This window comes from Salvelinus namaycush, chromosome 2 (genome assembly GCF_016432855.1).
Source record: "Salvelinus namaycush isolate Seneca chromosome 2, SaNama_1.0, whole genome shotgun sequence".
NCBI classification, from domain to species: Eukaryota; Metazoa; Chordata; class Actinopteri; order Salmoniformes; family Salmonidae; genus Salvelinus; species Salvelinus namaycush.
Window position 1 is genome coordinate 40,018,612 of NC_052308.1, and position 72,089 is coordinate 40,090,700.

Consider the following 72,089-nt stretch of genomic DNA (forward strand, 5'->3'; position numbering starts at 1 on the left):
TTTCATTAACTCTTCAAACTATTGACTTATTTCACAACTGCCACCAGTTTGATTCCAAAACATTTACAACATAGATATTGAAATAGTAAAATAAATGTGTATATAAAGGATATTTCATGCTGAAACCATCATATTACCTAACATCAAGGCGGTGACCCGTTCCTGTAGGTTCATGCTCTACAACATTCGCAGAGTACGACCCTGCCTCACACAGGAAGCGGCGCAGGTCCTAATCCAGGCACTTGTCATCTCCCGTCTGGACTACTGCAACTCGCTGTTGGCTGGGCTCCCTGCCTGTGCCATTAAACCCCTACAACTCATCCAGAACGCCGCAGCCCGTCTGGTGTTCAACCTTCCCAAGTTCTCTCACGTCACCCCGCTCCTCCGCTCTCTCCACTGGCTTCCAGTTGAAGCTCGCATCCGCTACAAGACCATGGTGCTTGCCTACGGAGCTGTGAGGGGAACGGCACCTCCGTACCTTCAGGCTCTGATCAGGCCCTACACCCAAACAAGGGCACTGCGTTCATCCACCTCTGGCCTGCTCGCCTCCCTACCTCTGAGGAAGTACAGCTCCCGCTCAGCCCAGTCAAAACTGTTCGCTGCTCTGGCACCCCAATGGTGGAACAAACTCCCCCACGACGCCAGGTCAGCGGAGTCAATCACCACCTTCCGGAAACACCTGAAACACCACCTCTTTAAGGAATACCTAGGATAGGATAAAGTAATCCTTCTAACCCCCCCCCCCCCCCCCTTAAAAGAGTTAGATGCACTATTGTAAAGTGGTTGTTCCACTGGATATCATAAGGTGAATGCACCAACTTGTAAGTCGCTCTGGATAAGAGCGTCTGCTAAATGACTTAAATGTAAATGTAAAAATATTGAACACCATTGGTGTTCACTTAGTTGATGGTTTATATTTAGGATAATGTTTTACTGCTTGTCTTTGTATTTTTTATTTTAAAATCAACTTATTGAATTATTTCATAATTACAGACACGTGATAATCTGAAGTACTAAAAAGGCCACTCGATGTCATTTATAAAATTCCAAAAGAAACCTGAAAATTACCAAAATTCTGGTAGTTTACTGGTAAACTTAGAAAGTTTTCAGTAATATACCCTCCCTTTGCAACCCTTCATACAGCAGTCTATCCTGAAACCAAGTAAAATCAATGCAATGTTGTTAAATCTATACAAAAAGGATTTACACTCATACATTACGTAATACTGGTATGTATAGTCACATAATTTAGCTTTCACAGTCCTCTGTCTGAATAGAGAAAGCCTCTACTTGTCTCTACTGTAAATGGGACTTGAGATATGACATGAGCGTTATGTCATCAGCAGCCTTGTTGCATGAGAGGGGATGATTTCAGATGGCACTGTAGCTTGTGTTGTTTGGAGAACGGAGGAATGATACGAGCAGCTCAACCTTCTTCACAAAGAGGACGTAGTGGAGTCCACCACCTCACGACCGTTACACACCGTTGTTACCGCTGTTGGCACACAGGCAGAGAGAGGCTGATGCAACAATAATAATCAAAAATAGAGAGTAAAAATGTAAAATACAATTTTTTTAAAGCAAATAAAAATAACTTGCTTGTTTTTCACATTGATTAAAGCTAAAATATTTAACCAAGGGATCTGGTTTTAGCACATTTTAGTAGTGTTCTGCATACGCCTATATAGTTGCCAAACACAACAGACACCTCCACCACTGTAATCATAAATATCAGTAGACCTATGTATGTTTCAGATGATGGCTCACTATTTTTGGAACCCATAACCAAATCTTGTGTGCTTTGGCCAGCAACATCTATGTCATGAGATGCATGTCATGTTCACCAACAATGACTGAAACGTTCATATTTGCCAGTGATAGCTACCTTTTGAGGAGCTGGGGACGGAGGCTGATGTTGTGGTGACCGTGGCCCCGAAGCGGTTGGCAGGCACCCTTAATGTAGTCACGTTCTTCTGGGGCTGGAATAGGATGACGTGGACCTTAGGAGCGAAGAGACAGCCTAGCACCACAGAGCCACTCAGACTGACAGAGATACACATGGTGGTGGTCTGAACCTGTATAGGGAGATAGACCGGGAGAGGAGACAGGTTGAATCATCAGGATTCACTGAATAGACTGATAGGGCTGGGGTCTTAGTTGTTTCCTGACAGACATTGAGCTCTATTACAAGACAAGTGACCAGTGGTCTTTTGCTATCTGCCATTTCTGCCAACCAGTTGAGCTGTTCTCAGCATCTCTGGAGGACCAAACTGATGGAAATCTCATTCAACTGTGCCCACTAATGACTGGCACTGCTGTCTGTCTTGGCAGAGCCTAGGCCCAGATTCACAAAACACTTCTTACGCAAAAACTTAAGAAGCTTCTTAAAAAAAAGAAGTTCATATGATAGTTTGTAAGTGAAATTCCTCAACAATAACTTAAGATTTAATGAATTTCTTACGAACTTCTCCAATATCGTCTTACAAATCTTCTTAAAATATTTGTTGCTAGGCAACTGTTTTTGCTGGCTTTCCAGCTAGCAATGGCAATAATGTTAGTATATTTCTTACTGAGATTACTGTTCTAAAACATGTTCTTGGGTTTAAAATAATCAATACTGAAATTTTCAGATTAAGTTTGTGAGTGAATTAAACGTTCAATTGCTTTCATGAGCTTGTTCTCTCACTGCCCTGAGTTTAAGACAAGGGGTTAGCTATCTTGGAATTAAGATTACTTTATTTTCAAGAATCTAATTTCTTCTTCACTTTTTGCTTAAGGAGAAACATATGAAATAGCGCAAGCACATTTCCAATAACCTTTTTAAGGAATAGCAACTTTGCTTAACTTTCTTCTTAAGTCTATGGTTAAGGAAAACATGGCAGTTAAGAAGAAATGTCTTCTTAAAAAGGTTCTGTGAATCTGGGCCCTGGTTTGTCATCATGAGCCAATCGTTAATCTGCTCTGACTCCTGACCTGTGGTTACTCAGTCTTCACATCCAATAGGCTGCCTCGTACCACTGCTGTTTCCGCATGCAAAGATCACCAGTTCACACAACAGTATGGTCTGACTCTGAGCATCAAAGCACATCTATGTAGTACATTAACAGCATGCACAATCCGTAATAGTATGATGGAAGGCTTTCAGATTTGTTTCTGTTGAATTTGAACTCCATTTCACCCTGATGAAATAACACTATGACAGTGTGACACTGCTTTTGTCCAGGTCACAGTTGAGTGTGAATATCCAAGAGCTGTCTATGGCCCTTCGCTGACCTCAACAAGCATCAGGTTTGATAATATATATATGCATGTATGTAAAGATACAGTAGGCATTTAGCTACCTCGGAGCTATTCAATGCATATTTTAACACAAGATAATTTAACGAACCATGCACTAGACTAGATCAACAGCCTTGAGCTTTAAGAGAGAGAGAGAAGGTGACTTAGAAATCAGGAGAGAAAGAGAGAGAAAAAAGTCTGCCATTTCACGGTTGCTGGAAGCACCGTCTGGAATATTGAATGTCCATGTCCATATGAGACCCCAGGTTCATTGAAATTTAATGAACAACACAGCTTGTCTTTCATGTGAGAACATCTCCAATGTTGAAATGCAGGAAGCTGAGCCCAACTGCTGTCATTATTAATGGCACACAAACAGAGAGCAAAGCGTTCTGTTGCATAGCCAAAACCTTTTCCTAGCTTAATTATTCTGTCTACCACAGCTCCAATATGAACACTCATCATCTATATTCAATATGTACACTCATCGTAATACTGTTCATCCAGTCTCTCACTACTTTCTCGCCTGCTTTCTCGCCTCTTCTCTCAAACTTTTCTCTTCCAACTCAGAGGTGTTTTTTGCTAGTACATAGAACACCATAGAGATGATGAGGAGATAGCCTGGGGAAACTCATGATTCTGATGCAAGGCCAATATGAGACTCCCTCCTCCTCCCCCTCTCTTTTCTCCTCCCAGAGCCCAGTGGCACACCAACACCAACCGGACTGTCATTAGACTAGACTAGATTCAGCCTTGGGTCACCGTTATCATACATCCTGGACTGAACTTTTGTGTCAGTTGTATACATATTGTCTCTCTTTATCTTGCTTACATGCCAACAAAGACTGCATAGGTCTGAAACACGCTGATGAAAGCACCTTTAAGCTATATTTTGATATAGATATAATATATACAGTAAGTCATCTATCCTGTTAGGCTATATTGTGGTGTCATATTGGCCTCGTCATTTGGGTGTTGAGAAGGGGCACACTGGGTCACTGGGTCTGGGTGTTCATTAGTTGATTAGTCGATCAGTTAAGCAAATGGCTGTCTGTAGATGACTAAGACAATCTTAGCATCAGGCCCTCAGAAGCCCAGCTATTCCCTTGTTTGAACTGATCTCAGTTGAGAACTGGAAACGAAGCTGTGGAAATATTGTAGAGAAATGCTGGGAACAACCCACTGGGCACAGACATCAGTTTAACATCTACTTTTGATTTACATTTGGTTGAGTTGTCAACTAACATGAATTAAATGTGAAATCAACAAAAAATTCCGCCATGTCATTGGATTGGATTTAGGTTAAAAATACGAAATTCCCTTACGTTGATGACTTTTTTCAAATCCAATCGGTTTTCCACCTTGATTCAACATTATCATATTGAATTTTTTGGTTGAAATGACGTGGAAACATCATTGATTCAACCAGTTTTTGCCCAGTGGGAAGAGTCTTCCTATCTAAATTCCCTGGGGGAAATCTCCTGCACATTTCACTGTCGATGTTAGAAGGGAGAAAAAAAACATACTTTTCAAATCATAATGTAACGTATATAAATGGCGATACTGGAGTTTTAGATTAGATAAGGAACGTCATTTGGAGAATGGCTATACGAAGAAGGTGATGATCAAAAGGAATTTATGTATGTCACGTAGATCCATTGGTACACTAAAGACACATTCAAGGACTTATAGATTTCTTTAATAATGAAAATATACCCACCTTGTCATTAATATCGTAATGACCCTAGTGTTGATAAGTACAATTACCTCGTTCTACTCCGTCATTTCATTACAATAGATTGGAGTTGGGGTTGCAAAATTCCAGTAACTTTCTCCAAATTCCCAGATTGTCCAGAAGTCCTGGTTAGAATATTCCCAGAATCAGAAGGGGAATAAGCAGGAAATTTGGAAACCTCCAACCAGGATTTCTGGAAAATCTGGACATTTTGGTAAAGTTACCAGCATTATACAACCCTAATTGGAGTATATTTTTACCACTCACCCTGTAGTCGCTGGCTGTGACGTAGAAGATGGGTTGGAAGGCCAGCCAGATGATACAGGTGGTGTACATGGTGAACCCAATGAACTTGGCCTCGTTAAAGTTCTCTGGACACTTCCTGGTCTTGAAGGCGTAGACTGTGCAGAGGACGATTAGGACGCAGTTGTAGGCCAGAGCAGCCAGCATGCTGGAGTCCTTGCTGTTGCACTTCAGGGTGACTATATCCCTCCTTTCGGGGCTCACCTCCATATAATTAAATAGAACAGAACCATATTAGGAAATAGAGTAGTGTATACAGTATATTAATATAGAATATTATTATATATTTCTATGCTCATGTGATGGGCAATAATATCACTGTGCTTGCTTAACAGTATAGCTTTCTTCCCTGACCCTCACTGGGCTGGAACCAGGGATCATCTGCTCTGCAAACATACACGACCCTCCACTTGACAAAAGCTAATGAGTTGATAGCTTGTGTGGAAACATTTCAGGCCATGGAGTGATGTTAGGAATCCAACTCTATTACGCCCACCTCCTTCCTCACGCCAGGCATCTCCACCAGGAGCCAGACCACAGCCACCAGGAGCTGACAGGAGATAAGTCCACCGCAGATGGCCACCTGGGAGGCTGGGCTGATGAACCGTGGCCGTGTGGCCCCGTCCTTCACCCCGCTGAAGATCCTCGCGATGCGGTTGGTCTTAGTGAGCAGTGCCGAGTAGCACACGGCGAAGGAGGTTCCCAGGCCTAGTCGACGTAGGGTACACACGGCCATCGAGGGCTTGGCGATGTAGATGAAGGTCATGCTGTAGCACATTAGGACTCCGAGTAGGAGGATATAGGACAGCTCCCGGCCGCTGGCTTTGACCACAGGGGTGTCATTGTTCTTGAAGAACAGGCCCACCACGGAAAGGGTACACAACATGCCCAGGCAGGAGATGGTGACAGGCCCAATGGCCCAGGCATCCTAAATCAAATGAAGGTTTATTTAAAGTGTTATTTCACACGTAAATGTCTCAAAACACAGACAAATATTTTAAAAAGAGGAGAAAAATAAGGTAAAACAGTGACAGTACCTCCCAGCGGATGTACTCCTCTGGGAGGTCGAAGCAGCCTGTCAGGTTGGCCTGGGGCCACTGTCCGAAGCTGCAGTCTGCACAGGTGAACTCATCCAGCAGGTACTGGTAGGGCTGGCAGGGGAAATAGATAGTTAAACATCTACAGAACATCTACAAACTATCAACAATATTTCAACTTACTATCCACTTACCCTAGCCCTAAACTTAACCATCCTAACCCCCCCCCAAATAAAGGTAGTGCATATTCAACCGGCAGAAATGAATGGCGCCGGGCGGAACACACCCTCAAAGTGAGCTGCTGATTATCGGAAGATAAACTATACAATGAAAAAATAAATTAATCTCTCACACTCATCTCTCCGTGCTTGTGGATGTATTACCTGGCAGGGGATGCAGATCCAGCAGCACACATCTCCAGGCTGCATGCTCTTCACCTCGTTCTTCCTGCAAGGATCACTGCACTGGGAGGTGGGGGGCGCTCCGGCTGGGCCCCTCCATGGCACCTGGCTGGTGTTCAGGATCAGGCCCTGGGCCCAGTAACCCACCTGAAGAGGAAAGGAGAGATACTTTATTCTTCTTACTTTTTCCCATCCCCAGACACACAGGGTCAGCCGTGGTTCAGCACTCCTGGATGAAGAGCTACATACCTTCCTATACACGTATTTATCATCCTGTTTGTGGTAGTGGAAGATGTTGTAGCGGCCCAGACTGTCCCCGTAGGTGTCAAAACGCACAATGTTCTCCGTGTCGGCAGGTCTGAAGGGAGCTGAGGGGAAACAGAAATACTGTATATCAATGATGACATTTCAGAAGAAAGAACAACTCTGCAAACAAATCACAAATGAGATGTTATGTCAATGTTTCCTTTATCTTATCCATTTGCTTTTTAATTCATTTATTTAATGCAACATCTATTCATGAGGCATCTTCTCAAAATAGTGCACACTGTTCGCCTACTCTAAGCATCTTACTGAGTCCCTATTTGTTACTGATCCCACTGCAAATCAAATCATCCCCAAACCCTTTTCAACAGGGACACAACATAAACTGCGAAACCAATCTCACGGTAAATTCAGATCGGCATTTGTTTCAAATTGCCCCAATGTACCAATATTGATGAAACATTTAATACTCAATTATAATTAGACATCATTCTAGGACTAGCTCAGGTAATAACAGGATTGCTATGTGATTCTGAGCTGCTTCCGCTCTGTTCTTACATTCTGTGTTATCACATTGAAAATAAGAAATGTAAGAATAGATTAAATGTATTATTTCTGATGACATGAATGGTACACTATATATACAAATGTATGTGGACACTCCTTCAAATTACTGGATTTGGCTATTTCAGCCACACCTGTTGCTGACAGGTGTATAAAATCAAGCACACACCCATGCAATCTCCATACATAAACATTGGTAGTAGAATGGCCTTACTGAAGAGCTCAGTGACTATCAACGTGGCACCGTCATAGGATGCCACCTTTCCAACAAGTCAGTTCATCAAATTCCAGCCCTGCTAGAGCTGCCCCGGTCAACTGTAAGCTCTGTTATTGTGAAGTGGAAATGTCTAGGAGCAACAATGGCTCAGCCTCAAAGTAGTAAGCCGCACAAGCTCACAGAACGGGACTGCCGAGTGCAGAAGCGCGTAGCAACACTCACTACCGAGTTCCACACTGCCTCTGGAAGCAACGTCAGCACAAGAACTGTTCGTCGGGAGCTTCATGAAATGGGTTTCCATGGCCGACTAGCAGCACAGAAGCCTAAGATCACCATGTGCAATGCCAAGCATCGGCTGGAGTGGGGTAAAGCTAGCCGCCATTGGACTCTGGAGCAGAGGAAATTATTTCTCTGGAGTGATGAATCACACTTCAACATCTGGCAGTCCGATGGACGAATCTGTGTTTGACGGATGCCAGGAGAACGCTACCTGCCCGAATGCATAGTGCCAACTGTAAAGTTTGGTGTAGGAGAAATAATGGTCTGGGACTGTTTTTCATGGTTCAGGCTAGGCCCCTTAGTTTCAGTTAAGGGAAATCTTAACACTACAGCATACAATGATATTCTAGACGATTCTGTGCTTCCAACTTTGTGGCAAGGCCCTTTCCGGTTTCAGCATGACAATGCCCCTGTGTACAAAGCAAGTTTCCTACGAAATGGTTTGTCGAGATCGGTGTGGAAGAACTTGACTGCCCTGCACAGAGCCTTGACCTCAATCCCTTCTAACACCTTTGGGATGAATTGAATCGCCAACTGCGAGGCAGGCCTAATCGCCCAACATCAGTATCCAACCTCATTAATGCTCTTGTGGCTGAACGGAAGCAAGTCCCCGCAGCAATGTTTCAACATCTAGTGGAACGCCTTCCCAGAAGAGGGGAGGCTGTTATAGCAGCAAAGGGGGGACCAACTCCATATTAATGGCCATGATTTTGGAATGCGATATTTGATGAGCAAGTGTCCACATACTTTTGGTCAAGTGGTGTACATATACAGTTTAACTATAAATTACAGTACAACGTTTGGACACACCTACTCATTCAAGGGTTTTTCTTTATTTTTAATATTTTCTACATTGTAGAATAATTGTGAATACATCAAAACTATGAAATAACACATGGAATCATGTAGTAACCAAAAAAAGTGTTAAACAAATCAAAATATATTTTAGATTCTTTTAAGTAGCCACCCTTTGCCTTGATGACAGCTTTGCACAGTCTTGGCATTCTCTCAACCAGATTAGCCTGGAATGCTTTTCCAACTGTCTTGAAAGAGTTTCCACGTATGCTGAGCTGCTTTTCCTCCACTCTGTGGTCCAACTCATTCCAAACCATCTCAATTGGGTTGAGGTCAGGGGATTGTGGAAGCCAGGTCATCTGATGCAGCACTCCATCACTCTCCTTCTTGGTCAAATAGCTCTTATACGGCCTGGAGGTGTGTTGGGTCATTGTCCTGTTGAAAAACAAATGATAGTCCTACTAAGTGCAAACCAGATGGGATGGCGTATCGCTGCAGAATGCTGTGGTAGCCATGCTGGTTAAGTGTGCCTTGAATTCTAAATAAATCACTGGCATTGTCACCAGCAAAGCAACCCCACACCATCACACCTCCACCTCCTCTATGCTTCACGGTGGGAACCACACTTGCAGAGATCATGCGTTCACCAACACGCCGGTTGGAACAAAAAATCTCACATTTGGACTCATCAGACCAAAGGACAGATTTACACCTGTCTAATGTCCATTGCTCGTGTTTCTTGGCCCAAGCAAGTCTCTTATTGGTGTCCTTTAGTAGTGGTTTCTTTGCAGCAAATCGACCATGAAAGTCTGATTCGCAAGGTCTCCTCTGAACAGATGATGTTGAGATGTGTCTATTACTTGAACTCTGTGAAGCATTTATTTGGGTCGTAATCGGAGGTGAACTTGTCCTCTGCAGCAGAGGTAACTCTGGGTCTTCCTTTCTTGTGGCGCTCCTCATGAGAGCCAATTTCATTATAGAACTTGATGATTTTTGCAACTGCACTTGAAGAAACTTGAAAAGATCTTGACATTTTTCGTATTGACTGACCATGTCTTAAAGTAATGATGGACTGTCATTTCTCTTTGCTTATTTGAGCTGTTCTTGCCATAATATGGACTTGATCTTTTATCAAATCTTCTGTATACCAATCCTACCATGTCACAACACAACTGATTGGCTCAAATGCATTAAGAAGGAAATAAATTCCACAAATTAACTTTTAACAAGGCACACCTGTTCATTGAATTGCATTCCAGGTGACTACCTCATGAAGCTGGTTGAGAGAATGCCAAGAGTGTGCAAAGTTGTCATCAAAGCAAAGGGTGGCTACTTTGAAGAATCTCAAATATAAAATATATTTTGATTTGTTTAACACTTTGTTAGTTACTACATGTGTCCATATGTGTTATTTATTCATTTTGATGTCTTCACTATTATTCTACAATGTAGAAAATAGTAAAAATAAAGAAAACCTCTGAGTAGGTCTGTCCAAACTTTTGACTGGTACTGTATATCTAAACCTGTGCAGTGAATGAAGGGTGCATATAGGCTAACATTGTGATATAGCCCGTAATCAAGTCACCTGACCTTATATGGCTGTTAAGGCCATACACATTTTATTACATTACCCGCAGAATTGGATGCACTGCATATGGCCTCCGGTCCACCCATCATGGAACATTTACTTAAATGGGGATTTCCCCTTCTGGGAGTTCTATTTCTATTGTTAAGACTGCTTCACTCACCATCGAACTTGGCCTTGAGGATGAAATCCCTATAGAACCTCTTCCCGGTGCCTGGCTTCATGGCATCACAGATCTTGGTTGCATTGAGTGGGCAAACTGCCTGCCTCATATTATGTAGGGCATGAGCCATAGCATACACTGCGTTCACTACAAACATGATCTTGGACTCCTGCTCAAACTTGCCGTCCCGCAGACTGTGTTCGCTACAACCAAGCTCTGTGAGACTACAGTCGAAGCGGTGCTCCCAGAATTCTCTAAACCAGGGGTTCCGTGTGTTAGTGTAGGGGTTCAGCTTGGTGAAGTAGTCGGCAAACTCCCGGATGGGGTAGGAGGCCAGCTCGATGGTGAAGGCCCCCTCGGCTGCTGTCTCACTTCCCCTCACAACACTCTCCTGCAAATCATTCACATTTTCTCAGTAATTGGAATGAAAATACGCCCTTTATCAAAATCGCAAAACATTACATTTCATGGTAAACAAAGGTAAAATTATGGAAATCTATTCTTATAAAGGAATGTATTCCTTAATTGTGAAGGAGTCGATTTTGATTGTTAGGAAATCAGGAATCAACTTTTTGAACGGAAGCCAAGGCCCTACCTGAGCCCCCCAGCCGTCGCTGGCCACCCAGATGAAGGTGACGTTCATGCGGGCGGCAGCCACTAGCAGCTCCCTGGCATCCTCACTGCGTGTGAACAGAATGACCACCTTGGCATTGGACTTCTGCTGCAGCGAGCGGATCACCTGGTCGAAGCTGTACCGGTTCATCGAGCGGCTCACCTGTTAATTATGCACCAGCTTTGAACCATCATGTGCTAGAATAAGACATAGTCTATAACAACAAGGCAGCAAAAGATACAGTACAATTCTAAATGGAATCAACCAATGTCAGGATTTAATCTGATCGTGGGTTGTCGACAAATCAGCTTTTAAAGCCAATTTCCAATTGAGCTGCAGTGTTTACAGTGAATGCGATCTCTGCTAACGTGGTAAAAATTGCCTTTAGAAACCCCATTGTCGTCAACCCGCGATCAAATTAAATTTAATACCATGCAATAGTATTGTAGCGAAATCAGTAGGTAGCCCATATTTGGATTCTAACCCAGGTCCAGAGACTCTTAAACCAACACCTTAACCATTACGCCAAGATTTCTGAACCCCTTGACAAGGTCCGTAGGTGTTGGGTAAATGTCGCTACAGTATGAAACCTTTGTAATGATGAATTATTTTCACTGTGAAAGTGGAAACAACAACAAACAAACAACAACAACTGGCTGACCTTGGCCGAGGTGGCGATGCAGATCTGGCGGGCGCGGGCCTCCTGCTGGAAGGCATCGATGCCTGTCTCACCGTAATCGCCCTCGGATGCCACGGTGGACACGTAGGTCCAGTTGAAGTAACGCAGGATCTCGGCGATGGCCTTGGCCTGGTAGAAGTCTGGCGGCACGGTGCGGGCGAAGTAGTCATAGCGAGACTTGTCACTGAGCTTGGCGCTGGTGGAGGCGTAGCTGATCTGAGGGATCTGGAAGAGGCGCAGGAGGTTGGCCACCTGGGGTGGGAAGAAGCGAGGGAGAGTGATAAACCATGCCAGCTAGTCTCAGACATTTAACATAATGCAATCATCTCCCATCTAATCTAAAATTCTAATCTCATAATAATTGAATGATCTCGCCATTTCCACTACTGGAAGAGGCAGAGGGGGGAGTTTGGCCACCTATACAGAGAGAGAGAGGGGGAGGGACGGAGAAACTATGTCAGCTAGTTCCAGACATTTACCACCTACACTTACTGTTGAAAAAGGCCTAAGAGAGCTTTATCCTCATCTAAAATTCAAATGGGTTATAATCACCATATTTATCATGTAAATTATTCTCACAGTGACAATGGCTGCAACATGTGTATGCTTGGACGTGACCATACACAGTTCCCGCCTTGGGTTAGGTGATCTCAACCGGCACATCATTTATATATACAGTTGAATTCGGAAGTTTACATACACTTAGGTTGGAGTCATTAAAACTCGTTTTTCAACCACTCCACAAATTTCTTGTTAACAAACTATAGTTTTGGCAAGTCGGTTAGGACATTTACTTTGTGCATGACACAACAAAATTTTCCAACAATTGTTTACAAACAGATTATTTCACTTATAATTCACTGTTTCACAATTCCAGTGGGTCAAACGTTTACATACACTAAGCTGACTGTCCATTAAACAGCTTGGAAAATTCCAGAAAATGTCATGGCTTTAGAATCTTCTGATCGGCTAATTGACATAATTTGATTCAGTCAGGAAGTCATTCGAGTCATTTGAGTCAGTCAGTCAGGAAGTTAAAGCTTGGTCGCGAATGGGTCTTCCAAATGGACAATGACCCCAAGCATACTTCCAAAGTTGTGGCAAATGGCTTAAGGACAACAAAGTCAAGGTATTGGAGTGGCCATCACAAAGCCCTGACCTCAATCCTATAGAAAATGTGTGGGTAGAACTACAAAAGCGTGTGTGAGAAAGGAGGCCTACAAACCTGACTCAGTTACACCAGCTCTGTCAGGAGTAATGGGCCAAAATTCCCCCAACTTATTGTGGGAAGCTTGTGGAAGGCTACCCAAAACGTTTGACCCAAGTTTAACAATTTAAAGGCAATGATACTAAATACTAATTGAGTGTATGTAAACTTCTGACCCACTGGGAATGTTATGAAATAAAATCTGAAATAAATCATTCTCTCTACTATTATTCTGACATTTCACATTCTTAAAATAAAGTGGTGATCCTATCTGACCTAAGACAGGGAGTTTTTACTCGGATTACTCGGATTATTGTGAAAAAACTGAGTTTAAAAGGATTTAGCTAAGGTGTATGTAAACTTCCAACTTCAACTGTATATATACAAGTGTATACTACCGTTCAAAAGTTTGGGGTCACTTAGAAATGTCCTTGTTTTCCATGAAAACATACATGAAATAGGTTGCAAAATGAATAGGAAATATAGTCAAGACGTTGACAAGGTTATAAATAATGATTTTTAATTGAAAAAATGATTGTGTCTTTCAAACTTTGCTTTCGTCAAAAAATTCTCCATTTGCAGCAATTACAGCCTTGCAGACATTTGGCATTCTAGTTGTCAATTTGTTGAGGTAATCTGAAGAGATTTCACCCCATGCTTCCTGAAGCACCTCCCACAAGTTGGATTGGCTTGATGGGCACTTCTTACGTACCATATGGTCAAGCTGCTCCCACAACAGCTCAATAGGGTTGAGATCTGGTGACTATAATAGAGTGGCCAGCACAGACAGAATACCAGCTGACTGCTTCTTCCCTAAATAGTTCTTGCATAGTTTGGAGCTTTGCTTTGGGTCATTGTCCTGACGTAGGAGGAAATTGGCTCCAAATTAAGTGCCGTCCACAGGGTATGGCATGGCGTTGCAAAATGGAGTGATAGCCTTCCTTCTTCAAGATCCCTTTTACTCTGTACAAATCTCCCACTTTACCACCACCAAAGCATCCCTAGACCATCACATTGCCTCCACCATGCTTGACAGATGGCGTCAAGCACTCCTCCAGCATCGTTAAAATAATTTCTGTCTCACGAATGTTCTTCTTTGTGATCCGAACACCTCAAACTTAAAAATGTGCCTCTGTCCAATGTCTGTGTTCTTTTTCCCATCTTAATATTTTATTTTTATTGGCCAGTCTGAGATATGGCTTTTTCTTTGCAACTCTGCCTAGAAGGCCAGCATCCCGGAGTCGCCTCTTCATTGTTGACGTTGGGACTGGTGTTGGGTGGGTACTATTTAATGAAGCTGCCAGTTGAAGACTTGTGAGGTGTCTCTTTCTCAAACTAGACACTCTAATGTACTTGTCCTCTTGCTCAGTTATGCACCGGGGCCTCCCACTCCTCTTTCTATTCTGGTTAGAGCCAGTTTGCTCTGTTCTGTGAATGGAGTAGTACACATCGTTGTACGAGATCTTCAGTTTCATGGCAATTTCTCGCATGGAATAGCCTTCATTTCTCAGAACAAGAATAGACTGACGAGTTTCAGAAGAAAGGCCTTTGTTTCTGGCCATTTTTAGCATGTAATCAAACCCACAAATGCTGATGCTCCAGAAATTCAACTTGTCTAAAGAAGGCCACTTTTCTTGCTTCTTTAATCAGCACAACAGTTTTGAGCTGTGCTAACATAATTGCAAAAAGGTTTTCTAATGATCAATTAGCCTTTTAAAATGATAAACTTGGATTAGCTAACACAACGTGCCATTGGAACACAGGAGTGATGGTTGCTGATAATGGGCCTCTGTACGCCTATGTAGATATTCCATAAACAATCTGCCGTTTCCAGCTACAATAGTCATTTACAACATTAACAATGTTACACTTTATTTCTGATACATTTGATCTTATTTTAATGGACAAAAAATAAGCTTTTCTTTCAAAAACAAGGGCATTTCTAAGTGACTTCAAACTTTTGAACGGTAGTGTATATATATATATATATTAAAGGTGCACTATGCACAAATCGCTCCTCCATTTCCTGGTTGCTAATATTCTAAGAGTTCGCCTAATCTTCAGTTTATGTGAAAAAGTAATTGTGTAGAGAATCATTGTAGCATCTAAATCGCTGTGAAATATTTTCCGTAACCAGAAATATTGTATTGTCAGCTGTTTAAAGCTGGTGTACAAAACTGAAAGTAAAAGACACATAAACCAAACTTAAGAATGGGAAGCATAGAAACAGAGCACATAGAACAGCTATTTCGCTTCTTAGACTTGTTTTCAAAGCAAATGACAGATCTATAACTCTCATTTCTATGTAAATGTGATCGAGTCGCCCAAAAAGTTACATATTGTAGCTTTAAAGGAAATTAACAAAACCACTGCAGCACAACATGTGCTCTGTTTTCAGAGCTAATTTATCAGGGAGTGATATCAACTGCGCAGCCCCAGTCCAAAGGTGTCTATAGTTGTGTCTTAAATGACACCCTATTCCCTATATGGTGGCTCTGGTCAGAAGTAGTGCACTATATAGGGAAAAGGGTGCAATTTGGGAAGCATGAATACATATATATATCTCTAATAAATCTTCTGCTGTCCAAAAATGTCGATCTCTTTATTTCTGCAGCCCCAGTCCAAAAATGCCTATTTCTACTGTATCAGTCTTCCTCAGAGGAGCTTCTTTAAAACAGCTTCTGCTGTCTATCAGGAGCCTACCTTAGGATTTGACTTGCATTGGTGAGATGAGGAGGCCTCCAGCCAATGCCCCTTTCACATATCTCCAACCCTGTCTACCATGTCAGCTATCCACAGTTCCTGGCGCAAGAGCCATAAGTGGATAACAACCATATCTGTTTAATTATATGATAACAACAACAAAACCATCATTGAGATAAGAACATTAGACGCTTGTTTTGCCATTTGCCCAGCAGCTTAAAGCTGTCTAGTCCAAGGCCAGATACAGTCAAGCCCCCAGAAAGACAGACTGAGGTGTGTGTGTGCGTGTGTGCGTGTGTGTTGGAATCTACAGTCAATATTCTGACAACATAAGCTCATTATGCTCCAAATAACTTGAACAAGATTTATTGATCTACAGTGTGGGCGCTAGTGAAAGTGTATTCTGCTGAGAGCAACGAGGGACATTACTATGTGTGATGCACCACTCTGAAAGCAGATCATGTTGAATGAGCATTAGAAATTGTAATCATTGTCACAAGAAGCATGTGTTTGTTTAGTGGTTAATGTACGTCTATGGTGCCCTTTTTTTTATTGAGTGCCACATTGTCCACAAGAGAATGGTAGCAAAAATCATCTTCCTTTCAGCAAGAAAGATGGTGTCGATAGAGAGGGCTGCCATGCTTCTAGCTCTTAGGAAACTTTGCAGTATTTAGTTTTTTTATGTGTTATTTCTTACATTATTAGCCCATGTAAGAAATATTACATACAGCCGGGAAGAACTATTGGATATCAGAGAAGCAGTAACTCACCAGCATTACCAGCATTACGACCAGAAATACGACTTTCCTTTTTTGTTCGTACCCCCCAGGGCAATTGAACTGATTCCAGACGCTAATCCAAAACACCGCCGGCGGAGGAGAGGTACTCGGAGTGGTCTTCTAGTCCGACTCAGGAGGCGCACACACCACCCACAGCTTCCGAGTATATTACTCGCTAATTTTCAGTCTCTGGATAATAAAGTTGACGAGTTCAGGGCGAGGATTTCCTTCCAAAGAGACATCAGGGATTGTAACGTACTCTGTTTCACGGAAACATGGCTCTCTCGGGATATACTGTGAGTCCTTACAGCCAGTTGGAATCTCAGTTCATCGAGCAGACAGGAAAACATATCTCTCCAGGAAGAAGAAGAGTGGGGGTGTATGTTTCATGATTAACTACTCTGGTGAGATTGTGATAACATACTCAAGTCCTTTTGTTCACCCGACCTAGAATAACTCACAATCAAATGCTGACAGTATTACCTCCCAAGAGAATTATCTTCGGTTATAGTCGCAGCCGTGTATATTCCCCCTCAAGCCGATACCAAGACGGCCCTCAAAGAACTTCACTGGACTTTATGCAAACTGGAAACCACATATCCTGAGGTCGCATTTATTGTAGCTGGGGATTTTTAACAAAGTAAATGAGAAATTGAGAAAAACGCTGCCGAAGTTCTATTAATACATTGACTGTGGTACTTGCACTGCTAAAACACTAGACCACTGCTACTCCAACTTCTGGGATGCCTACAAGGCCCTCCCCCGCCCTTCCTTCGGCAAATCTGATCATGACTGCATTTTGCTCCTCCCTTCCTATAGGCAGAAACTCAAACAGGAAGTAGCCGTGCTAAGGACTATTCAACGCTGGTCTGACCAATCAGAATCCTCACTTCAAGATTGTTTTGATCACACAGACTGGGATATGTTCCGGGAAGCCTCCGAGGTTAATATCGACGAATACACTGATACGGTGACTGAGTTTATCAGGAAGTCTATAGGAGATTTTGTACTCACTGTGACTATTAAAACCTACGCTAACCAGAAACCGTGATTAGAAGGCAGCATTCGCGCAAAACAGAAACCGTGAACCATCGCATTTAACCATGGCAAGATGACTGGGAATATGGCCGAATACAAACATTGTAGGTATTCCCTCCGTTAGGAAATCTAACAGGCAAAACGTCAGTATAGAGACAAAGTGGAGTCACAATTCAACGTCTCAGACACAAGACATATGTGGCAGGGTCTACAGACAAAAACAGACTACAAAAGGAAAACCAGCCACATCGTGGACACTGATGTCTTGCTTCCCGGACAAACTAAACACCTTCTTCCCCCGCTTTGAGGATAACACAGTGCCACCGATGCTGCCCGCTACCAAGGACTGTGGGCTCTCCTTCTCCGTGGCTGACGTGAGTAAGACATTTAAGCGCGTTAACCTCCGCAAGGCTGCCAGCCCAGACGGTATCCCTAGCATTGTCCTCAGAGCATGCGCAGACCAGATGGCTGGAGTGCTTACCTACATATTCAATCTCTCCCTATCCCAGTCTGCTGTCCCCACATTCTTCAAGATGGCCACCATTGTTTCCTGTACCCAAGAAAGCAAAGGTAATGGAACTAAATGACTATCGCCGCATAGCACTCACTTCTGTCATCATGAAGTGCTTTGAGAGACTAGTCAAGGATCATATCACCTCTATCTTACCTGACACCCTAGACCCACTTCAATTTGCTTACCGCCTTAATAGATCCACAGACGATGCAATCGCCATCGCACTGCACACTGCCCTATCCCATCTGGACAAGAGGAATATCTATGTAAGAATGCTGTTCATTGACTATAGCATAGCATTCAACACCAGGTGGTGAAGGTAGGAAAAAACACCTCCAAATGCACTGATCCTCAACACTGGGGCCCCACAAGGATGCGCGCACAGCCCCCTCCTGTACTTCCTGTTCACCCATGACTGTGTGGGCACGCACGCCTCCAACTCAATCATCAAGTTTGCAGATGACACAACAGTAGTAGGCCTGATTACTAACAATGACGAGACAGCCTACAGGGAGGAAGTGAGAGCCCTGGGAGTGTTTTGCCAGGAAAATAACTTGTCACCCAACGTTCAACAAAACAAAAGAGCTGATCGTGGACTTAAGAAAACAGCAGAGGGAGCATCCCCCCTATCCACAATGACGGGACCGCAGTGGAGAAGGTAGAAAGCTTCAAGTTCCTCAGTGTACACATCACTGACAAACTGAAATGTTCCACCCACACAGACTTGGCACCTAAAACCCTCACAAACTTTTACAGATGCACAATTGAGAGCATCTGTTGGGCTGTATCACCGTCTGGTGTAGCAGCTGCACCGCCCGCAACCGCAGGGCTCTCCAGAGGGTGGTGAAGTCTACCCAATGCATCTCCAGGGGCAAACTACCTGTCCTCCAGGACACCTAAAGCACCCGATATCACAGGAAGGTCAAAAAGATCAACAAGGACAACAACCACCCGAGCCACTGCCTGTTCACCCCGCTATCATCCAGAAGGCGAGGTCAGTACAGGTACATCAAAGCTGGGACCGATAGACTGAAAAACAGCTTCTATCTCAAGGCCATCAGACTGTTAAATAGCTATCACTAGCAAATTAGAGGCTGCTGCCCTATATACATAGACTTGAAATCACTGGCCACTTCAATAGCGGAACACTAGTCACTTTAATAATGTTTACATATTTTGCATTACTCATCTCATATGTATATACTGTATTCTATCCTATTTTACTGTATCTTAGTCTATGCCGCTCTGACATTGCTCGCCCAAATATTTAGATATTCTTAATTTCCACTCCTTTCCTTTAGATGTGTGTATTGTTGTGAAATTGTTAGATATTACTGCACTGTTAGAGCTAGAAACACAAGCATTTCGCTACACCCGCAATAACATCTGCTAAACACTTGTATGTGACATTTCAATTTATCTGATGTTGTTCTCCATCTCTCCAGCTTTCCATGCCCGCCCCAGGGTTTCTGAGTTTGTGCCAATGTGTGTTCTAACACTACTGTAACTAACTAGCACTGTCTCCCAGGCACCTCATGATGCCTAGAGGGTTCCACAGCCCTACCATTCCCTTGGAGCTCATTTAACAATTCCTCTTCACACTAATCCACATTTAGATTCCCATTCTTTCACCAGCCTTCATTCGCTTCCCAGTTTCCAGCTCATGAGAATTTAAGTAGCCAGATATTAGTCTTTAAATAGGGAAATGAATCCAGTATTTGATACTTCATGCACATCCTTACACAAACAATGTTCTGTGGAACACAAAATACAAGTATTTGTATGCCGTGTTGCAGCTGTATGTTTTTCAAAGCACATGTGTGGCCTTTTTCATTCTGTAATTCTATACATCACTGACACTGATGACTTTTTCAGAGCACATATGTGGCCCCAATTGTGGTTTATGTGGTATGATATGATTGGACATTGTGCTGTCTTCAATCAGATGTACAGTATGAGATGCTAAAGAGTATGATCCTACAGAAGTCTCGCCATTTGTGTCTGAAACAGAAAAAGAAGACTTAACTTACCATAGATGCAACATAAATGTACTGCTTATTGCCTAAACTGTAGACAACATTCCTTCAGTCCTATGGATGGCATCTGGGAGCTTACAGCTGATTGAGTGATTTTGTCCAAGACATATCTGGGTATTTCATTTCAAGGACACTGTTGCATAAATAAACGTCAGGGGCATCAAAGTGGACGGACATTGTACAAGCTGGAGAGACCAAATAGACCAGTTAGTATGGTGAGTGCAACGCTAACATACTGTGTAGTGCGTCTCCCTGGAGCGTGCCTCTATAAACTGACCATAGAGTTGGATAGAGAGGACGCACTTACCACGAAAACCTCAATGGGGCTGCCCATGCTGTCACAGAAGTGATCATGGCAAAGATAGGGGATGGGCTATCTTTCTAACTCAATGGAGTTAACTGAAATTAACCCTGATCTTAACCGACTCTGACAGTTCCATTTAAAACACCCTGTAGACCACAGGCCTGGGGAAGCAGCAGGCACACTTTGTCCCTAGAGAAGAAATGGAGTAAATATTATCTATTTAGACAGGCGCAATGCAATGATCCCTCTGGACAACAGCGTAAGTCCATTCCATGTCCTCCTTCTAGCTGAATATAGAACAGGAGCAGAGGGTCGACTGAAATATGAATCCATTGAGAGAACTAAACTTTAACATATCATGATGGCTACCTGGGGCGGCAGGTAGCCTAGTGGTTAGAGCATTGGGCCAGTAACCGGGGTAGGCCGTCATTGTAAATAAGAATTTGTTCTTAACTGACTTGCCTAGTAAAATAAAAAAATACTTGCTTTTATTGGTTCTCTGTCTTTGCAACCATTTTAACCCTTACCTTATGTTCAATTCAGCCTACACCATTTATGTTCAGAGTAAATTAAGTACAGTAAGTACAGTAAGTACATCAAGATAATACATATATGATTTTAACCTCCCAAAATGTATTTTCCAGTAGATGAGAATGTTCTCTTTCATATATGTCTTTCCCCTGAATTGATAGACCCAACTGTTCCAAATTTAGAGTCAAATGTTTGATTACTGTACCAAAGTCATATATCATTCAAATTATGACATTGTATTACATTTATGGAAATGTTATGCTCATTTTTTGCCAAATCTTCGATCACTGTCCCTCAGTGTAACGAGTGCCCTGAGAGTCGGATAGCAAGTTCAGGGAGTGAGTGTTTTAATAAATAAAAGAAACAATGAACACAAAACACAAACAAAGCACCGACATGAAAACAGATTCAATCACACCTGAGGATAGAACCGAGGGGAGTGACAGATATAGGGAAGATAATCAAGGAGGCGATGGAGTCCAGGTGAGTGTCATGAGGCGCAGGTGCGCTTGATGATGGTGACAGGTGTGCAGGATAATCAGCAGCCTGATGACCTGAGCCTGAGGCCAGAAAGGGAGTATATGTGACACTCGGCCTCTAAACATCAAAATACCTGAACATCAAAATACATCAAAATACCTCTGAACATCAAAATCCTTGTGATCATCATGGATAGACCTTTACTGCACATAATACCATTTGTCTCTAGCACAAAAATCAAGGTCAATTTGACTTCAAATTTACTTCAGAACAGTGTTGCTCAGCCTCTGAGCATCATCGGGACATCATTTAGTAACACTTTATTTGAATAGTTAATCTGTAAATGCTCTACAGACTATCTACAGACTATCAGTAACATTTCAACTAACTATCTACTAACCCTAGCTCTAACCCTAACATTAACTCTTATCCTAACCCTAAACGTAACCCTAGCACTAACCTTAAACCTTACCCTAACCCTTATTCTAACCCTAACTGTAACCTTAGCAAGCAGTTGCTTATCAACAGATAGTTTGTTGATAGTATAACCTTCTGTAGAGCATCTACAGATGGAAAATCCAGACTATCCAAATAAAGTATGACCCATCATACTGATATCTTTGTGATCAGCATGGTTTCACCATTCTTGTGCAGGAAGCAGCTTGTTTTTAGGACACACAGTTCACAAGTTATATACAGTGGTTCATCCTTTAAAAGTTGCGTCATACTGCGGCACACCTGCGGCGCACTAACTGATTCCATATGTGTTATTTCATAGCTCTGATGTCTTCACTATTATTCTACAATGTAGAAAATAGTAAAAATATTGAAAAATCCTGGAATGAGTAGGTGTCCAAACTTTTGACAGTACTTGTTTAATTAATTTGATTAATATTATGGTGTTTCTATTGCAAGAAAAACAAAAAACCCTCTGGGCTTCTGTTAGGATGGTACGGAAAATATGGCGCTGTACAACGTGACGGTCGGCAGTACAGTACTGGGCTATTTAGCTAAAAAATCCCTGTGTCGTGGGAACGGGAGACGGGGGTTCAATCCCTCCAATGGCGAGGAAGAAGTATGCTGTCCTTGTAAATAAGAATTAGTTCTTAACTGATTCCATATGTGGTATTTCATAGTTGTGATGTAAAAATATAGACAAATCCTGGAATAGTAGGTGTCCAAACTTTTGACTGGTACTTGCTTAATTAATTAGATTAATATTATGGTGTTTATATTCCATGAAAAACTAAAAACCCGCTGTGTTTCTGTTACGATGGAACGGAAAATATGGCACTGTATAACGTGACGCTCATAAATTCAAAGAGTTGTCAGATTGTCAGTTTGTAAATTCAGACCGTTTCGCTCTGACGTTGTAGGGTTGATTTGAGCGTTCTGGCCTTACAACGGCAGTCAAGCATCCAAGCTAACGTTGGCTAGCTTGCTAGCTACTTGCAGACACAAATGAGACCACTCTGACCATTTTACTCACCCTAGTAGAGCTGGTTAGGCAATTTTCGTGGTAACCAGAGCGTTGGTGACTCTAACTGTGCTGCTGGAAACAATTTAATTATGCTTTTTTGCAGATGTTTACTGACACCGGCCATATTCAACGGGTGTTGAGCACTCATAAATGCATTATTCTGTGCAGACGAGCGTGCTCTGAAATCGGTGTAGATTGCCAGAGCGAATTTACGATAGCACCCGATTGTCCATTGAGAACGCACAACGACTATACCATTTAGCCAAGCTAAGAATGACGGGAATAATCAATTCAATAAAAGTTGGGTAGTTAGATAGCCTATAGTTAATATACTGTCAAGTTTGATGTATACCTATTAATGTTAGGTAGTCAGCCAACATAACGTGTAAGGTAACTTATATGAAAAGTCATTACTTTATTACATTGAGTAGCAAGCTACTGTGAGACCGCACTCTATCAACTCTGCGGCTTGAGCATGCTTTTGGTGCACAGTCGATAGCGCGCTGGACTTCGGGCAAGAAGGTTGAGGGTTCATAACCTGCTCCCTGCTTGTTTCATTTGAGGTTGTGCACAATTATCCGTTTATTATTTGGTTTATACTGCCCATTCATTGTCAGTTAGAGACATGGTAGTGTATTTAGACCCAAAAGCATAATCAGTGCTCTAACTCCCCCTTGGTCGTTAGGGCAAATCTGGTCTGTGAGAGGAGGGGGGGTTTCACACCTAGCTTGGCTATTAGACTATTCTTTAGTAAAGGTTGAATAGTCTATTGTTCAGCTATTAGTCCCCCTCCCCAGCTTGCAATGAATTCATGTATTTTTGTCGAGAGCAAAACTTTTTTATTTTCAATCAAAAATTATTGTTCAGAAAGCAAAAACGAGGCTTCAAAGTAAAAAAAGAAAATTGCAATAAAATATTTTGTAATAGAGCGCAAAACTTTATGCATTTTGTTCCCCCAAAATATTTAGAGAACAAAAAGTGTATTTGAAAACAAAACTCCAATTCAATTTCTATATCAACCACCCTCCATTTTGGCAATTTTTTGAGTGTCAGTTTGGCTACAACCAATACTGTTCAGCCTTTCTTTATAACACAAAGGAAGTCATAGCGCACACCTACGAAGAAGGACTGTCTGATTACGGCATCTCAGGTAATCAGCTGGGCGTTCTTCTGTCCAACTTTTACATAGCTCTTAGTTAGATCCTACGATTCAGTGTCGTTTCATAACATTGTACTATATTACATACATGGCGTAGAATGATAAATCATGCAATTACTATTCTCAAGCTAACCAAAAGCATTTAGCTACGAATGCCTGTACAGACCATTTTCAGTTGAATTAATCTAACTTTCTTTCATGGCAACTCATAAGCAGGCCATGTCCTATTTGTTTCATAGTCGATATATAATCGTATTTCATGACAGTGTAATGGTTAGCTTTTTTTTACAGAAGGATGAAAGAACACAATATGTCTGTCAGATAAAGAAATAGACCAGAAAGTCTGCGCCATTAAGGCAAGGATGCCCCATGCGGGCTTTAGAATGGTCAAAGGAAGTTTCAGAGCAATGGGCCATTGTGTACAATGCCGAAGAGTTAGGGAGTCTTTGCAGCGTGTAGATGGTGCAGGTATCATTGCATATTTCCCATCACCTAATGAACAACCACAATACCAGTCTGGTGTTAAAGGGATAGGCCCCTTTTTTCTCCACTTCCTGTCTGAATGACATGCCCAAAGTAAACTGCCTGTAACTCAGGCCCTGAAGCCAGGATATGCATATAATTGGTACCATTGGAAAGAAAACACTTTGAAGTTTGTAGAAATGTTAAAATAATGTAGGAGATTATAACACAATAGATATGGTAGGAGAAAATCCAAAGAAAAACACACCGGTATTTTGTTTTGAGAGAGACCATCCTCTTAGAAATGTAAGAGAAAGGTCGTATAGCTCTCTGGATGCAATTCCTATGGCTTCCACGGGGTGTCGGCAGTCTATGTTCAAGATTTCAGGCTTGTAACTTCAAAAACAAATAAGAAATATCAGTTTTAGGAGAAATTCGTGTTTGCGCGCCATGAAGACATTACGCACCTGATCGGTTTCCTATTGAACATACTTCTTTCTGAAAGAAATATTACAGTTTGATTACATTTTAGGGTATCTGAGGAGTAAATACAAATGTATTTTGACTTGTTGAAATAAAATTTAGGGGTAGATTTTCAGATTCCTTTCACTGCAAGTTGAACGAGTGGATTACTCAAATCGATGACGCCAACTAAACATACTTTTTGGGATATAAAGAAGGATTTTATCTAACAAAACGACACTTCGTTATAGCTGGGAACCCCCGGATAACAAATCAGAGCAAGATTTTCAAAAAGTAAGTGAATATTTAATCGTTATATGTGAACGTATGAAACCTGTGCCACTGGAAAAATATTTTGAAATGGGGCACTGTCCTCAAACAATCACATGGCATGTTTTCGCTGTAATAGCTACTGTAAATCGGACAGTGCAGTTAGATTAACAATAATTTAAGCTTTCAGACAATATAAGACACTTATATGTACCTAAATATTTAAAATAACTAATATTTATGATTATTTCTTTGAATTGTGCACCCTCCAGTTTCACCGGAAGATGTCCAACTAGCGGAACACCGATCCTTAAGATGTTTTTAAACTTTCTGTGCTGTATTAACGTATCCTGAAAATGACATTTGCTGCTTTAGATTGAACGGTCATATCTGAGTTATTGTAATCATATCTACAAAAAATAAGCAATTTTCTTTACTTTCAGAGTGCAAGCTGATCAAGGGGTCGAAAATTTTGATATTGCCAGATGTTCACTGTCCGAGGAACAGGCCGTGGAAGCTTTATTGCTGGCAAAAGTGTCCATAACCAGAGGTAATTAAACTGTTCTGTGTTCTTTTTCTCTCTTCCTCTCTGCCTGTCTTGTTGTACATGGAACCTGTCTCATATTCACAGTTTGGAGGAAGAAGGATACCTTGACCTGTCGAATTCTATCCACCTCTTCTGTGTGGGATATGTGTTCTTTCCTTGTCTGCGGGCAGATCTGCAGCATTTCACAGAGAGTTGGAATAATCACCATTTAAGTACAGAGGCGATCCTGACACCTCACCAGCTGTGGCATATAGGAATGCTCCAAACACCTGTGCACATTTTTCCTTTTGCCTTAGCACTACACAGCTGATGATCAAGTCATCATCAAGCATTAAGTGGTATTTATGTCTAATAATGACATTATCTTCTATCGTTTGTCCTCATGTGTCTGTTTTTCAGCATAAAGTACTCTGTAGCCACTTAGTGTGGACACCAGGTGAGACCACACACACACAATAACAGTCTCTCTCCTTCACTTCATCCCTCTACCCCTTCTCCCTAAATCCTCTAGGTTATATCAGCTGTGTCGGTGAACCCCTCCTGCATCTGAACTGGCTGACACAGATGGCACAGCATGATCATAGGTGAGAGGTCACTTGGTTCGGGTCAACAGGAAGTATTATTAAAGAGATGCTTTACATTGAAATACAGATAGAGATGTAGTAGTCCCAGAGTTAATGATCCAAGGTCAGTTTTGCATTTCACCTCCTAATTATTATGATGACTGACTGTGTTAGAATAAAAAAACACGGCTTAATCATGCTCTCTCTATCCATCTGTCTCTCATCTGCAGGTATGTTTTGATGTGAGAGAGGAAGCCAGTCCCGTCATCGCCAACTCACCCGCTCTTAACCTCTACGGGATCATTGCCCCTCCAGCGGGATGGTTGAGCTAATGTGCGCTAATGTGATTAGCATGACGTTGTAAGTAACAAGAACATTTCTCAGGACATAGACATGTATTTTATAGGCAGAAAGCTTACATTCTTGTTAATCTAACTGCACTGTCCGATTTACAGTAGCTATTACAGTGAAGAAATACCATGCTATTGTTTGAGGAGAGTGCACAACAAAAAACTTTCATCACGGCAACTGGTTTGATACATTCACTTCTGAAGGTAAATAATGTACTTGCATTCAGTAATATTCCTCTGATTTGTCATCCTGAGGGTCCCAGAGATAAAATGTAGCATAGTTTTGTTTGATCAAATCTATATTTATATTCAAATGTAGGAACTGGGTTCTACAGTTTGAACCCCTGCTGTTTCTGGTCCCACACCCACCCCGCCCGGCCATCTAGATATGTGAAGGTTAGTTAGTGTATTCTGTAGGGAAGCTAATTTTCCATCATTTATGACCTTCCTGGGTGTGTGTATTTTTTTTATTACCATATAATTTTTGTATGTTCTCTGTAGTTATGTACTTGAAAATGTATCAACTGACCAATTCGGCACATTTGGGTAACTTGATAAAAAATGTCTGATGTATTGCAATGCTTCACTGGATCAGTCTGAAACTGTGCACATATAGTGCTGCCATCTAATGGCTAAATCCTACATTGCTCCTAAACTGCAACATTATTTTATGGCCTTTCTCTTGCATTTCAAAGATGATGTAACAAAAAATAAATTTAAAAAACTGTTTTTTTGTTTGTATTATCTTTTACAAGATCTAATGTGTTATATTCTCCTACATTAATTTCACATTTCCAAAATGTCAATGTGTCTCCTTTCAATTGTATCAAGAATATAAATATCCTTGCTTCAGGTCCTGAGCTACAGGCAGTTAGATTTGGGTATGTTATTATAGGCAATTATTTTTTTTAAAGTGTTCAGTCCTTAAGAAGTTTTAAATGCTGTGTTTTACAAGTTTGAGACTCATACTTAGGAAATTAGATGAAGGGTCATGGTGGGTTAAGCATAAGAGTGTATTAGGCTGCATGAACCAACAATGAGGTCGAAAACTCTCATTACTGCCAATTTTTATACATTATTCGACTTTATATAGCTAACTACCCTTGAGCCAGGCGGTCACACATGCATGGGTACCACATCCTCCAGCACTCTCAGACATACAGTGAAGTGCCATTTAACTGTCACCAGATACCACCCCCTCAACAAAAAAAAATCTTACAGAAAACATATCAGCATACCACTGGAGTGTGTGACAGTAACAGTCTGTGTATCCCTTCCCTTCCTCTCTCTCCCTTGCTCCATCTCTTTCTCTCTCTGTTTAATTCACACTTTCTCCCTCTCTTTGCAAGGTACGACTACGAACAACTCCGCTGCATTAGACCCTTATCAGGTACTTCAATTAAATATTTTTCCAAAAGTCAAACCTTCACCTGCTTAACCTTTAATTGACAGAATTGTGTCATTCAATTTGTACTTACACTCTGCTAATATGATTCCGATAGACTGTATTATTCAGAAAGAGTTTAAAATGCTAGCTGAGTGAGTAGCTCCCCCCTCATTGCTGCTTTAACCCCGGTCAGGTCCAGAGTGAGTTGAGCCTTGAGACAGTATAGTAATGCAGGCATTACAGCAGGACTAAGGAACAAATTGTATGTGAATTGTTTATGTAAGAGTGGAATCATAGCAATCCTTTAACAGTAAGAGTTTCAGTTATGAATTGATTCCCTATACATACATGAGACTACATGGACAGAATGCATCTATACATGTATCTATAAATCCATCACTGTTTGAGATGTAAGAGTTCCAGTTATAGGTGCATGCCTGTTTCTATATAATGTACAAAGAAGATTCCAGTTCTAGTTAACCCCCTAGAGTCGATGTCCGCGCCCCCACAGAAATCGAATTAGCATAATAAAAAAATGCCCATAAAAATCCATCAGTTTAAACTAGAGATATCTGTTTTGCATTGGATGCGTCTCAATCGACCGCATCTGGCGATGTCGCACTTCCGCATCTGTAGTGAAAGGTAGCAGAGCTAGAGCGATGTTAGTCAGACCATGAGACATCGCAAAAATTGGTCTCCTCACAAAGTTGTCTCTAGTGTCCAAATGGTTTATGACCCCTCTAAAGAAAGATGAGACTCTCACAAACACAATGGTGTTCTCCGATTTTGCTCTACAACCCTCACAAGCGTATTGGGACTCCTCTGAAGTCGGTACAGCCGATCTGCCAACCAGAAACAGCAGGGGTTCAAACTTTAGAACCCAGTTCCTACATTTGAATATAAAAAATGATTTTATCAAACAAAACTATGCTACATTCTATCTCTGGGACCCTCAGGATGACAAATCAGAGCAAGATTACTGAATGTAAGTACATTATTTAACTTCAGAGGTGAATGTATCAAACCAGCTGCCGTGATAAAAGTTTTTTGTTGTTGTGCACTCTCCTCAAACAATAGCATGGTATTTTTTTACTATAATAGCTACTGTAAATTGGACAGTGCAGTTCGATTAACAAGAATTTAAGCTTTCTGCCCATATAAGACCTGTCTATGTCCTGGGACATAGACATAGATTCCCCCCTGGCTTAGACAAGCATAAATACAGGATGGAGAGGAAGGAGGGAAGAAAGCTGAGATACAGATCCACTATAGATGACGTGTAGAAGAGAGCAACTCAAGCCCTTATCTATTAGCCTCTCCTCTCCATACTGTCACGCCCTGATCTGTTTCACCTGTTCCTGTGATTGTCTCCACCCCCTCCAGGTGTCACTTATTTTCCCCAGTGTATTTATCCCTGTGTTTCCTGTCTCTCTGTGCCAGTTCGTCTTGTATGTTAGTCAAGTTTACCAGCGTGTTTTTCCCGTACTCCTTTAGCTTTTCTCTTTTTGCTAGTCTTCCCGGTTTTGACCCCTGCCTGACTCTGGACTACTTTCCCGCCTGCCTGATCATCCTGCCTGCCCTGACCTAGATTCTGCCTGCCCTTCAGTACCTTTTGAACTCTGAACTGGTTTTGACCCTTTTGCCTGTCCACGACTATTCTCTTGCCTTACAATATTTATTAATCCAATAGGGTACGACTCCAACCATCTGCCTCCTGTGTCTGCATTTGGGTCTTGCCTTGTGTCGTGATACATACAGCCTTCTGCCATGGGAAAACACAAACTCAACTCAACTGTGTACTGTCAGTCAATGTCAGATATGACAATCATTTGATTGATAAGGAGATTATGTGAACCTTGTAGATTGTTACTTTTTTCTCTATCTGAATCTTACTCTCTCTATGACAATATCTATGGCCAATATGGGCTGTGTACCCATTGTCTAAGGCCATGGTGCTCAGCTTAGCCTGGTTCATCATGTTCAAAACCACCCTATTATACAGTGCCTTCAGAAAGTATTCAGACCCCTTGACTTTTTCCACGGCTTTATTCTAAAAATGATTAAATCGTTTTTTTTTGGCTCATCAATCTACACATAATACACCATAATGAGAAAGCAAAAACAGATTTTTAGAAATGTTTGTTAATTTATAAAAACGGAAATATCACATTTACATAAGTATTCAGACCCCTTACTCAGTACTTTGTTGAAGCACCTTTGGCAGCGATTACAGCATCGAGTCCTCTTGGTAATGACACTGCAAGCTTGGCACACCTGTATTTGGGGAGTTTCTCCCATTCTTCTCTGCAGATCCTCTCAAGCTCTGTCAGGTTGGATGGGGAGCGATGCTGCACAGCTATATTCAGGTCTCTCCAGAGATGTTCGATCGGGTTCAAGTCCAGGCTCTGAATGGGCCACTCAACGACACTCAGAGTATGTCTCGAAACCACTCCTGAGTTGTCTTGGCTGTGTGCTTAAGGTCGTTATCCTGTTGGAAGGTGAACCTTCGCCTCAGTCTGAGGTCCTGAGCGCTCTGCAGCAGGTTTTCATCAAGCTTCTCTCTGTACTTTGCTCCATTCATCTTTGCCTTGATCCTGACTAGTCTCCCAGTCTCTGCCACTGAAAAACATCCCCACAATATGATGCTGCCACCACCATGCTTCACCATAGGGATGATGCCAGGTTTCCTCCAGATGTGACACTTGGCATTCAGGCCAAAGAGTTCCATCTTGGTTTCAGCAGACCAGAGAATCTTGTTTCTCATGGTCTGAGAGTCTTTAGGTGCCTTTTGGCTTTTACTGAAGAGTAGCTTCCATCTGGCCACTCTGCCATAAAGACCTGATTGGTGGAGTGCTGCAGAGATGGCTGTCCTTCTGGAAGGTTCTCCCAACTCCACAGAGGAACTCTAGAGCTCTGTCAGAGTGACCACTGGGTTCTTGGTCACCTCCATGACTAAGGCCCTTCTCCCCCGATTGCTCAGTTTGACCTGGCGGCCAGATCTAGGAAGAGCCTTGGTGGTTCCAAACTTCTTCCATTTAAGAATGATGGAGGCCACTGTGTTATTGAAGCCCTTCAATGCTGCAGAAATGTTTTGGCACCCTTCCCCACATCTGAGCCTCAACACAATCCAGTCTTGGAGCTCTACGGACAATTCCTTTGACCTCATGACTTGGTTTTTGCTCTGACATGTACTGTCAACCTTATAGAGACAGGTGTGTGCCTTTCCAAATTATGTTCAATTAATTGAATTTAACACAGGTGGACTCCAATCAAGTTGTAGAAACATCTCAAGGATAATCCATTGAAACAGGATGCACCTGAGCTCAATTTTGAGTCTCATAGCAAAGAGTCTGAATACTTATGTAAATAAGGTGTTTCTGTTTTTAATTTTGAATACATTTGCAAAAAATTCAAAAAACCATTTTGTCAATATGAGGTATTGATGAGGATTGATGAGATTGATGAGGATTTTTTTTATTTAATCCATTTTAGAATAAGGCTTTAACGTAACAAAATCTGGAAAAAGTCAAGGGGTCTGAATACTTTTCGAAGGCACTGTACACAATACATACTAGTATAGCGAAAAACTCCAGTCAGTCAGTTGTATTGACCCGAGAGAGGCTGCATGGTGTCCGTCTCTCTATTGATGAAGCCGCATTGATCTGCGTGTCAATGAACAGTAGACCTGTGCAGAAGGAATCGGTGGAGTGCTCAACACTTAAACAACAACAACTCACAACCTCAGCATGACATCAAGACTTGAGTACATTTTGAGCTGAACAGAATATACCCATGATGTTTTTATATTTTGGTTTTAGAGCTAAGAAGAGCACTGAGACTGAGATTCTCCTCCGGGTGTTGATGTGTCATTCCCGTTCCCTTCATAATCAGACAATTATTGAGATCGTATTTCAATAATCTCACACATAATACGTTTGACTTGGATACAGAATGCATGAGGTTGGTTGAATAGTGCTTAAAATGTGAATGAAGGGAAGTAAATTAGGTAGTTTGATTAATCATAGCTCACGATTGCACACACAGATTGCACACACACCTGCACTGTCTCTCCACACCGTAGCACGCAGATCACCTTAGCACATATTCATTCCCTTACGCACACACAGATATGCACTTATGATGGAGCCGACAGAGATGGTCGCCTCGCTTCAGGTCCTTAGAAAACTATGCAGTTATTCGTTTTTTTTATGTATTATTTATTACGTTGTTAGCCCAGAAAATCTCAAGTGTTATTACATACAGCCGGGAAGAACTATTGGATATAAAAGCGATGTCAACTTACCACCATTCCGACCAGGAATATGTCTTTCCCTAAGCGAATCCTTTGTTCGGACCTCCACCCTGGACATGAGATCTTATCCCAGAGGCTGGCCCAAAACAATGTGGTCGCCGCAGGAGAGGCAGACGGAGTGGCCTCCTGGTCAGACTTAGAAGGCGAGCACATCATCCACCGCTTCCGAGCATATTACTCGCCAATGTCCAACCTCTAGATAACAAGGTGGACGAAATTAGGGCACGAGTTGCCTTCCAGAGAGACATCAGAGATTGTAACAGTTTCTGTTTCACGGAAACATGGCTCACTCAGGATATGTTGTCAGAGTCGGTACAGCCACCCGGTTTCTTCACACATCGCGCCAACAGAAATAAACATCTCTCTGGTAAGAAGAAGGGCGGGGGTGTATGCCTTATGATTAATGACTCATGGTGTAATCACAACAACATACAGGAACTCAAGTCCTGTTCACCTGACCTAGAATTCCTTACAATCAAATGCCGACCGCATTATCTACCAAGAGAATTCTCTTCGATTATAGTCACAGCCATGTATATCCCCCACAAGCAGATCCCTTGTTGGCCCTGAAAGAACTTCACTGGACTCTATGTAAACTGGAAACCATACATCCTGAGGGTGCATTTATTGTAGCTGGGGATTTTAACAAAGCTAATCTAAGAACAATACATCCTAAATTTTATCAGCATATCGAATGCACGACAAGAGCAGGTAGCATTCTGGATCATTGCTACTCGAACTTCTGCGATGCATACAAAGCCCTCCCCCACCCTGCCTTCGACAAATCTGACCATGACTCCATTTTGTTGCTCCCAGCCTATAGACAGAAACTAAAACAGGAAACGCCCATGCTCAGGTCAATACAATGCTGGTCTGATCAATCAGATTCCACGCTTCAAGATTGCTTCGATCACGTGGACTGGGATATGTTCCGGATAGCCTCAGACAACAACATTGATGTATACGCTGACTCGGTGAGCGAGTTAATTAGCAAGTGTGTCGGAGATGTCGTACCCTCTGTGACTATTAAAACCTTCCTTAACCAGAAACCGTGGATTGATGGCAGCATTCGCGCAAACCTGAAAGCGCAAACCACCGCTTTTAATCATGGCAAGGCGACCGGAAATATGACCGAATACCAACAGTGCAGCTATTCCCTCCACAAGGCAATCAAACAAGCAACGTGTCAGTATAGAGACAAAGTAGAGATGCAATTCAAGGGCTCAAACATGAAACGTATGTGGCAGGGTCTACAGTCAATCACGGATAACAAAAAGAAAACCAGCCCCGTCGCGCACATCGATGTCTTGCTACCTGACAAATTAAACAACTTCTTTGCTCACTTTGAGGACAATACAGTGCCACTGACACGGCCCGCTACCAAAGCCTGTGGGCTCTCCTTCTCCGTGGCCAATGTGAGTAAAACATTTAAACATTTAAAACATCCTCAGAGCATGCGCAGACCAGCTGGCTGGTGTGTTTACAGACATATTCAACCAATCCCTATCCCAGTCTGTTGTCCCCACATTCTTCAACATGGCCACCATTGTTCCTGTTCCCAAGAAAGCTAAGGTAACTGAACTAAATGACTATCGCCCCATTGCACTCACTTCTGTCATCATGAAGTGCTTTGAGAGACTAGTCAAGGATCATATCACCTCCACCCTACCTGACACCCTAGACCCACTCCAATTTGCTTACTGCCCCAATAGGTCCACTGACGATGCAATCGCCATCACACTGCACACTGCCCTATCCTATCTGGACAAGATGAATACCTATGTAAGAATGCTGTTCATTGACTACAGCTCAGCATTTAACACCATAGTATCCTCCAAACTCGTCATTAAGCTCAAGACCCTGGGTCTTGACCCTGCCCTGCGCAACTGGGTCCTGGACTTTCTGACGGGCCACTCCCAGGTGGTGAAGGTAGGAAAGAACATCTCCACCCCGCTGATCCTCAACACTGGGGCCCCACAAGGGTGTGTTCTCAGCCCTCTCATGTTCTCCCTGTTCACCCATGACTGCGTGGCCATGCACGCTTCCAACTCAATCATCAAGTTTGCAGATGACACTACAGTGGTAATCCTGATTACCAACAACAACGAGACAGCCTACATGGAGGAGGTGAGGTTCCTCGGAGTGTGTTGTCAGGAAAATAATAGGAAAATAACTCTCACTCAACGTCAACAAAACAAAGGAGATGATCGTGGACTTCAGGAAACAGCAGAGGGAGCACCCCCCCATCACCATCGTCGGGACAGTATTGGAGAAGGTGGAAAGTTTTAAGTTCCTCTGCGTACACATCACGGACAAACTGAAATGGTTCACCCACACAGACAGAGTGGTGAAAAAGGTGCAACAGCGCCTCTTCAACCTGTCGGGCTGTATCACCACCTGGTATGGCAATTGCACCGCCCTCAACCGCAAGGCTCTCCAGAGGGTTGTGCGATCTGCACAACGCATCACCGGGGCCAGACTACCTGTCCTCCAGGACAGCTACAGCACCCGATGTCACAGGAAGGCCAAAAAGATCATCAAGGACAACAACCACCTGAGCCACTGCCTGTTCACCCCGCTATCATCCAGAAGGCGAGGTCTGTACAGTTGCATCAAAGCTGGAACCGAGCGACTGAAAAAACGCTTCTATCTCAAGGCCATCAGACTGTTAAACAGCCATCACTAACATAAAGAGGCTGCTGCCAACATACAGACTCAAATCTCTGGCCACTTAAATGAATGGACTTAATAAAGGTATCACTAGTCACTTTAAATAACACCACTTTAATAATGTTTACATATTCTACATTACTCATCTCATATGTATATACTGTATTCTACACCATCTACTGCATCTTGCCTATGCCACACGCCATCGCTCATCCATATATTCATATATACATATTCTTATTCATCCCTTTACATTTGTGTGTATAGGGTAGTTGTTGTGAATTTGTTAGATTACTTGTTAGATATGACTGCATAGTCAGAACTAGAAGCACAAGCATTTCGCTACACTCGCATTAACATCTGCTAACCATGTGTATGTGACCAATAAAATTGTATTTTATTTGACTCATCCACACACACACACACACACACACACACACACACACACACACACACACACACACACACACACACACACACACACACACACACACCACACACACACACACCAGTGTTAATTTGTCAACGAAAACAGTGACAAAAATACTTATCAAACACCTATTTTTCAGTGTCAATTGACGAGTGCTAACTGACAAAATAGACCCAGAAAAAAACTATAACTAAACAAAAATTATTTCTCATTTCGGTTGACATAAACAATTTGAGGCTAAATTATCTCTTTGACTAAAATTGGATTAGCATTCGGTTTTGCATTCGGTCTTGTTTGAATCAACACAATGAATAAAGTGGACAAGACTTTTTGGAGAGATTGAGAGCTTTTCAATGTTATTTGTTTATCCCAATCAAAAGCATGCATGACATTAGCAGATTGTTAAGGCTTTCTCATTGGAATATTGCAATACGGTGGAAAATAAATGCCATGCCCAGGTCATTCACTAGTCACCTCTCTAACCGGCATCTGTTCTCCAATTTGGTGGCAACAAATCATTGATGCAACAAAGGTACACCCCATGGCTACTCTTCAGGTAGTATAAGCTCCCAGTAGAAAAAGGGCCAATGTTTGGAGCCACTTTACTCATTGTGTTGATTCAAACAAGACCAAATGCAACGTTTCCACTGAGAAGTTTTGTTTATTACTGCATTTTCACCCACAAGTTGACGGGAAAAATACACCAACCTCAAGAGACATCTGAAAGCGCATCATTCCAATATATACGCTCAGGTAATAACAGATTGATAATGCTGGCTAGTTAGCTTGCTGCAACCTATCAGATCACTACTTATGACAGAACTTTGATTACAATATACCTACAGTATGTCAAGCGGCAGGGCTCCAGACTACAACCATTTAGTCACATTTTGCGATCCTTTGACTTGGCTCTGCGAGTTACATTTTTAATTGGTCACATCAGTGCGGGCAACCTTCATTGTATGGCCACGTCACTCAAAAGTGAGTGCATTATCCTCATTATTTCTGTAATGAAAGTGTCTTCCCAGATACTGGGCCTGTTTCGCTGAGGCCTGTCTTGCTGGGGCCTGATGCTGTGTTAAATGAGCCACTTGATGTGTGCTCTGGGAGAGAGAAAAAAGCCTTTTAATTGTATAACATTTCTAAATCCTATTATGGGAAATACATAGCTTTGGAAGCAAATACTGTTGGTCTCAGCTTTCTGTGGGTCTAATTTTTATTTGTCGTCGTAATATTGAGCTCAATAGAAACTATTCAACAACTGAGATATTTGATATTGCTTTAAATGTTGACTTTGGGCATGAAAAACGGTCCCTTTTCGCCACTTTCTAAATTTTCTAACAGAAATGGGGTGTGCCTTTGGTGGTTCTTCAATATATCATTCTGGTCATGCGCACCATAACCAACATTTAGTTTGTTAGCTAGTTTGTTAGCTAAGCTAGCCACTTTAGCTAGCCAGTAACTGCTCCAGTATGTGTTGACATCATTTTAAAGGATTTGTTTTTGGACCGAAGCTGTAGAGATCTTTAAGAAATGACACTTCTGTAACCAAATATCGTATTCATCCTTTTTTTTTACGCATTAAATTACCTGGTATGATGGTGCATTGATCAGTTATACAGTTTAAAGCCGTTCTTTTTGCATTTTTGCCCAAAGTCGACTGTTAATTACGATACGAAGCGTACGAAATGGGCAATTGCGCATCAGCCATTGCAAGTGCAATAGGGTAGCAGGCTCCAACAGCAACATATTTTTTAGGAAATAACATTTACTGTTAGATTAATACATGATTACTAGCAGTGGGTATTATATTTAGTGTTAGCAATCTAGCAAATGTGTTTTGAGTTTTCACTTCCTCATGGTGGTGAATTAGCCCCAAAATAAATGTGCCTATGATATTAGTGCACATAAAGATGTAGGAAAATTCATCTAAATTCAACAACACAATTCAGAAAATTCTGGAGTCCTATTTTGACATTAAAATATAACCCTAATAATACCCTATTGTCAACCTACAATTCATAGCAATCACTGGATTAGGTTGTACATCAAAATATCTTGAATCATGCATTCCTGCTTGGACAGATGAAACAACTTATTTATTGAATAGCTTACCATCTCAGTAGTATATTACACAGTGTCAGGCACTGTGGATGACTTTATAAGGTGATAAAAAATATATTATATTGTGTGGCGCTGCAGAAAAAATTGGTGCAACCAAATTATGAGCTGGTGCCACCAACTGAAAAGGTTAGTGGCACCAGTGCCACTAGGGGAAAATGTTAGTCTGGAGCATTGTCAAGGGGTGTGATTTTTATCTGCTGCAGAGTAATGTGTTCCTCTGCCAATTTGGCTGTTGGGAAGAGAATCATGCGATAGTATGTTATGCCGAAACATATGCTGGTACAACAAGGCTATGTATGTTTGTGCACATGGAAGTCAGTGATTTATGTTTACTATAGATTAATGAGGCAATAAAAATGTGATGTGACTAAAATGAGACTGAACTAAAAGGGCATTTAGTTGACTAAAATGACCCACTGTTTATGTCATTTTGACAATAACTAGACTAAATCATTATTTAAAAATATGACAAAAACTTAGTGATCTATTAGTTAAAATAACTAAGACTAGACTAAATCTAAAAAGAGTGGCAAAATTAACACTGACACACACACACACATGCACACACACACACATACACAGGCACGCACACACACACACACACACACACACACACACACACACACACACACACACACACACACACACACACACACACACACACACACACACACACACACACACACAAACAGACACAGCCTGTGAGATGTTATTGGATCGGCTGACAGTGCTCTTTACCAGGAAGTCACCCACAGCCAAATCAACCACATGTTAAAGACCTCTATTAAAACTTCCTCCCACCTCCACACCAACAACAATGCAAGGCTCAGAGTGAGTGACCACAAAAATACCCCAACACACACACACACACACACACGCCTGCACGCACAAACACATTGTTCTGCATCATTTGTTTGCAGAGCCTGTGTAATGCTATTTTCTCCCCAGTCTCCCGCATTGCATTTGTAAAAAAGTCTGAAACAATTCCAGGTATGTTTTATTTCATCATAGTTGATACCAGAGGATATAAGCTTGTCATGCATATTTATGCATATAATTACATTCATAATGCAGTGTGGAACACCCAGAGGTTCTGAACAAAAAAATGAACATTTATTTAATGTCACCTTGTGAGAGAGAAGGAAAGAAAGAAAACAACAGTTCTCTGGGAAATGGGAGGAACAAAAGGTTTGTGTGTGTGTGTGTGCATGCGTGCGTGCGAGTTTGTGTGAGCGCACGTGGATATAGATTGTCTGGCATTAACAATGCCTGTCTCTGTGTGGTACGCATGGGCTTCTTGAATCACACTTCTTTCAACCTCCACTGTTTCCCTCACTTCTAAACGACATTCTGCCGCACTAATTAGTGTCCCTCACCGCAGTTTGCAAAAATGTAAAGTTTTTAAAATCACAGGTTCAGGTAGGAGAAGGTGGGAGGAGGTGAGGAGGGAGGGAGGGAGGGAAGAAGGGAGAGAGGGAGATGGCAATGATACCGCACAAGACCCTTTTGAAGTTCACACCAAAGGAGAAGTATTTTTTACCCTGCATTGCAATCTCTGTGTGATGCTCAGCTCAGTTTGAAACACAAAACACACACAGTGAGAGATTCATCCACCTTCCTAGCCACTCTGACACATAATCAACACTTATACAATACTCTAGCACACTCTAAACCTAGGGCTCGATTCAATCCGTATCGAGCTGAAGATCAGCGCTGTAGTGCGATTGAAATTGAAAGGTCATTTCAGATTTAGCTGACATATGCAGCGTTTACCGTGAACGCAGGAACATTGTATTTAAATGTCAATCAGGCTACGACACGGAACTTCAGCACTACGGAGTGATTCGAGCCCCTACACTCCAACATCTACCTCATGATTACTATCATCCACCCTGAGATAACAACACCCCAAATCACAGTGGACCTCCGTCCTCAAACAACTCATATTGCCTCAAGTTAGGAGAGTTGTAAAATAGATTTTAGTAATGTGATTGGGTGTGCCGAGTCTCTTTTTCTAATTCGCTGAATTTATGGATTGATATCTAACACCTGCTCTAAGACGTTGAATGTTCATATGCAATATTTTCCTATTTTGATCTACAGGACACCATGCAGATATGGGGCTGGTATATCTGAGGTTAATTTAAGGTGACAAATAGAGAGACTTTCTAGAATATGGAGTGAGGTGTTGTTTTGTGAGGAGTTCACACAAAGCCTTCTGTCTGAATACAAAGCACGACCACAGAATGCTCGGACTGCTAAACAAACAGACCATCTTAGTAGACATGTCTGTCAAGTAGAAAGAGTGTGCTGAACATGTAGAAATACAAGTCTGACCACAATAAGCATCACGCATACATATTCTATTTCTAGTTGTGGTGGGTAAACAGTAGCAGCATAGCTAATATAAAGAGCATCATTTTTGATACACTTTGAAATGGATAGGGTATATCCTTATCATTTGCACCATGCATAAGTAAATTCCAGACGGATTAAATTTCTACTTGTGGTGGTTGGTTAGCAACAGCACAATTTATAAAGCCTAAAGAGCATCATTTCCAGTATGCAATTAAACTTGTCAGCTACCTATCATTTGGTGTAATTTAAGTGTAATTTAGTCATCAGTGATGCTTTGCCCCCAGCCTCATCCCAGATGGTGATAAAGTGTTTTCACATCAATGAGAGAAAAAACAGCTAATCCAAACGGGTAGGATGCCGTCCCATGTGCTCTCTGTCTGAGTTTCCTGTTATAGCCTATGGATGTGTCCCAAATGGCACCGTGCGGAGGCTGTGAATGACTGGTTCTGACGCCCATGCATACATGCACCACCAGATGGCCAGCACATCACACAACCCCCTCACAGGCAGCCCTTGGCCCCAGTGACGGGCATCTAGGCTGGGGCAGTGTCGCTGCGTCTTTCCCCCACCACAGTCAGGTGGAAAGGTCCGTGCCAAGATTCTCAGTTTCTCTGTGGCCCTGTTGCACCCCACAGATGGGAAAAGCAAAGCAGCTCCTCTGAAGGATGCAGACAGCATCACAGAATTGAATAGATTTCTATATGAGTGTTATATTGTATCTCTAAGGCCATAGCTCTCCAGTGGCGACATTCCACTGGCCCTTGTGGTGCCCGTCCTCTAATACAGTAAATTCTGCTTTTGAGTCTGAAGCACAGTGGGACAGAGTACGTCAGCATAAACACACACACACGCACGCACGCACGCACGCACGCACGCACGCACGCACGCACGCACGCACGCACACACACACACACACACACACACACACACACACACACACACACACACACACACACACACACAACTCTGCCTCTGAGACACAGTGGGACTGAGTGCGTAAGCAGCCGCCCTCCTTCGGACAAACCTCATCACAGGCTCCTCAGTCCTCCCTACTCACAAAGGAGTGAGTCAATGAAGGGGACCTGGAACTATAGGTCACTGCCAACAGAACCTTGAACCCCTGTGGCATTAGGACAGTACAGTTATCATGTATTCTAATTGGAACCAACAGGACCCTGAACAGCTTCTACCCCCAAGCCATAAGATTGCTAAATACTTAGTGCGGGTAGCTATTTGGTTAACTATTTAACTATCTGCATTGACTGTTTTTGCGCTAACTTTTTTAACTCATCACATACGCTGCTGCTACTTTATTTATTTTATTATCCTGTTGACTAGTAACTCTATTCCCATCTATATGTATCTACCTCAATTATTCGTACCCCTGCACTTCAACTCGGTACTGGTACCCCATGTATATAGCCAAGTTATTGTTACTCATTGTGTATTTATTATTACTTTGACATATTATTACTTTTCTATTATTTCTCTATTTTCTCTCTCTCTGCATTGTTGGGAAAGGCCCGTAAGTAAGCATTTTGCTGTTAGTCTACACCTGTTATTTACGAAGCATGTGACAAATAAACATTTTTGCAAACCTTTGTGTGCGATAGTCCTGTAAAGTATCCCTGCCTGGCTCTTTTTCCCAATCACGGTGAAGTATCCAGTCCCTTTCAGCTTTCCTGTCACTGACTGTCATTGACCACAAAAGGGGCCACAGATGGCCACACAGATCCATTAAGCTCTACTCTCTCAGTAGGGAGGCCTTGTGTTTTCTGCGGTCTCAACTGACTCAACTGAAGTGTATAATACAACCCCTTTTGTGTTGTCTGGTGTTTCTCTGCCAAACAAAGAGCTACAGGTGTACTATTTGAATTTGATCACTATGTGGCAGGACATGCAAATTGTAGTTGTATTTGAGGTTTAAAAAGCCTTCTAAAGTTTGTAATTTCCACTTTAAAATGCCAGAGTTGATTTATCTTAACAAAAAATGTATCAACCTCTACAAAAATGTACATTAATTTTAACCCACATAAAAATGTACATTTCCTGTTGTCGCAAAATACTTTTTTTGCTGTGAGAAACTGGTCAAATTAATATTGTCACGCCCTGACCTTAGAGATCCTTTTTAAGTCTCTATTTTGGTTTGGTCAGGGCGTGAGTTGGGGTGGGCATTCTATGTCTGGTGTTCTATGTTTTCTTTTCTGTGTGTTTGGCCGGGTGTGGTTCTCAATCAGAGGCAGCTGTCTATCATTGTCTCTGATTGAGAACCATACTTAGGTAGCCTTTTTCCACCTGTTTGTTGTGGGTAGTTGTTTTCTGTTTTGTGTGTTCACACCTGACAGGACTGTTTCGTTTCGTTCATTCTCTTTATTATTTTGTTTAGTGTTCTGTTGTATTTAATAAACATGGACACTTACAACGCTGCGTTTTGGTCCACTCCTTCTTCCCAGGACGATCGTTACAAATATAGAATATCTGTATAGACCTTCCCCAGAAATGTATTTTATGCAAGCTCTGAACAAAAGCTTTAATTAGACCTTAGAAGTTCAATCGACTTCAATACAGAATGCAGAATCCGAAAAAAGAATGCAGATCCACTGGAAACATGCTTACTGAATGACCCAAAGGAACAGTAATTTTACTCTGTTTTGGGATGACATTATAAATGATCCTTTTCCGGGTTTTCTTTAAGAAGGGAACAGAACTCTCTCTGTTAGATCCCACCTCTATAGACCATATAGTTAAATTGTCCTAGCTACAATCTCATTGATCAACTATTGAATGACTCAATATCCTCAGTCTTCGTCAGGCATAAACTGTTCAATACAATTTAACTTCATGACTTAATGAGCAGAAGCTTAATCATCAAATCAAATCAAATGTATTTATATAGGCCTTTTTACATCAGCTGATATCTCAAAGTGCTGTACAGAAACCCAGCCTAAAACCCCAAACAGCAAGCAATGCAGGTGTAGAAGCACGGTGGCTAGGAAAAGGCCAAAATCAAGCATCCACAAGCTACTGTGCCTCACATCTGACAGAGAGAGCCATCTATCAAGTCATTTGTTATAACACCGAGTTGCTATAAGATGTGTGTAGTGTTCCTTCATCATTTTGATCGCTTTAACTCACTTGCTAGGAAGCATTGGCAAAATACTGCACTTGATAAATCATTCCAGAATTGACGCACCGATGTGAACTATGTCTGTGTCCCCTATGGCCCCTGGTCAAAGGTAGTGCACTACATTGGGAAAAGGGTACGATTTGAGATGCAAACGATATTTCACCAAGGATTGGCACTTAACAAAGGCATAGTAAAGTCACAGTTCATATGATGTGTGATCATATTCTGATCTTATTCACATCCTTACATGTCTTGACTGGCATGGTGCTAATGGATTCTGAAGCAGACATGCTGTAACACTCCATGATGACATGTTCTGTCTGTGGGATCACTTCATCATCAGCAATATGCACACACACACACACACACACGCACACGCACACGCACACGCACACGCACACGCACACACACGCACACTGTACACTTCTCTATCAGGTCCATCGTTGACATGATCCTTACCTAACAACATCGCTCCCAGTGTAATGTCCTGTCTCTGAATTATTAAATTATTCACACAGGCATCCTCTCCTTTACGCCTAGTGCATCATGGGTAATTACATTTAGCCCTGGGAGTGGAGAACAGGTGTTAATTAAGTAGCTATGTATTGGACGTAGGGGCTTCTCTTCATAGGTTTCAAGAAAGGTCAGAGTTCTCCGTGTGGAGTACGGAAGTTATAACACTGACAAAGTGACAGAGGTCTCTGTGGACAAACGCCGTAGAGGAGCAGAGCTTCAAACGGCTAATGTGGGCAGCTACTGCAAGCCTCCCAGGGGATAATTATTCCAGGCCGACCAAAGCCAAACTAAATGTACAGAACTGGAACTAGAGGCAAGTGGAGGTAGGTGGGGATGGGATGCAACCCGTTTCCGGTAACTGTTGTCTTCTCTTTTTTTAAAGTGTTTTTCCCCCTGTATACTACACTTCCTATCCAACATGACACCATCTTAAAGACACAGTGTAGACACTTACAGACATAGCAACCCACTCATAAACATAAACACACACACATGTACACACATGTACACATGTACACACACAAAGACACACAAACACAATATTTGGAGTACTAACTCATGAAACAGGAATACGACATCATCTCAGCTGGGACCAATTAGTTACAGAGAGCTTTGAATCGTCAGCGAAAGCCGAGAACTGAATCCCACTCCATCTTAGCTCTTTCTCTTACTGCCGCTAGTTAAACCTGAATACTGATATCACGTTAACAGCACGTCTCACATCTATCTACCAGCAGGGATATGCAGGCATAGGCACAGAAAAAATACAAATTCAACACCTGATACCTAATGTGCAAAGTGAATAATACTGTGTGGCTAATAGCTAAAAAGACTGCATAGCTGCATCCTCCAAGGCTCGTTTCGGAACCTGCGATGACTGAAAGAAACTGACCAAAACTAAGTTGTCCTATTTGCTGGTGGGTAATGGTAGCCTACCTTACTCTCAACTGTTTGTCATGTGTAATATATTAGACGTAATCAAATTTCACATTGTATGAGGATTCATTAGTAGTATTTTATACGTTTTTTATTACACATGGAGGGGTGGGGGCTTAGACTCCTATGGGTGGGGTGTGAGATGACGAGGTGTAAAGGTACCTGTATGGACCATAGGCTGTATAGAACTGACTGGACACAGTCATAGCCAGTTAATGAATGGATTTCTATGAGAAACGTACCTGGATGGAAACGTCACTGTAGGAGCCCCCGATGACTCCAGAAATGGCCAGAGGGACATCATCCTGGATGGGGTTGGATCCGTCTGGACAGATGAACCCCGGCTCGTGCACCTTAGTGAGGGAGGCTCGTACAAACTCCAGGCTCTGCTCCAGAGCGTAGGTGTCCTTAGAGCAGGTGTCCAGGATGTGGGCTCCCAGCTTGAGGCCTGGCAGCAGCCTCTCGTCCGCGTTGATCTCATCCAGCGCTAAAAGCATCGCCTCCAGTCTCTGGATCCCTCTCTGCTCGTTGATCTTCCCACAGTCCTCCACCCCCTCACCCTTCTCGTGCACCGGGAACAGTCCGCCGATCACCAGGTCCCCGTCGATGGTGATCTCCCTCTTGGTGGAAGGGGGGAATCTGTTGTTAGGGCTGGCCAGGGCCTCAGAGATGAGCAGGTCAAAGAGGAGCAGGTGAAGGGACCACCAAGGGGCAGCCTTGGCCCAGAGCCCGGGGCAGAGGAGGCCGGTGGTGGGCATGGTCAGGTCGTCTGGCTGGGGTCAGTGTAGTGGGTTGTGGGTAGGTGGGTGTAGGAGTGGGACACAGAAGGGTCTTACAGGGGCTGAGGCTGGGCGAGGTGGATCACTCTAGAGCCCACTCTTGACACTCATGTCATCTTGGTTATTCACTGCAAGTGGAGGAGAGGAAAATTAATAATATATCATTGTTCATGTTACAATTCCATTAATGTTATGGTACTTCAGTTATAAAAGTGACTGATACAAATTTGTAATTCAAAGAGCATTTTTGCCCCCTCCAAAATAAAAGCACAGAATTTATTCCAAACCATCCAAATTGAGGTTCACAGATGCTATTTGCTCCTACTCGTGGCAGGAAGGTGTGAAAATCCAGACTTTCCTCACTACCTCCAGTCCAGTTTAAAGGGAAACTTCACAATTTTGTCAACAAGGCTCTTTATCCACTTCCCCACAGTCAGAAGATCTCATGGATACCATTTTTATGTCTCCGTGTCCAGTATGAAGGAAGTTAGAGTTAGTTGCGCTTACGCTATGGCTGGACGTCTATGGGTATCATAGACTTCCAGACATTGCACTAACGCTAGTTAGCATTGGCTTTTGAAACTAACTCTAACTTCCTTCATACTGGACACAGACATACAAATGGTATACACACGTTCATCTGTCTCTGGGGAAGTGGCCTCGTTGCCCAAATCCCGAAGTATCCCTTTAAGGTGTAAAGGGAATAGATGTCTTCATTTTTCCCATACATCATTGAACAACCTCTACATGTTTATCTACAGCCCTTCTATAAGAGCTCTCTTTCTTAAAGACTGCAGGTGTTTGTGACTCTCAGCACATTCCTCAAGATGCACTTCACCCCAGCAACGTATCTTGTGCCACATAACCAGGCTGTCAGCCATCTCAACAGATGAGTGAGTGAGTATGTGCCACTGTGTGTGTGTGTGTGTCTGTGAGTGTGTGTCTGTGTGTGTGTATTTGTGACCCGTTTCAGGAAGCTAGGCGTATGTCGCACGTCACTACTTCACAGAAGAGGCATTTGAATGTAATTTATTTATCAAAAATGTGTTTTGGAACATGTGAACTTTCATCTGCCTTAATACAAAACGAGGATGCCATCTGTAAATACTAATAAAATTGTTAAATTACGAGCTTAGTTGGTTTACCCACAAAAAACGACGGGAACCTTCCCGCTAGCCATGATTGGCTGAGATAATGGATGGGCTGAACGTGCAGATAGATGAGTTCAGATTGGTCTGCCATTTAGCATGCTTCTGTCTATAATGTGAGCTCCGCAGTATGTGTAGATAATCCTTGCTACCACTACTTTTTTTAAAGATATAATGTTATCCATGGAGAACTGCAAAAGTGTTGCTACTCCTCTCAACAACATTGCTGCCCTGAGTTTAGCAGGCACTATCGACAAAGATTAGTGGGAAAAAGTTTTGATGGACTACTTTCTGCACACAGTCAGTGTGAACCGGAGTGACTTGACATAACACAGGCCAAACAAGCTGTACAAACAAAACCGAGTTAAAAGGTTTCCAGTCTGCCGTAAAGCATTCATCCATGTACACTGGTAATTATACGTTTCTAATTTTGTCAGAAAGTCATTTTCATTGCAAGTTAAAGTGTACTGTTCAAACGTTAGTTTGCTGCCTCGCAAGCTAATCCATTTGAATTGCTAGTTATAGCATAATGTTAGCTAGCTAGCTCACATTGAACCTAGTTGGTTAGCTTTAACTACCTGTACATTCATACTAGAGCATTTCATGCATGGTGCCTAGCTATGACAATCAGTGTTGTATTGCTAGTAGTATGGGTTGGGATTATGGTTCATTGTTTAGCTAGCTACATGTCTTAAGAAAATACTCCACTTTGCCAGATTACATGACCCATCAAGTTAGCCAGGTGTGTCTGTGGGTGATTACGGCCATATATTGTATTTCATGAACATGTGTATAAGTCTAGACAATAGTGACCCATCCACTTAGCTAAATGTGGCTGGGGGGTGGTTATCACATTTCTTTCACAAGTGTGCTGATATGGCCATACTCATATTCGTAATTGTATCTGTAAATTGACACGTGACAGTTGGATAGGATGATACACGTGATCAGAAAAAACTGAAGTGTTTTAACATTCCTAAATAGTTGTTGGTAATTTACCTCCCTGCATGTTCTCACAGCAAAAAAATATGCCGATTAGGAGCAGCTCGCGGAGGTGTCAGTGCGTATGTGTGTCTGTGTCTGTGTCCTCATTTTGTTGCAGGCAGCCAAGTTTGCTGTCACTCAGTCAGAATGCGCATTAGCATTTTAGCTTTTTTCCCTACCCTTACCCAACTTGTTAGATATTATGCACATTGATAGCTTGATAGCAAATGTCCTCGCAATGTGATTTATCATAGTAGCAGGCAGCAACAATCTAAATGATCAGACCGAAAACATGCAAAGAAAAGTGATCCTGAAATTATGAGGAGAAATAGATCTTCACTCTATCCAATCAGAGCAGTAGTATCAACAGCAGCAGTATCAAGTACCTCCCGGGTGGCGCAGTGGTCTAGGGCACTGCATCGCAGTGCTAGCTGCGCCACCAGAGTCTCTGGGTTCGCGCCCAGGCTGGGCTGGGTTCGCGCCCAGGCTCTGTCGCAGCCGGCCGCAACCGGGAGGTCCGTGGGGCGACGCACAATTGGCATAGCGTCGTCCGGGTTAGGGAGGGTTTGGCCGGTAGGGATATCCTTGTCTCAGTATGTAAAAATGTAATAAAATGTATGCACTCTACTGTAAGTCGCTCTGGATAAGAGCGTCTGCTAAATGACTAAAATGTAAAATGTAAAGCCAGTTGAGTTATTTAGACCATGCAAACGAGTGACTCAAAGACAGTACAGTATGGTTCAGAAACTCTCTGACTAACACATGAGAAACATGCTTGCTGGCACCCGAAAAAATTCTCGGATCATAATTGTATCAAGAGAATTGCCCATATCCGTTTGTCACGATCGTTGGTTGAATTAATGGACCAAGGCGCAGCGTGCATAGAGTTCCACATGTTTATTGGATGAAACTCACAGAAAACAATAAAGCGCAAAACGAAATGTGAAACTAATGTAGTGCTCGCAGGCAACTAGACATAGACAAGATCCCACAAAAACCCAGTGGGAAAAGGCTGCCTAAATATGATCCCCAATCAGAGACAACGATAGACAGTTGCCTCTGATTGGGAACCATACCAGGCCAACATAGAAAGGAAAAAACTAGACTACCCACCCTAGTCACACCCTGACCTAACCAAAATAGAGAATAAAAAGGATCTCTAAGGTCAGGGCGTGACACCGTTATTATACTTGTTTTGTCCGACTACTCGGCACACCCCTAGTGTGTTGGTAAGCATCATCTAATAATTATTAAATATTTATACAATATTTTTATCTGGACACTTTCTATTTTTTATATTGCTACTATGCAAATATAGAAGTAACCATTTCACTGTGACAAATAAATGTTGATTTTATTTGTGTGTTTACCAGAGATGGTAATGTGAAGAACAACATCACCTGCACCAAGGTCAGATTAGGATATAGGCCAAGGTCTAGATAATAGTATTTTAACCTGGAGTTTTTCCTTATTGTAGGCTAGTACTTTCACAATTTTTAATTTTGAAATCTTTGGTTGATTAAAGAGATGGGTGGGGCTAAGGCTTAAGAGGGTATAAACAATGCTGAATAGGTGTAGACAAAGAAGAGCTCTCCAGTAGGTGTACCAAAACATTCAAGGGCCATTTTCTCAAAAGTGAGGTTACAAGTTCATTAACTTTCAAAGCATAATTACTTTCCAATTGTTCCTCAACTGCAGTGTATGATATACAATTTGTAGCTCTGATTCTCTACTTTTCTCCAATGTAAAAAACACAATTTCAAATGTTACTACATAAGACCGAATCGAGGTGGTTGGTCACGTTTCACTCCTCTGCCTGGATTTCCCAGCACCCAAATCTACTGCCCTCTAGACATTTAAATACCTATATTCTCCCATTTTTCCCTAATTCCTAATCTCTTTTTCTCTGTCTTTCTCTCTCTTCCACAGCCACACAGACTCTCCCTCTGATTTTCTCTCCCACCCTTCCTCTTTCTACCATTTTGCGCATAATTAAAAAATAATTATAAATAACAATGCTTCAGTTAAAGTACCACTGGTTCATGTGGTTCCTATTAGCCTGATAGTCTTCTCTGCATCCTAAATGGAACCATATTCCCTATAGTGCACTACTTTTGAACAGGACCCATATGGCTCGTGGCAAAAGAAGTGGACTAGGTAGGGAATATGGTGCCATTTCGGGTGCACAACTTGTAATCTGTCAATTATAATGCTCCCTGAGTATGTTAAGCTTTCCATGTGTTTGTGCTCTTCATCGAAACATGATAGAAAGTCAAATTCTGGGCAGTCCAATCTATCATCTGTGTGCATGTCACGTGTCACTTGTTGATAGATATCACGTTCCTAAAGTTAGCATTTTCCACCTTGGCAAGTTTATTGACTGTATTTGTAGCAATAGCAGTAGGAAAGGCTTCCACATAAGACATGAAAAAAAGGGCAGCACATGTTTCATACTAGTGTAGAAAGTGATGTACTGTTAATGTCTCCTCGCCATGAGAGGGCGTAATCACTCTATGGAATACTTGACCTGGGAAAAGGTTATTGGGGTTCATGCATGTTCCCGGGTGGTCTTTTGAACTAGCCTTTGATGTATTACTTGTTCTATGTAAAGCTAGCAGTTGGATATTACATATTAATCATCTAAGTGATAAGCTATTAGGCTCATCTTCATATCCACACCTTACATAATAGGTGACAGAGGCTGGGGAACAGAACTTTTCAGTTTCTGTTAGGAATTACAGACTTTATATGCTGTTTTGCATGACGGTGCTACCGACCACAGCACTGAACTAGCTAGCATGCAAACTGTGAATGAATGAGCCTCTGCTGTGAAGCTTTCTATTCAAGACCAAGAACTGCGGTTGAAAATTAGCCGGCTGGCTAAAACTGGTAACTTTTACTAAAACGTTGATTAATGTGCACTGTCCCTGTAAAAATACAAATAAATTCAAACAATGCAACCAAACAGACTTACGAAAGGACTATACAATTACAAGTGAGTGGAATAACAAACGGACTAAACAGCTAAAATGTGAGAGGAATTAAATTTGATATCTGATTCAAGATATATCAATAATTCAAGAATGTCAGACTCAGAGGAGGATAGGAGAGGCGAGAGGAAAGGTGAGAGCTTGCTGCTGTTAACAAAGTGATATATTATAAAGTGGATCTGCTCCAACCATTTCATGGTGATGGAAAGGACAAGGAGAGTTTTACTCTAAGGATTTTTGGGGGGGAATTACCTGTCAAAGCTTGTGCTGACACAACAGACAATGATTTAGCCACAATCCTTCCAACCAAACTGGATTTCTCTGCCACAAGCAACTCAATTTTCTATGGGAAAACTCTTGGAAAGTTTGATGTTTTTGGTGGAAAGCAATACTTAGCTCTTTTTCAGAGTTAATGCTCACACTCAAGGACGTTCCTTTTGAGTAGTCAAGGGAGGCCGATGAGGTTTTCAAATACTTGAAACAGACCCTCTCAGTGCCACCTATCGTGTCATTCCCTGACTTTTCCCGAGCCCTTCCTCATTCACTGTGATGCATCCAAGATGGCAGTTGGTGCTGTTCTCAGTCAAGTGCAGAATGGCAGAGAATCAGTGATCGCTTATGCTAGTCACATGTTCAACCCATCTGAGAGAAACTGGTCCACATATGACAAGGAACTCTACTCTATAGTGTGGTCCATCCGATATTTCATACACTATCTGGGAGGCAATCCGTTCAAGGTCGTAACTGATCACATACCACACGTGTGGCTCAGGATGATCCCACTGGACAATGACCCTACAGGGCGGAGAGCACGATGGGCACTGGAACTCAATGTTTACAACTACGTGGTCAAACACAGGGAAGGAAGAAACATGCCAATGGCACTGAGTTGTCACGCCGCCCAGCCCGTCTGACATCTCCTCAAAGTCCCCATCACAGTACGCCTCCTCTGTAACATCCAGACTACTGTTGGCCTTTGCTGATGCCAACTCCCAGTTACATCTGGCTTGGGGGAAAAAAACAGAAGGAGCAATACAACAAGGGAAATGTTTTCAAACCAGTTGGTGATCTGGTTTTCATGACCGATCCAGCCAAGCTGTACTGCAAACTATCCCTACGTTGGAAGGGCCCATCCAAAACCCTACATCTGTTCGACACAGATGTGTCGGAAAAGGTTATTGGTATTCATGTACGTTCCGAGGTGGTCTTTTGAACTATCCTTTGTATGACTTGTTCTATGTGAAGCTAGCAGTTGGATATTAAATATTAATCTTCTAAGAGATTATACTACAATCTAACATGAAAACTCCATGAGATCTTACAGTAAACTCCATGAGACATAAGATGGGAGACTGGACACACGCAAGGCGTTGGAGATCGGGGAGGAAGTCTGGCCACCCTTCATCTATCCGAGAAGATCCAATCCAGCTATCAAACAGCTTTGCCCTGCTTGAGACGGACCTACCAGCCCCGGGAGTCAGCATGGATCCTGGGTGTATACCAACAGGCCGCCCAGTGGCATCCTCTCCAATGGCCACCACAGTTCAGCAGGTCGCTAACCCATTGGATTCCATCACGACCACCATCAATGTAGGCAGCCCTATGGTGAGAGATTTTGGCCTGCCTATGATCTGTGGACTGACCAAGGTCCACTGTCACCCAGGAGCCCATGTCCATGCAATCAACTCCCTTCTGCCCACGGTTGTGGCCAACTACTCCATTGACACCATCATCACTCACGTAGGTTTTAACGACTTTCATTTTAGGCGATCATTTTACGCTAGCACAGGGAAGATAATCATTATCTCTTGCCCCCTCCCATGCTATCAAAGGTGTCCGTAACGTTTCAGCCGACTCTTCGCCCTGAACAAGTACCTGAAGAAACTTTGCAATGACAGGAATCTCTTTCTGTGACAACTTTCATTTGCTGTGGGAGCAACCAGAATGTTTTAAAAGAGCCAGGATTCACCCTAACCGCACATTTTGATTTTGCCCATCCACACCAGACACGATCAGGACACGCAGGTTGAAATATCAAAATCAACTCTGAACCAACTATATTATTTTGGGGACATTAAAAAACATTAAACATTCATGGCAATTTAGCTAGCTAGCTTGCTGTTGCTAGATAATTTATCCTCGGACATTAACATTGGCTTGTTATTTTACCTGAAATACACAAGGACCTCTACTCCGACAATTAATCCACAGATAAAAGGGTAAACCAAGTTAGTTTCTAGTAATCTCTCCTCCTTCAGTCTTCTTCTTCTTCTTTGGACTTTATATTGCGGTTGGCAACCAACTTTAAGGTGCATTACCACCACCAACTGTGCCTTTAAACAGCTTGGAAAATTCCAGAAAATTATGTCATGGCTTTAGAAGCTTCTGATAGGCAATTTGACATAATTTGAGTTAATTGGAGGTGTACCTGTGGATGGATTTTAAGGCCTACCTTCAAACTCAGTGTCTCTTTGCTTTACATCATGGGAAAATCAAAAGAAATCAGCCAAGACCTCAGAAAAATAATTGTAGACCTCCACAAGTCTGGTTCATCCTTGGGAGCAATTTCCAAACGCCTGAAGGTACCACGTTCATCTGTACAAACAATAATACTATAATAAATATAAACACCATGGGACCACGCAGCCGTCATACCGCTCAGGAAGGAGACGCGTTCTGTCTCCTAGAGATGAACGGACTTTGGTGCAAAAAGTGCAAATCAATCCCAGAACAACAGCAAAGGACCTTGTGAAGATGCTGGAGGAAACAGGTACAAAAGTATGTGTATCAACAGTGAAACGAGTCCTATATTGACATAACCTGAAAGGCCGCTCAGCAAGGAAGAAGCCACTATTCCAAAACCACCATAAAAAAAGGCAGACTATGGTTTGCAACTGCACATGGGGACAAAGATCATACTTTTTAGAGAAATGTCCTCTGGTCTGATGAAACAGAAATATACATTTTTGGCCATAATGACCATCGTTATGGAGGAAAAAGGGGGATGCTTGCAAGCCGAAGAACACCATCCCAACCGTGAAGCACGGGGGTGGCAGCATCATGTTGTGGGGGTGCTTTGCTGCAGGAGGGACTGGTGCACTTCAAAAAATAGATGGCATCATGAGGTAGGAAAATTATGCGGATATATTGACGCAACATCTCAAGACATCAGTCTGGAAGTTAAAGCTTGGTCGCAAATGGGTCTTCCAAATGGACAATGACCCCAAGCATACTTCCAAAGTTGTGGCAAAATGGCTTATGGACAACAAAGTCAAGGTATTGGAGTGGCCATCACAAAGCCCTGACTTCAATCCTATAGAACATTTGCGGGCAGAACTGAAAAATGTGTGTGAGCAAGGAGGCCTGCAAACCTGACTCAGTTACACCAGCTCTGTCAGGACTAATGGATCAAGATTCACCCAACTTATTGTGGGAAGCTTGTGGAAGGCTACCCGAAACGTTTGACCCAAGTTTAACAATTTAAAGGCAGTGCTACCAAATACTAACTGAGTGTATGTAAACTTCTGACCCACTGGGAATGTGATTAAATAAATAAAAGCTGAAATAAATCATTCTCTCTACTATTATTCTGACATTTCACATTCTTAAAATAAAGTGGTGATCCTAACTGACCTAAGACAGGGAATTTTCCTATGATTAAATGTCAAGAATTGTGAAAAACTGAGTTTAAATGTATTTGGCTAAGGTGTATGTAAACTTCCGACTTCAACTGTATGTGTAAATGTATTTTGCAACGCTTGTGCACGTAATGCGAGAGGTGTGGTCAGCATGTAAGCAACACAGAACTTGGAAAGCATAAGCAACTCCTGTTGAAATGGCACTACGGTTGTTGTGAGTAACCTAATTTATGTTACTTTAACTCCACCTTCTGGTGAGTTTATACAAACTGTCATCTTCTACTATTCTGTTAGACTGGAGACTGTCAGAAAACGTGTTTATAACGTTAATAATTTGTTTGTTATTCCATTGGTTACCTCGAGGCAGATTCCCCAGGGGCAGAGTGTCCCACAGTCATTGAATATAGGGCTTTTAAATATTAGAGCAATCACTAGTAAAAGCTTTCTTGTGAATGACCTCATTACTGAGCTCAAAGTTGATTGCATGTTTCTCACTGAAACGTGGCTATCATCAGACTGTTGTTCCTCTCTTATTGAAGACTCCCCCTGGACTACAGCTTTTCATACTCTCTCAGAAAATGGAAAAAGGGTGGGCGGGCAACCTCTATTTTTACTAATACTCTCAGCTGTAAGGATATTTCGTTTGGCAACTTTTGGTCTTTTGAGCATCATGCTATACTGTTTAAATGTCAGCATCCAATGCTGGACATAACCTTGTATAGGCCACCAAAGTCCTGCCCCACTTTATTTAATGATTTATCTGAATTATGTCCTTGAGAACTATGATAAAATCATTGTGTTGGGCGATTTTAATATTCATGCTGAGAAAGAGACTGACTAAAAGGCCGTATGAATCTTTTGAGCTCTATGGACTTTTCCCAACATGCTACTGGGCCCACTCATAACCGCAGCCATACTCTGGACCTGTTAATTACCAAGGGGCTTTCTATTGACATATCCTCTATTCTTGATGTTGCTTTATCTGATCACCACTGTGTATTTTTTACTACCTTGTTGCCCATAGCACAGGGTAATACTGAACACATTATTAAGAAACACTATCCTACCTCTGAAGTTGCTACAGATTTTATTGAATGTATGAACAATTCTCCACCACCTATTCAGCCTTCCTCTTGTGATGATTTAGTTGATAACTTTAATAGAAAATTAAGGGCAACCATTGATGCCATAGCTCCATTAAAGTTGAAAAAGGCCACATCACCCTTGGATGAGTGAGGAAATTAATCAATTAAAGAGAAATTGCAGAAAGGCAGAGCGGAAGTTGAGAAAGTCAAAGTTGCAGGTCCGTTATGATATTCTGAGAGAGCAACTTGGCATATATAAAAAGGCAATTAGAAATGCCAGACGGGCTCATTTTTCTAACTTGATCACTATTAATCAGAATAATTTGAGAGTGGTCTTCTCGACCATTGATGGCCTGATAAATCCTACCCCCTCAAACCTATTTGAACTTCCCTCCACATCTAAATGTGATGACTGTGCGGCATATTTAAGAGATAAGATAATCAACATTAGGCTGGGTATCAGTCAAGCAAAACCTGATGAGAAGTTTGATGATATGTTCCCTAGTCTACCACGCAAAGGCACTACAGATTTATTTTCCCTGTTTGACACAGACATGCTCAGGAAAGTGATATTACAACTTAAGACTTCTACCGGCCTTCTAGATCCTAACCCCACCACCTTCTTCAAAAACAGTTTTTGATAGCATATCTGAAGAAGGCAGCCTTAGTTAAAGTGGGAGATTATCTTAGAGCCAACCGAGATGCCAAACAGCTCTCTCTCCTTGTACTCTTGGATTTAAGTGCTGCATTCGACACTGTTGACCATGATGTCCTTCTGGACAGACTGGAGAGGTGGATTAGTTTGGGTCCGGTACTGTTCAGTTTATATATTTTACAAGGGGTAACATATATAAACTGAACAGTACCGGACCCAAAATCAAACCTTGTGGAACGCCACATATGATATGTATTTTCTCTGAGTTATGTTCACCGTATACGGTGACAGAGAACTCTTGACCGAATAACAAGGTCCTAAACCAATTTAGATCTGAACAGCATTATCAGAAAGCACAGCATGGATTTTGACTGCTACACAGACGATACATAACTTTATATTTATGTGTCACCAGAGAATTTTTTGAATAAATGATTAGACTGTATTAGTGATTTAAATACTTGGGTGGCTTACAACTTCCTCCAACTATATCAAGACAAGACCAAGGTACTTTTTGTTGGTGCCAAAGCACAGAGCGCAAATCTGGCCGCACATATTAATTAATGGGCAATAAAGATAAAACACCAGGTAAAAAACCTAGGTGTGAGTTTTAGATTCAGAACAAAATTTTGAATCACACATTAGGAATGTGACCAAAATAGTTTTTTTTACCACCTGAGGAACATTGCCAAAGTGCGCAGTTTCTCTCTCAGGCTAGGACAGAGAGACTCATCCATGCTTTTATTACAAGCAGGCTTGACTACTGTAATGCTCTCCTGTCTGTTCTACCCAAGAAAGCCATTGGTCAACTGCAAAACATACAGAATGCTGCAGCATGGGTACCAAGATTCTTCTATTGGTTGTGCACACCAATACATGTCAGACATGCTTTTAGGTTATGTACACAGTAGGTCCCTCAGGTCCTCTGGCACTGGCCTTTTAACTATCCCAAAACCTAGGATCAAGAGGCATGAAGAGGCATTCTTTAGTTATTATGCCCTCATCCTCTGGAATAGCCTGCCAGAGAACCTGAGGGGGGCCAAAACTGTGGACATATTTAAAAGAGATCTTAAAATTAAGATCTTTATCTTTTCTTAGGGTGCTTTTTAGTCGTTCAGTTTTTGTCATTCTTTTGTTTTTTTATCTTATGTTTGTTGTGTTGTAAATATTTCTGCTTTTATTTTCATATTTTTTTTACATATTTTTTCCTATGAAGCACATTTTGTTGCATTCCATGTCTGAAATGTGCTGTATAAATAAAGCTTGATTTGATGATTTGATATGATACATTTAATCTTATGACACATTTGACTTCTCTGAAACGTGAAACACTCACCCACTTGCACCCACTCACATACTGTACATCTACAGTATATACATACTTCCTCTGTTTTCACTTGACTGACTTCACAGTACATACACAGCACATGCACATGGGTACATAATACATTTATTGAGTGAATATACTGCATCATGTGTTGCCCTCTGCTTCTGTCGAGTGCGTCCAGCACTTGACACGAGTTGTTCTAACTAATTGCATCACTGGGAGATTAAGAATATAAACAGTGAACACTGACTTGAGGAGAAAGAAAGTTACAACAGAGATAAAGGGCTCTATTTTTGGATGACGCTAAGGAAGCACAAGTGTCAAATTCCCGTTCGTTTTCTATTTCGTCATGTAAAAACTGTCTCACTGGTATTCTCCAGTCATAGCACGAGGTTTGTCAATTTACCTGTCTAACATCAGGTCGCTTGAACTGCGGAGGAGGGGTGGCAATATTTGAGGTGTGTCCTTAAAAACAAGTGCAAAAGTGACCATTTCATGCAGTGCTAATGGGAAGTTTCAAGACCCACAAAAAGTGGGTTTTAAGGCTGTAACCTTTTTCTGTGCTAAATATAACCTTTTTTAATGCTTCTTTATAGAACCGTAGGAAATGTAATTTATAGCACCTTACAGGTTCCATTTAGAACCTCATGAGCATGGTTATTTTTTTTACCTTCAAGAAAGGGTCCTATTTACAGTAGCACCAAAAAAGGGTTCCGCTATGGTTATAAGCTAAAGAACCCATATTTGGTACTATTAAGCAGATTTTTGCTAATTCAGTGAAGAACCATCTCCAAGGACTGCATGCACGGAGAAAGAGTGTGGAAAACCACAGTGGGATCACTTTTTGAATGAAAGGTAGAAGTGAATGAATATTGTATCAAAGAGCTCTGTCCTTGGACAGTGGTTTTAGCATACTTCGTTATTCGTTATTCTAATCGAAGACAAATCCATAATGAAAAAGCTAATCAAATATTTACAGTGTAGCATCATGGAGTGTGAACCATACCACCACCATACCATACGAGAAGTATAATCAGAGATATTCTCACTCTTGGAAGGGCTCTCTTCTTCGCTTTCTGGGGTTGCCATGGAAACATGGTGGGCAAAAAAAGAGGGTGGTGGGTGGGCAGGGAGGGGTAGTGGGCAGTATGACAAGAGTTTTGCTGATATAAATTCATATCATGTTGAGGTCATATATCAGGTATATTAGGGTTGAAAATATTTGTTTGACTGGAGAGAGAGAGAGATAGAGATAGAGAGAGCATGGGTTTGTCAAACAAAGCAATGGGGGTCTTTGTAATGAATGGGAAAATACAGTGCATTCAGACAGTATTCAGACCCCTTCCCTTTTTCCACATTTTGTTACGTTACAGCTATATTCTAATGAAGTATTTTTTCTCCTCCTCATAAATCTACACTATATAATACCCCCATAATGACGAAGCGAAAACAGAAATACCTTATTTACATAAGTATTCAGACCCTTTGCTATGAAACTCGAAATTGAGCTCAGGTGCATCCTGTTTCAATTAATCATCCTTGAGATGTTTCTACAACTTGATTGGAGTCCACCTGTGGTAAATTCAATTGATTGGACATAATTTGGAAAGGCACACACCTGTCTATATAAGATTCCACAGTTTACAGTGCATGTCAGAGCAAAAACTAGGCAATGAGGTCGAAAGGAATTGTCTGTAGAGCTCCGAGACAGGATTTTGTTGAGGCACAGATCTGGGGAAGGGTACAACAGTCGCCTGCATCATTCTTAAATGGAAGAAGTTTGGAACCACCAAGAGGTGACCAAGAACCTGATGGTCCCTCTGAGTTCCAGAGTTCATCTGTGGAGATGGGAGAACCTTCCAGAAGGACAACCATCTCTGAAGCACTCCACTAATCAGGCCTTAATGGTAGAGTGGCCAGACGGAAGCCACTCCTCAGTAAAAGGCATATGACAGCCCGCTTGGAGTTTGCCAAAAGACACCTAAAGGACTCTCTCTGGTCTATTGAAACCAAGATTGAAGTCTTTGGCCTGAATGCCAAATGTCACATATGGAGGAAACCTGGCACTATACCTACCGTGAAACATGGTGGTGGCAGCATCATGCTGTGGGGATGTTTTTCTGCGGCAGGGGCTGGGAAACTAGTCAGGATCGAGGGAAAAATGAATGGAGCAAAGTACAGAGAGCTCCTTGATGAAAACCTGCTCCAGAGTGCTCAGGAACTCAGACTGGGGCAAAGGTTCACCTTCCCACAGGACAACAACCCTAAGCACACAGCCATGACAACACAGGAGTTGCTTCAGGACAAGTCTCTGAATGTCCTTGAGTGGCCCAGCCAGAGTCCGGGCTTGAACCCGATCGAACATCTCTGGAGAGACCTGGAAATAGCAGTGCAGCGACGCTCCCCATCCAACCTGACAGATCTTGAGAGGATTTGCAGAGAAGAATGGGAGAAACTCCCCAAATATAGGTGCGCCAAGCTTGTATGCTGATTTCAAAGCTGATTGCCAACAAAAACTTTATTCATTCACTTATTCGGTCTTTGTCTCACGTCTCTCCCAAAGATGATCTATGCCTGAGCGAACTGGCTGTGTTCCGACAGGCCGCCCCCCTCTTGCCTTGTGAATGACGATATTACTGGTTAAAGAGACAGCACACATTTTTATAAAATAGGCTATTTGTATGCAAATGTACAATAAGGAAGGGAAACAGATTGTTTGTTATCTGTAGCCCCATGGAATCAGCCAAAACAAGCTCAATAACTCAATGCAGGCACACACACTCCTACTGAATGTGCGTTCACCTGTATTGTGGATAGGCCTAGGCTTCATCTTGATTTAGCCAGTATATCAATAGAGATTTTTAATTCAAATAAATGATTACCATTATGTTGTTATGTAGATTGGTAAATACAAAGTAAAATTGATTGTATGATTGTATAATTGATTCAATAATGCATACATGGCATCTGAAACATGTTGAGGTTGAATTGTTGAGGTTGAAAAAATTGTAATGTAATGAACTCAAAAGATGCCCAGCGATTGAACAGAGCAGTAGCTGAGCTTAACTGTCTGGATCAAGTGCCTTTGGCTAATATGCCTTCTTTTTTTTGCAGTGATATTGTTTTGTTATTGAGTATCGTAACGGAATCGAGTATTTTGATACTATACCTGGTATCGGTATCGAAGTAAAAAATGCTGGCATCGTGAAAACACTACTTAAAAAAAAAATATGTTTCACAATCGACATTCAATTTCAAACTATGATTGGTCATCTGAGAACTTTGTTAAGGAAAGCTGAGGTAATCAGTCCCATTAGCTGCTGGACACACCACCTCATCACTGATGGGAGATAGTAGCTATAGCTGTTAGTTGAAGGTGTGGCCTGGGTTTTCAATCAACCATCTCACTCATACTGTACATGCTGTTGCAAAACTGGTTGAAAATACATAATTTCAACCAGTTTTGCCGTTGCTAAAAGGATACGGCCAGATGTTGATAATCTTTGCCAAGCTCTGGTAGTGGACATATAGAGGAGTTAATGTAATACTATTTGTCAAGATAAATGTCTTAATCTTAAACGTTTTCTACCTACAGGTACCTTATCGCAGTAAACTGGTCAATGTTAAACATACACAAAGTTTTTTCAAAAAGTTAGTACAGAAGGAATGTGCACACCTACATCTCTCAGCACCCATGACTATAGTTAGTAATAACTTGTGGTCATAGTATGCCACCTATAGCATGTTCTGTCACTCTTCCTGTGGGTGGGCCCCTGGTGAGAAAGAGGCTAGTCAGTTCAGTCTTCAGTCTGGCCAAAAAAGTTGGTCTGTGTAATTCGGTTCACTCGGCTCTCAGCAGCGCGACATACATCATCACTTTGTACACCAGGAGTGTTCGTATAGCCTCTCCCCCCTGGTGCGTGCGTGTGTGATAGTGTTCAGGGGGATATTGTTCAGTCACACCCCAGCAACAGACAAGGAAGCAAATGAGCAGGAACAAGTGCAATGATTGCTGCTGAATCTGCCATCTCTACAGAAACTCAACCCCTACATTACTGTAGACCATATGGTGCATTGATGAAACCTCTTCTCTCCCTCCAAGAGAAAAACAACTGAAACTGCCTGTGCACCATTTGCAAGACAGTGATCCACGCTCAATAAAAATAGTGTGAGGAGAACACTTATAACGGCAAAGACTTCATAAACAACCAAATATTCTGTCCAAATCAACTGTTCATATTATTCTACAAGGTAAAGTAGACTGAGTTAACTATTTTACAATGATACATTTTCTTCTACCTTCTATTCTGTTTTATAGCTGCTTAGACCTGTCAAGGCAAAACCCAGAACTTTTGTTTGGTGTAGTTTAGTGGAGCAGGTGTTTAGCATGGCTATGATTGGTATGGTGAGATCATGAAGCATACAAATATGCCAGCCATATCCTTCTTCCTGTCTCATAGCGTGTGTACCAATAGTATCTCCTTTCTCTCGAACTGTGTACTTGTTCAGTTCCCTTTATGGATTTGAAAGGATATGACTGGTATATGGAAACTTCCTCTAGCCCATGCCTACACCAATCCGTGCTTTACAATTTGTGGGGAGTAGTGAACGAGTGCACACTTCAAGAGGAAGGAGAACTTGTTGGGACTGAGCCACAGTCTGTTGTTGTAAAGCCTTCCAACAGGAGCTACTGGGTACAGGTGACCCAAAACTGTTTAATTGATGTTAGAATCCTCCCACTCGACTGTCCCTTGTACCAGGTGGGCTTGGTACGGACTCTCCATTTGCAGAGCCTGAGTTTAATGGACGAATCGGGGCCAAGGTATGGTCTAAGGACTGACTGTCATAGTCGCCCCAAAAAATCCTAAAGATATAGAACACGGACACGATGGCATCACCACATACATTTAATTAGGCTTAGTTATACAACGTTTTGATCCAAGAGTGGATCTTAGGCTGGTGATAGCAAATACAGTCCGACTACAAGTTCCCCAGATGTGTGTTGAAGAGATATAGGGATACACAAGCTTGAAGTATGGGAGGTAGGTAGATATCAAATGATATCTCTGGCAAAATTAGGAAAACATTTCCCACTTAGTAGAGCTCATAATACTTTTCCCTTAAACAGGAGACAGCAAATAACCAAGGGGACCAAGAGTCATTTGGAGCTGCTACTACAACTGTCAACTCTTGCTCATCCTCCTCTTAGTTCTGAGGAATTTTCTATCAGGCCATGGTCACATCATTAAATTTGTCTCGTGGCGGAATCGACCGTCACGATAGCACTTGGCAGCCAAGAGAGCTGCTCCCTCCCTACGCAGCTGTCTCTGCACAATTATTCCCAGTGAAACAGGGGTTCAAAAAGAGAAGACAGTGTGCATAATTGCTCCACTTTGAACCCTCAGCTCGCTAGCTAACACACACATACAGTACCAAATCCACACCAGCCTCCCATCACGTGCGTTGAAAAGCTGTCGGGCTCTCCAACGCAGATCACTCTAGCAGCATACAGTACAGTAGTCAACCGCCTCCAATACAATGTGCCTCTCTCCCTTGGATCCAAATATCGGACATTTCTCATATTATTGAGTGACTAAGTACAAATGTTGCTTTGAGCACATGTTTCAACCAAGCACAGGTCCTTAAGATCCATTGGTACGGTACAGTTCACTGGCTTTTACTGTACAAAGACTCCCGATTGAAGCTTCTGTTTGCATCAACTGTGGGCAGCAGACACTTGTGAATATATTGATGTAGAAGAGGTTCTACTGAGCTAGACTTTCAGATCAAATAGTTTGCAGTTAGTTCTCTTGGTAAGTGGTGCATGATGGCACCTTCATATGGACAGTAATGTTGATAGTTGGTAGATGTCCCCATGCTGTGTTAAGTGGCACCCTGATCAGGTGGTGAGATGTCAGACAGCACAGCCAGTGACCCTCCCTAACAGACCTGAACACCATCACACAACACATGGTGGAGCCAGAAGGAGCCTATGCCCTGTTTGCCCTCAGACAGAGAACCCAGCTGCTCAAGGCACTGCTCAAATACAGCCTCCATAGATTAAACATGTCTGATTGTGTCTATCATAACATTGGCATTATAATGGGTATCACCATTGGTATGAGTATGAATGGCTGGTGTGAATATAATGAGTATTATATAACGTCATTGGTATAAGTATGATTGATGCTCAGTCTGTAATATTTAAAATAATGGCTTTGGTTTTTCTTCTCGAAAATATTCTGTTTCATGTTTTGGGTTACCAGGCACGATTAACTTGTTTTAACATTTCAATAAATAAACAATTAAACAATGCTTCCTAAGATGGATATAAATATTTAACACATAACACATAAGTAGCAATGACTTACACCCTAAGGCAACACTAACAGTAGACACCTTGTGTTGATGAATGGGAATAACACCTGTAATCATAAAGGGATAACACGTCTTATTCTAGACAGATATACCTAAAGGTGGTATCTATTTGTGACTCTGAAATAATCATGATTTAGATTAACCCATGTGATATAGCACCTTTCCCGCTTTTCTATCACTCCAAGTCACTATTGTGTTTCAGTGATCCATTTCATCTCTCAGTTCAAACACACGGACACACACACACCACAACATGCTTGTCAATTCCCTTTCTCCTCACTTGAACCAAAAATGTTAACTTCAAGACCTTCCCCCGGCCCTCATCTCTGCGTTGCTATGGAATATTCATCAGTACAGCGTGAGAATGCCCAAGACTCAATGGGCTTCAAAATGACCTCAAAATGTTCCATAGCTGAATCTAACTCTGATAGGTACTTCAGATTTCAAGTAGTTCTCACAGGGGGACATTCAGAAGGCCAACTGGTGTTCTTTTGTGATGTATTGAAAAAGTGCACTCAGTAAACGGAAGCCTATTCAAACTAGAAAGTTTGGCTGAATAGCCATTGTATGCTACAATATAGAGCATTAGTGACTGAGTGTCAAATTCTCACAGGAGGGTTTTGGGCTCAAACCCCCAAAAAGTAATCCAACTACGATCTACTTTTTGTGGGGTGATAAGAGGCTTTTGACTCCTTTCTACATGAGATGAATGGGGTTATTGGTCCTGTAAAGTGAGCAGAGAAACAACACACAATGGGTGTGACTTCAAAACAGGAAGGAAGGGGGTTTCGATGGTGTTTCAGGAAGAAGGATAGAGCTTAATTAGATGAATCTCTATTCCTAGTTAGATGTGTTAGCCTATAGAGGAACTGCGTCTGTTTCTGGTCCTGTATGGCTCAGTTGGTAGGGCACGGCACTTGCAATGCCAGGATTGTGGGTTTGAATCCTTGTGCCACCTATATGCAGTGGTGTAAACTCCTTAAGTAAAAATACTATTTTAAGTCGTTTTTGGGGGTATCTGTACTTTAATTTACTATTTATATTTGTGACAACTTTTACTTCACAACGCAGAATTAACAATGAGGACAGACTGTAGTAGCCTATGCTATAGGTAGAGAGGACAGACACAATCCAAGTTGCCTCAGTACCTGTTCACCACATAATGTGATCTAACAATACATTAATATAGCGCCTGGTAGGGCCTACTGTAGGCTACACTATATGCTGCTATGGTCAGCTTTAAATCTTAGGACAGATCTCTGATGTCTCATGGAGGATGGTCATGCTTGCTTGGCACAGGCAGTTTTTCGGTATGTTGATTGATTGGAATATTTCACTTTTCGCAGGCTAGCACCTGCATCTCCAGCTCTGCACTGTCAATAAAATCTATCCTTTCCCCGCTCTTAAGACCAAGTTATCATCGTGACTTTTAAATCGGCTATTGCTCCTGTAAATCGCTCTGGATAAGAGCCTTTTCTAAATGACTAAGATGTGAAATATAATGCAAATATTCCTAATAAAATTCCTATATAGCCTACCAGTGAGCAATACATAGGATATCATTTAGGATATCATTTAGTAATATACAAGGTATGATCTAGGAATAGTTCATTTTAAAACATAGTCAGTACTGTGTCACATTCTTCTTGACCTGTCAAACTTTGCTTTAGATTGATAATGTGCAGAACAATAGAGCATGGACTACATATGAAGTGGGAGTGGTGACAACTTGTGCATGTGCTTATAAACAGTTGATTCAAGATTATATTTATTTGTAATCATAATACGCCTACTCTTCCAGCATTTATTATAGCCTGCTATTGTATGCAATAGATCTTCTAAATTCAACATATTTTTTCAAATGGAAAATAATCTATTTGTAGGCTATTTCCATAAACTGCATAATTTAGCCATATAGCATGGAAGGCTACAATGTTAAAACCTACATCGATATGGAGGTAAAATTGTATTGTACAGTTGCTATAGACCTGTAGGAAAGGCACTATTAAACCATGTGCATAACGCTTTAGCTAATACTATATGGATACACGAGTATTTCTGACAAAACTGGCATGCTGTGACAGTGAGTAGCCCAGCCTAAAACAGCAGAGTTAATTTCTTACCTGGTTGCATTGTTAAAGTCGGGAAGTGAGGAGACGTCGCGCGTCGGTCTCCCAGGTGGAGCAGGTGTGAACTGTCCTTGGTTCTGAAATCTAGATCAGATTGGCAGGAGTGGGAAATTCCTCGACATTCTTGACCACATAGTTGTGCTCGAAATTCCAAGGCGCTGAGTGTAGGATATAGTTGGCTATTATGACTTTAAACGGACACACTGACCAGAGTAGATAGTCAAGTATAAAGTTATGTAATTCAAAATGCTCCTAAATGTATCGATCTGCAAGCGCTCTTCAAAACCAGATTGAATGGACTGTGTAAAATATTCTGAACGTTAGAGTTAATTCTCATTAGTCAATTTAAACATCACGTGCCATTTAATAATGCGATTATAACATACTTGCTTCATGTATTTCCAATTAAATGCCTTCAATGGCAGAGAGAGAGCGCGATAGAGATATCCTTCTCTGTACGCGAGTTCATCAGGTCAACTTCGAAACAGACGCAACCCCTGACTGATATGCTCTGTTGTCTCGCGCGCAAATTGCTTGCTGTGTAGCAGTTGTTTTTGGAATCTAGCCTGCACTGGGTGATTGTTATGCACAAAGTACTATTTGAAATTCGACATAATAATCTACTTGTCTTGGATCTATACAACTGTAAATATTAATTAATGTCCTTTATGGAATACCTTTCCAATAAAAAAAGATCTAGGCATATTCCCCTCTCAGGAAATCCGATATCCACCAAATGCCTTTGATGGTCTTTACTGATGGCTACTCTTGTAACGTTACACTGTTAATAACCCAAAATGCATTCTTGGCAGGAACTTTATTTCAATTGCTCAATTTAATTTCCCCATCAAGCTACAGAGACATATCAAGCTATGTAAACTCACATTATTTCAAGAATCTTGCCTGGCTTGGTTACTATGTAGACTGGACTTCCATTCCCATTTGGTTATGGGACTGTAGACTAGGACTGCTGCCTTCTTCTGTTAGTGTGGAGAAGTTCGGTTGGCTGTGTTTAAGGAGTGCCTGTCCAGTGCACTGGCATAGTGAGACCAACTACTACCAGGGCCCCCTTCCCCCCTCTGTTTGTGCTCTACCATCTTCCTATCTACATTTAGTGGATTAAATAACAGGAGGAGTCACCATGCATAGGAACGATAGCCTACACTGTAATGGAAAACTGTAATTTACCTGGTCATTTTAGATATTATCAAGATAAAACTTTAACCTTTATTTAACCGTTATTTAACCAAATGATGATGCATTTGGTGACAATTGCTGTATTTCTAGTGGTACTGTAATTCCACACCACAGAGTACAGTGCCGTACCATATCTTTGGAGCACCAACAACCTTTTGACTACTAGTGGGTGCATGGTAATATTGTTTCTGTCTCATTAACATATTTTGAGGTGTGCCTTGTAAGAGGCTATATTTGTTGCACCCGTGAGCAGTACCAACTTAACTCGTATGTCGTTATAGTGCCCAATCAATTTAGAATGTACAGTATAGGGGACAGATTAGAGTGGCAGCAAGTCTTAAACCTTAAATGATTTAATATTTTGCGATGTCTGTTTTGCCCTGTAGTTGCTGCCAGTTTGTAAGCTTTTGTTAAGATCTCAAGAAGTGCAAGTGATGTAAAACACCAAATATTCATATGCTGTAATGTGTAAACACTTTATCCAACAGCCAACCTGCTTGCATCAATCCCTTGTAATTGCAGTAAAATAGCCGACTGTGAAATACAAACTCCTCCCCTCAAGGAATGTAATTCATTCATCCATTCATTCCGATTATGGTGGCATTTACCTTTTTACAGTATAATAGACAGTATTGTACAGTGTGTCATCAAATCGAATTGTAATGTCACATGCACTTTGCTTACAAGCCCTTCCCAATGATGCAGAGTTAAAAAAATAACAATGAAACGTTTAAAAACGAATTGAGGTAGATATGTACATAAAAGCAAGGTAAAGTGACTAGGCATCAGGATAGATATTAAAATATTAATAAGAGTAAAATGAAGAACAGTAGCAGCAGCAAATGATGAAGGTAAAAGTGTAAGTGTATGTGTGTGTATTGTGTGTTTGCGTTGTGTCTGTATGCGTGTTTGTGTTGTCGGTATGCATATGTGTGCGTGTGTATGTAGTGTATGTGAATGTGTGTGGGTTTGTGTATGTGTGAGTGTCAGTGTAGTGTATGTGTGAGTGTGTCGATAGTCTTGTGAGCGTGTATAGAGTTAGTGCAAGATAGGATCAGCGCAGATAGGCCAGGTAACCATTAATTATGTAACTATTTAGCGGTCTTATTGCTATTTAGCAGTCTTATGGCTTGGGGGTAGAAGCTGTCTCAGAGCCTGTTGGTCCGAGAGCCAGTGCTCTGGTACCGTTTGCTGGATGGTAGCAGAGTGAACACTCTATGGCTTGGGTGGCTGGAATGTTTGACAAATTTTCAGGGCTTCCTTTGACACTGCCTGATATGGAGGTCCTGAATAGCAGGGAGCTCGGCCCCAGTGATGTATTTCGCTGTCCGCACCACCTAGCGCTTTGCGGTAAAAAGGTGGTGCATTTGCCACACCAAGCGGTAATGCAACGAGTATGCTCTCTATGGTGCAGCTGTAGAAGTGTTTGATAATCTGAGGGCCCATGCCAAATATTTTCAGCCTCCTGAGGGGGAAGAGGCGCTGTCGTGCCTTCTTCAAGACTATGCACATGTTTGTGGACCATGTTAAGTCCTTAGTGATGTGGACGCCAAGGAACTTGAAGCTCTCGACCAGCTCCACGACAGCCCCGTCGATGTGGATGGGGCGTGCTTTCCCCTCTTTCTCTTGTAGTCCACGATCAGCTTCTCCCTGTAGGCTGTCTCATTGCCGTTGGTGATCAGGCCTAGTACCGTTCTGTCATCAGTAAACTTAATGATGGTTTTGGAGTCATGCGTAGCAATGCAATCGTGGGTGAACAGGGAGTACAGGAGGGGACTAAGCACACACCCTTGAGGGGCCCCAGTGTTAATGGTCAGCGTGGCGGAGGTGTTGTTGCCTACCCTCATCACCTGGGACCGTCCCATCAGGAAGTCCAGTTAAAGGGAAGTGTTCATTCCCAGGGCCCTCAGCTTGGTGATGAGCTTGGAGGGGACTGTGGTGTTGAACGCTGCCCACTGGGAAAAAACTGTTTGAATAAATGTTGTTTCCACATCATTTCAAAAACACACATGTGATGACGTTGAAACAACATGAAACTGATTGGATTTGAGAAAAGTCATCAACGTGAGGGAATTTCATAGTTTTTTCATTTCATTATTATAATTATTTTACCTAAATCCAATAACATGCTGATTTCTTTTTTCGCATTGAATTCACGTTAGTTGACAACTCAACCAAATGCAAATCAAAACTACATGTTGAATTTACGTCTGTGCCTAGTGTGTGAGCTATAATCTATGAACAGTATTCTCACATAGTTATTTCCCCTCATAGGCCAGGTGGAAGAGGGCAGTGTGAAGTGCAATTGAGATTCCGTCATCTGTGGATCTTTTGGGGTGGTATGCGAATTGGAGGGGGTCCAGAGTGTCTGCGATGATGGTGTTGATGTGTGTCATGACCAGCCTTTCAAAGCACTTCATAATTACAGCTGTGAGTACCACAGGGTGATAGTCATTTCAAATCAAATCAAATCAAATTGTATTTGTCACATGTGCCCTATACAACAGGTCTTGACCTTACAGTGAAATGCTTATATACAAGCCATTAACCAACAATGCAGTTAAGAAAAATAAGTGTTAAGTAAAAAACAGATAAGTAAGAAATGTAAATTAATATAACAAATAATTAAAGAGCAGCAGTAAAATAAGAGTAGCGAGGCTATATACAGGGGGTACCGGTACACAGTCAATGTGCAGGGGCACAGGTTAGTCTAGGTAATTGTGGTAAAATGTACATGTAGGTAGAGTTAAAAACTGTAATATCTAATGTTTTACCGAGTCGTGGCTGAATGACGACACGGACAAAATACAGCTGGCGGGGTTTACGCTGCATCAGCAAGATAGAACAGCTGCCTCCGGAAAGACAAGGGGTGGCGGTCTGCGTATATTTGTAAACAACAACTGGTGCACAAAATCTAATAATAAGGAAGTCTCGCGGTTTTGCTCACCTGAGGTAGACTATCTCATGATAAGCTGTAGACCACATTATTTACCAAGAGAGTTTTCATCTATATTTTTCGTAGCTGTCTATTTACCACCACAAACCAATACTGGCACTAAGTTGGCACTCAATGAGCTGTATATGGCCACAAGCAAACAGGAAAATGCTCATCCAGAGGCAGCGCTCCTACTGAACAGCTAATCAAATGGCTAACCAGAATATTTCCATTGTCCCCTCCCTCCCCCCTCTTTTACGCTGCTGATACTCTCTGGTTATTATCTATGCATAGTCACTTTAACATCCCGTTGGTAGGATATTCATGATCGTATCTCGTCTATTTAGCTATCCAATGATTGAATGTTGGCTAATAGGACTGATGGTAGAGGGAGATTACCTACGTCCCAGTCTCTTTCTCATGCAAATGACAGGGATGTGGGCCTTCATCCAGTACGATGTGAGTAATCGTTGTCCTGATATCCAGTAGCTCTTTCGGTTATAAGAGACGGTGGCAGAAACATTATGTACAAAATAAGTTACAATTAACTCGAAAAAACACACACAATAGCACAATTGGTTAAGAGCCCGTAAAACGGCAGCCATCTCCTCTGGCGCCATTGATAATCTAGTCAGGTTACATTGGAGTTCTTGGGAATAGGGACAATAGTGGTCAGCTTGAAACATGTTGCGATTACCGATTGGGACAAGGGGAGATTGAAAATGTCCCTGAACACACTTGCCAGCTGGTCTGCACATGCTTTGAGAATGCGCCCTAGTATTCCGCCTGCCTTGCGACTGTTAACCTGTTGAACATTTTTACTCACAATTCACAGAGAGCGAGATTACACAGTCATCCCGAAAACAGGGGCTTTCATGCAAGACTCTGTGTTGTATTCCTTGAAGCAAGCATAAAAGGCTTTTAGCTAATCTGGGAGTTCTGCATCACTGGCCATCTCATGGCTTGTTTTTGCTTTGTAATTCATTATCGTCTGCAAGCCCTGCCACATATGATGAGCATCGGAGCCGGTGTAATAGGATTCCACATTCCTCCTATATTGTCCTTTTACATGTTTTATGTCTCGTTGGAGGTCGTAGCAGGCTTTCTTGTATTCGTCCATATCCGTGTTCCATCTTTTTCTAATGGGTAGCTCTATTCTTTAGCCCAGCACCGATTAACAGCAATAATATATAAATCACACTCTATTTTATGGTTGTGAGTAGGGGCGTTATGTCATCCATTTTTCACACACACACACACACACACACACACACACACACACACACACACACACACACACACACACACACACACACACACACACACACACACACACACACACACACACACACACACACACACACACACACACACACACACACACACACACACACAGACAGACACAGACAGACATTATTAATATACAACAAGTGCATTAGTTTGTCAGAGTGAGTGTACCTGTCAAAGTAACTGCACATTATGGTCAGAAAGCTGAGAGGGGAGTATTGCTGATCTTTATAAGCTGTGGTCATTCTCAACAACAAACTATCTATTTGACTGTACTACTGAGAGGAGAGTATTTTTCCTGTGTGACAAATTAGGTTAGTTGTTTTGAGCTACAATAACTCTCTACTTCAGGAATAACAGAGAGGGAGAGAAGGAGGTAGGCCTACAGCTTGTAGGTGGCGGATGGACAGAGGACTGTTTGGGCCATTCAATGGTGTGGCTGTTTGGATGAGCTATCCATGTGGAACTCGATGAGGTGTGATGGATTCCCACAGGAATCTCCTGAACACAGTCAGGAGAAGAGTGTTTATGTGTGTGTGTGTGTGTGTGTGTGTGTGTGTGTGTGTGTGTGTGTGTGTGTGTGTGTGCGTGTGTGTGTGTGTGCGTGTGCGTGTGCGTGCGTGTGCGTGTGCGTGTGTGTGTGTGTGTGTGTGTGTGTGTAGGCTGCTATAGAAGCCAGAAAAGGAAATGCACACCAATTGTTTTCTGAACCAAAATACATAACTAGTTTAATGACGTGAAAGTAAGTGCACCACCCTTTGACAAGTTTACCACTCCCTATTAGAATTGTTCATAGACAACATACTTTGACCTTACAAACTTCATGATATTGTCTCAACCGGTCCAGAGCCCGCAGGCTATTGTGTAGCACTTTGTTGAATTATTTTGCTGATGTAGG

At 41.9% G+C, this 72,089-nt stretch overlaps 1 protein-coding gene across 1 annotated transcript; it reads right to left on the minus strand.

Annotated features, from left to right (window-relative positions):
- Positions 1–826: 826 nt before the first annotated feature.
- LOC120025985 (metabotropic glutamate receptor 2-like) lies at positions 827–45,553 on the minus strand. The gene is made up of 11 exons (XM_038970763.1): positions 44,902–45,553; positions 11,897–12,166; positions 11,218–11,397; positions 10,623–11,013; positions 7,005–7,123; positions 6,738–6,902; positions 6,355–6,468; positions 5,814–6,245; positions 5,282–5,521; positions 1,886–2,075; positions 827–1,495 (listed from the first exon to the last, which is right to left on the minus strand). The coding sequence occupies exons 1-11, from the start codon at positions 45,415–45,417 to the stop codon at positions 1,437–1,439; spliced, it is 2,676 nt and encodes an 891-aa protein (XP_038826691.1). The 5' UTR covers positions 45,418–45,553; the 3' UTR covers positions 827–1,436.
- Positions 45,554–72,089: the final 26,536 nt, after the last annotated feature.

Excerpts from the sequence above, each read along its gene's own strand:
- LOC120025985 (XM_038970763.1), bottom strand. The coding sequence starts at position 45,417 with ATGCCCACCACCGGCCTCCTCTGCCCCGGGCTCTGGGCCAAGGCTGCC. Across the intron at positions 12,167-44,901 it reads ACAGTGACGTTTCCATCCAG|GTGGCCAACCTCCTGCGCCT; the intron begins GTACGTTTCTCA and ends TTCCCACCCCAG. Across the intron at positions 6,469-6,737 it reads GGATCTGCATCCCCTGCCAG|CCCTACCAGTACCTGCTGGA; the intron begins GTAATACATCCA and ends TTCCCCTGCCAG.